The sequence below is a fragment of the Echinococcus granulosus genome, assembly GCF_000524195.1.
Source record: "Echinococcus granulosus chromosome Unknown EG_S00134, whole genome shotgun sequence".
NCBI lineage: Eukaryota > Metazoa > Platyhelminthes > Cestoda > Cyclophyllidea > Taeniidae > Echinococcus > Echinococcus granulosus.
In genome coordinates, this window is record NW_020170514.1 from 114,963 (window position 1) to 186,539 (window position 71,577).

The 71,577-nt window shown below is 41.9% G+C and overlaps 9 protein-coding genes across 9 annotated transcripts in view; 4 read left to right on the forward strand and 5 right to left on the reverse strand. All coding sequences in view use genetic code 11, as the record gives it.

The window, feature by feature from the left end:
* Positions 1-398, reverse strand: part of EGR_09151 (hypothetical protein) — a gene marked incomplete at both ends in the record, with an annotated part of 1,842 nt that extends 1,444 nt beyond the window's left edge. The window contains one exon of the mRNA XM_024498400.1: positions 258-398. Within this exon, the coding sequence (XP_024347183.1) occupies positions 258-398 (141 nt within the window). The remainder of the gene's footprint in view (positions 1-257) is intronic.
* Positions 399-3,031: 2,633 nt separating this feature from the next.
* Positions 3,032-7,565, reverse strand: EGR_09152 (Homeobox protein aristaless-like 4; the record flags this gene model as incomplete). The annotated part of the gene is made up of 4 exons (XM_024498401.1): positions 3,032-3,835; positions 3,876-4,040; positions 6,819-6,935; positions 7,521-7,565. The coding sequence occupies 4 exons, from the start codon at positions 7,563-7,565 to the stop codon at positions 3,032-3,034; spliced, it is 1,131 nt and encodes a 376-aa protein (XP_024347184.1).
* Positions 7,566-10,567: 3,002 nt separating this feature from the next.
* On the forward strand, positions 10,568-11,638 carry EGR_09153 (Myosin-2 essential light chain; the record flags this gene model as incomplete). The annotated part of the gene is made up of 4 exons (XM_024498402.1): positions 10,568-10,598; positions 10,633-10,773; positions 11,101-11,343; positions 11,613-11,638. 4 exons carry the CDS (start codon positions 10,568-10,570, stop codon positions 11,636-11,638), a joined length of 441 nt encoding a protein of 146 aa, XP_024347185.1.
* A 224-nt stretch (positions 11,639-11,862) lies between these two features.
* Positions 11,863-19,922, reverse strand: EGR_09154 (GPI ethanolamine phosphate transferase; the record flags this gene model as incomplete). Its single annotated transcript, XM_024498403.1, has 22 exons — positions 11,863-12,192; positions 12,237-12,312; positions 12,357-12,412; positions 12,662-12,763; positions 12,849-12,930; positions 13,047-13,152; positions 13,613-13,721; positions 13,824-13,929; positions 14,028-14,125; positions 14,205-14,300; positions 15,049-15,254; positions 15,741-15,902; positions 16,839-16,969; positions 17,564-17,643; positions 17,679-17,757; positions 17,793-17,848; positions 17,892-17,984; positions 18,050-18,252; positions 18,293-18,566; positions 18,698-18,909; positions 19,128-19,249; positions 19,702-19,922. 22 exons carry the CDS (start codon positions 19,920-19,922, stop codon positions 11,863-11,865), a joined length of 3,000 nt encoding a protein of 999 aa, XP_024347186.1.
* A 642-nt stretch (positions 19,923-20,564) lies between these two features.
* Positions 20,565-23,665, forward strand: EGR_09155 (Geranylgeranyl transferase type-2 subunit beta; the record flags this gene model as incomplete). The annotated part of the gene is made up of 4 exons (XM_024498404.1): positions 20,565-20,933; positions 21,010-21,389; positions 22,248-22,572; positions 23,504-23,665. The coding sequence occupies 4 exons, from the start codon at positions 20,565-20,567 to the stop codon at positions 23,663-23,665; spliced, it is 1,236 nt and encodes a 411-aa protein (XP_024347187.1).
* A 5,345-nt stretch (positions 23,666-29,010) lies between these two features.
* EGR_09156 (Integrin alpha-5) lies at positions 29,011-40,443 on the reverse strand (the record flags this gene model as incomplete). Its single annotated transcript, XM_024498405.1, has 4 exons — positions 29,011-29,625; positions 33,076-33,237; positions 35,137-35,306; positions 37,419-40,443. The coding sequence occupies 4 exons, from the start codon at positions 40,441-40,443 to the stop codon at positions 29,011-29,013; spliced, it is 3,972 nt and encodes a 1,323-aa protein (XP_024347188.1).
* Positions 40,444-45,098: 4,655 nt separating this feature from the next.
* Positions 45,099-54,063, reverse strand: EGR_09157 (hypothetical protein; the record flags this gene model as incomplete). Its single annotated transcript, XM_024498406.1, has 10 exons — positions 45,099-45,180; positions 45,972-47,745; positions 48,448-48,594; positions 49,715-49,793; positions 50,037-50,421; positions 51,002-51,480; positions 51,755-52,009; positions 52,084-52,418; positions 53,550-53,882; positions 53,973-54,063. The coding sequence occupies 10 exons, from the start codon at positions 54,061-54,063 to the stop codon at positions 45,099-45,101; spliced, it is 3,960 nt and encodes a 1,319-aa protein (XP_024347189.1).
* A 1,973-nt stretch (positions 54,064-56,036) lies between these two features.
* EGR_09158 (Major facilitator superfamily domain-containing protein 6) lies at positions 56,037-62,133 on the forward strand (the record flags this gene model as incomplete). Its single annotated transcript, XM_024498407.1, has 6 exons — positions 56,037-57,443; positions 59,822-60,050; positions 60,202-60,309; positions 60,907-61,068; positions 61,486-61,764; positions 62,090-62,133. 6 exons carry the CDS (start codon positions 56,037-56,039, stop codon positions 62,131-62,133), a joined length of 2,229 nt encoding a protein of 742 aa, XP_024347190.1.
* Positions 62,134-63,756: 1,623 nt separating this feature from the next.
* On the forward strand, positions 63,757-69,313 carry EGR_09159 (Glycerol-3-phosphate acyltransferase 4; the record flags this gene model as incomplete). The annotated part of the gene is made up of 9 exons (XM_024498408.1): positions 63,757-63,891; positions 63,925-64,152; positions 64,184-64,278; positions 64,313-64,390; positions 64,424-64,588; positions 64,656-64,749; positions 66,592-66,849; positions 68,341-68,549; positions 69,211-69,313. The coding sequence occupies 9 exons, from the start codon at positions 63,757-63,759 to the stop codon at positions 69,311-69,313; spliced, it is 1,365 nt and encodes a 454-aa protein (XP_024347191.1).
* Positions 69,314-71,577: the final 2,264 nt, after the last annotated feature.

A 71,577-nucleotide genomic window follows, 5' to 3' on the forward strand; every position in this document is an offset into this window, starting at 1 on the left:
GATAAAGAAGATTTCCCTATTAAGCTGACCCAATATTAATTCTACTTTTATTCATAAATTTTTGTCGTCTAATGTAAATTCGTTAAATTAAATTATAATTATTAAAAATCCGTGTCAGGAATACCAATGCTGAAGAGTTGACCTGGACATTGACATCGACAAGCGAACTTGCCAATGGAGATCGGCTGGTGACGGCGATGTCCGCACACGGATGCATATAACAAGCCCTCTCAGGGGCAAAGAGACTTTTCTCCCACCTCCACCGCCTTCTCCACCTCCATTTTCTTTCTTCCTGGTCGTCTCTCTGGCCTTTTAACAGCTGTTATTTTCGTGTCAGGCCTCCGCAGTCGCTTGGTCTTTCTGCGGTTAGACCCTATGAAAGTAGGTGCCAACGCCATCATTTGTCCCCCCCATCTACCCCTCAGACCCCTATTCACGCGTTGCGGTTCCCCCCTTCCCTCTTCTTCCCCTTTCCCTCATTTCGCGGTTTGCGCACACACACGCGCGGGTGCCGACCAATCAGAAGCTTGCTGTTAAATCTGCATTGCGATTGGTCGAAAGGTGCGCTTGCTGCTGTACCGAGCTCTTTTTTTGCGGGTGCTGTTAAGGGAGAGCAAGCTCTTCTTCTTCTATGCCTGTGTGTATATTATAAACAGCGTTGGCGGTAGAAGCAGCTGACGCGATGAACAAAATGTTTACTTTTTATTTTTTTACTCTCTCTTGGGGCTTTTCGCTCCCTAGGCACCCCTTAATGATCGGTCGAGACGCTTTTTGGTAAAATTGACCATGTGGCTGCGTTGTTGTTATCCTTTTAGGCTTAGCCTTGCACAAACCCTCAAGTAGCTGAAACAGGTTAAATAAAGGTCACCTGAAGGTTTAAGGCCTACAGAAATTTGCTTTTTCATCCCCATGCCTGAAGAGATTATTACACTTTCATCGACTCATGGGCGAAGAATACTTGTAAAATGTCTAGCTATCTCCTACTTGATCAAAACAAAAATTCCTTAAGTACTGTAATCGGGTTGTGAAGAGAAACACCCTCAGGAGCGGAAATGGTCTAGATGTGATTCGCTTTTACCAAACACGTCTATAGCTAGCTTGTGCTTAATATAGGTATTTGCATTGGACTTACCATGGTTGAGATTTGACATATATTTCAAAAGGCTTTATTTTTGAATAATAAATAGTTGTAAATTATCGAATCAACATTAATTGGCTTCACATTCCCAATTTTCTCATAGAACGATGAATAGTGGCAGTCGACGTCCTATACAATCGTATAGTAATAGTAGGAATTGCTAGTTACTAAAAGAAAAACGAATTTTTAGGTTACTTTTGAGGTTTAGCTGAGGTTTTGAAAGTAAACAGGCTCAATATAACTTTTAACGTTATGAGCAAAATAAATAGATTCGTAATGCTCAAACTTACCTTATTGTAGCGTTTCACAGTTTTCTGCCGTTCATTTAATTTATCTCTTAAAAATTAGTAATTATGACTTGCAGAAAATCTGGAAATTTGATTTGAGATGTGCTTTAATGTAAACAAGCCTCAATAAGGTAATTTGTGATGGTTCCGATGTCCACCAGTCTCAAAGAGGAGCGACCAAATTCACCGATTTTATTAGCCGCAGGCAAGGGAACCCTCGTTACCCAAAGGAAAACACGACAGCATATTCATTAAAAGTCTTATATTGATAAAGTGGAAAAAGGAAACACTCTATGAATTATGTCGAAATTATTTGGTTTCGTTTAATCCAAGAGCAAAAAAAACTTTATTAGACTTTAAATGACTTCGAAAACAGGTAGCGTAAAAGTCTACGTTCATGGGGCTACTGCAAATGGCTATTTCCCATTTCGTAAAGCTACCTGAGGGACGCCCTGTGGTAATTGATAAGAGCGAACAGTTACAGTCTTACCTGACATTCATAAGCACGAGGCAAGCACCAGCAATTGGAAGGACGACTTGACTCCTTAGCATCTGTCGTACAGCAACGTCTTTTGCAAGTCAATTTAGTGCTTCTACCCCCCTCTCTTCCCCCACAGTGTTACCTTTCTGTTAATTTGGCCATCATAATCTCCCACGTCAGTCAGACCTCTCATCTCTCCACCCTCCCTCCCGCTTTCTTTCTTACCTCTTGCGGTTTTACGCGCCAAACCACAGTAGTCAAAAATCGTACACACACACACACAACATGTTTTCGTATGCTTCTTCTGGCAAGGCAAGATGGAGAGGTACGCCAGTCCCCCACTGTCATCCCAAATCAGGCAAATAGCAAGAGCGCTTCGAGGTGCTGGTTTGTGCACACGTGCGCTCTCCATGTAGTTTTGCGCGTTGCTGTTTGCTGCTGGGTTTGCGTATGTCAATCACCTCACAAATCCCGGTCTCTTTCTGGCCCACTCTCTGCATGCTACTAGTTTCAGGCAATCGCTGTGTTGAGACTCGCCATGAATAGTTCCCGTCAGGTGGTGCTTTTTTCCACCCGCATTGATGTGTTATGGGGAAAATTGCCCAATTAGTGGCTACTGGTTGAAATGTTAACTCTGTTTCAAGCATCCCTCCGAGTTTGGATTGCAGAGTAACTCAAATCACACGTAGTACTCGCAAAAATCATATTCTGTCCCTTGCTTACAACCTGCATTCACCCTCAAGGCTTTTAATTTGCGTCCTAGCATCCGCTGATTAGGTATAGTGATACTGGGAAACTTCAAGCTCCACATTCACACTCAATATCCATTCAAGTTTATTTAGTCAATTCTTGCAACCGTTGAGAAGTCAGGACATTACATAGGCTGGAAAAGCCCCCACGATTCGTGTAGTGGAATGGAACATTCAATCTCTTTGAAACAGCGCTCCTCGTTCCCTTTGTTTCGCGGCTATGCAATATTCAAAACACATGATCCTTCTTATCCACCAAATAAGGAATATTTTCTTTAAATTTTAACACTATGATTTATATCATACATGCTAATATTATGTACAAAGTGGAGGAGGATCAATTGAGGAGCTATGGTTACAGAGCATAAGGGAGTATTCACTTATTCAAAGTCGGTATTGTCGTTTCACCATTCTGGTGAACTGCGTACTGCTTTGCGTAGCCTTCAAAGGCCGGGGAGTACATGAACAACTGTGTCCTGGTAGTCATTCCTGATTGGTGTTGTTTAGTCCACTGACCGTTATGCAATGCCCACCGAACATCCTCTGCTTCGGGCCACTCCTTCATGAGCCGTGAAATACCTCCCGGTGTCTTCAGATTCTCGTGCAGATTAAAGCACAGCTGTGAATCCTGTTGAACATGTGTCTGTGGCTGATGCTGATTGTTTTGATGAGGAGGAGGATAGGGGGGAAGAATAGGTGGCGGAGGTGGTGGTGAAGTCTCTACCACAGGGTTACACAATTTCGGCATCAGCGAGCTGAAGATGCGTGAAGCCTCATCAAAAGGGGCTTGATCGGGTGATGGTCTAACGTACCTCGACAGGTATGCTTTCTGTTGGACATTCGGTCGCATAGGATTACACAGAAAGGGGGGATATTCTGCGCCGTAGGGTAATTTATTTCTAGCAATTATGTCGGAGGGGAAGGGAACTTCTGAATGCTCAAGGCTTTTGCGTAGACCATCGGTAAATACACCCGTGCTGTCGGAAAACTCGCTGTAGGAGAAGACGGAGGGCATTGGGGAGATGGTGTCAGCACTGCCGACGCTGGTACCATTGCAGAGGCGTTCTCTCTTCCGCCACTTTGCTCGTCGGTTCTGAAACCACACTTGAACTCGTGCCTCTGTGAGACCCGTCCGCAGTGCCAGCTGCTCTCTGGCGTAGACGTCTGGATAGTGGGTTTTCTAAGAAAAAGAATTATACACTATCCCACTATTTATTTACCTGAAATATACGCTCCATTTCATTGAGCTGGAAACTTGTAAAGGTAGTTCGATTTCGACGTTTCTTTTGCTTCTCCTCATTGCTGTTTGTGCACACATTCAGGTGGATTGTGTTTGCAGTGCGGTTAAAAACAACGAGGTTTGGATAACTCTGCTTTTGTTGGTGCTGAGGGAAAAAGCATGAGGAGAAAAGTCTGTAAACTTACCCCTAAAACTGGAGAATGGGGCAGGTGAGAATTGGAAGAATGGAATGTGTTGGCAATGTGGTTTCCGGATTTGTGGAAATTGAAGGCGTCTGTAATTATGGAAAGATCCAAGTGACATCGCACTCCAGTCCAGTTCAGGTAGGGGAATTATAGGCAGTTTTAGAACCTACCTATTGCAAAATTAGCCACTGCACCACCCTTGCTAATTTTAGTGCCTTACGTAATCGTGAACTGGTCATTTTATTCGGTAACTTTACGATGCATCCATTATAGGAACGATTAAAACTTATCCATTGTAAAGAATGATATGCAGACCCAGGGTTCTCTAAATGTAAAAATACAGTCTGATGGACTATATTAACCTGATTTACCTAACCCAGATCCAACTCGACGTTAGAAGTTTTATTTTGATGCTTTTTTAGGTTCGTTCTGGTAATCAAATCAGCACAATCAACATACTACAGCGGGAACTTTCCAACTCTTGAATGGAGTTTCAACTCAACCTATCTGTGGCATATTCCCAAACAGTCTCCCATTTTAGAGCTTGAAATTGAGAGATAATTGCGGAGAAGGTCGTCTTCAGATAGATCAAACTAGCAGTGAGGTACGTAGACGTATGCAGGAGTTGAAAGCAATAAAAAATCTTGAATGCTTTCCCTTTGAGCCTAAATGCTTTGCAAGATAAAGAGAAGTTGTCCACGGGTATAATTCTTCTGTGGCTGCGAAAAAAATTGTTAATTAAAGTATCTACAATAGCTTTGAGGTGGCGATGGCACACTGGCTGCTGGGAGGTACAAGTATAGAGGTCAAGACAACCAAATATTCTACTATCGGCTTAGATAATAATGATTCATGGACACGCCTCTGTCATAGAAGCAAAGCCAAGATCTTGCACTTCCAACGACACAAAGAGTGAAAGAGAAGTAAGAACTCAGCACCTTGTCTGTTCCATTGCTCCTTATTCGATAGTTACTAAAGCGGAGGCTAACTGAACACATATTTACGGCCAAAGAAGGCCGACTAATAGACAAAGCAGTTAAAACGAACCTCACACCAAACAGCCTATATTCTTTAGCTGCTCAGGGCTGGTAGCTGATAAATAATAACGGAATATGTAATGCCGACGTTCAGAGGAAATGCTCAAAGTGAGGTTAATCAAACGGTCACAACTACAGTCATACTCCTTTCTCAAAAGCGTTCAGTGGGCTTAGCTTGTGTCATTTATGCACGTTGCTACCTCCCTCTGAATGTCAACAAGTGTCGCTACGGAAATAAAGTCAAAAGGAGCTCCACATTTATGCGCTTGGCTAGATCGTGTAACTAATGAATCACTGGAAATTGGACCTTTGAATGAATTGGTTCATCAGTAATAATAGTAAATTAATGATGGTAGTGATTAAAAAGGCTCCACAGAAAAATCTTGTTTGAGAAACGAACTTTCAATGCTTTTCAGAATTACTGCTTCGAAGTTTGAGCTACATACACCTAGGGGAACAACAAATCATGATCCATTTCAATGTCTACAAGATCTAGCAATTTTTCACTAACATCTTTACAGACAACAAAGTAGTTTACAACTTCTTCCGTTTAAAGCCCTTGATATCAATCACCGAAATAATTGCAATTGAGTAACGTAATTAGCCTCATTCTTTACGAAACAAAAAATTATCCCCTACGAATTCATAAATCAATCATTTATTTATTTCTGAATTCAAGCGGTCCCTTTCGGGGAATAAGAAGCCTCATCAAAGATGTTCTAATTTTGTTCGAATTTTCTACGGTTTGTTTGTGAGGTTAAGGGTAAATGCCACAATGACATTTAAAACGGTCAAGGCTCAAGTGAGGCACACAATTAAATATCTCTCTTTGTTTATTAAAATTAGTCAAGACAATCCAAGTTATTTTGATGTCATGGTACTTTTAAAAGATGGATTGATAGTCGCTCTGTTACGTGCTATCTCCTAGATTCTGTTAGGCTTAGTAACTCCTTCTTTTGGAGTGCATAATTATTCATGATTGATTATGTATACCGCAACAGCCAGGCACCTGGTGACTTCACACCTCTTATCAAAACAAATCGCCATTCGATCTACAGCTTAGAAACAGGTGAAATAGTCAGAACTTCCAGTCTGGCTTTCCAAATGATGGACATTTACTTTTCACGTACATCCAACTTAATCAGTTACAAGAAACACCCCTTTACAAGTCGATCTTTTGCGCTACAAACTATCATGGTATGTGGGCAGTTATTGACATCCTCCAATAATTCTCCACTATTGTCGATTGGAGCCTTTAAGACGTTTTATCACTCCGAATGATTAAGACCAACTGCAATTTGATGGAATTGGTAATAAATTGTTGTAAATTTCCCTAAACAAATTCCAAATCATTTAATTAAAAATTAGCGAGTTTGCATTTGCATGTTTGATAACAAAAAACCACCGATAATACAACCGTTCTTACCACGACTACGTGTGCATTCGCCTCTAAATCTCAAAACAATGCAGGCAATTCTACACCTATGGATGAAAAAAGCAACTCCTAATGTACTAAAAAAGTGACAAATAGATACAAGCACGCATGCGTACACACTAATGGACATGAATAAAACGATCATGGTTACCGCAACTACTGCGGATAAAAGGGAGTCTGAACAACGCCTTGTTTTGGGCGCTTACACGTCGGCTTTAATTAGATGTGCAAGGCAAAAGCATTAGCCATAATCATAATCGCATTACCTGGGTTTTCGGCTGTAGTAGTGGCGGCTGCGGTGGCGGTCGTAGCAACGACCACATGTGCTGCATTACTGGAGCTCTCTGCCATGAAATCAAAATTGGATTCTCAGAGCGCAGAGACTGTAATAATGAGCGGAAGAAGAATAAGAACAACAAGAAGAAGACGAGAGGTGAAAGCGCGTTAAATGTGTGGTATATGTATGCGCGCGCACGCAAATGCATGACGGGGTGGGGAGTGAAGAGGGTGGACGGGGTATGTACAGATGTGTGCGTGTGCGGATATGCGGCCAAAGATATGGCTAACCCCTAGTGCGAAAACGTCGACATCCCATTGGCCATCACATGGCCGGGAGACATCGACCTTCAAGCGCCTGTACGCCCAACAGCTGGCAAAGAGATGAAGAAAGGGCGGAAGAGAGGAGTACATAAGAAGAAAGGCTGTCATTTACCAATTTTGAACCCCTTTTAAACTTGGGTAAAGGAAAAATATACCGTGGTGTGCTTTGCCATTTTGGCTGGTGGTAGCTTCATCAACTACTACAAACCATACCAATCGTGACAGCACCTACCATTCCTCTTTATGCCCCTTCAGGCTCGAGGCTTAACATGGCAGACTGCCCATCTAAACAGCGATGAAGCTATCAGTCAGCGGTCCATTCCTTGATAAAATATGTACAAATCGACTTTATGCTCAGGTTGTCTCACCCACATGTCACCGTGCAGGATTAAACGCACCTTTTGTAACAGCATAATTTAGAATATTTTACTGCATCGTCTTACACAAAGTGTACTTTTGAACTTTATAACGTAATAACGATTTCAAACATCCTTAAAATTCCTCATAGGAAGTCATAAAGTGATAGCAAACTCGATGACTCTTCAACTAAGTTATTCATGTAAGTTTACTATTTTACTGAATGCGAGATAGGACAACTATTCTAAAAAGGAGACGATTTTTAATTAACCTCCACTAAAACGGAACTGTGGGTATTCTTTTATGCGTTTTCACGCCTTTCACCTCCAGAAGATAAGGCATTTTTCGAGAAGTTTTGACGCTTCCTTGTAAAAGCTGGGCACTCGCCTGAATACCAGGTTGCAAGCCATTGGAATTCTTTTGATTTTTAGTAGTAAAGCACAACGTAGCATGAAGAGAAAAAACCAGGAAATCCGCATAACTTGGAAAAAATATTGATGATTTCTTGCCATGGCTATATAAAAAATGTTCCAGTTTAAGCGTGGGATGTCAGGACTTCAATGTGGATAAGGCTGCATAAACAGGAAAATATTTCCTTGGTGATGAAAACTAATAAGTTGGTATGGGAGACGGCAAACGCGAAGCTGCAGCTGGAAGCCTTCAAGCAGACAAAATAGACCAGAAGAGAGTGAGCACGATATTTTTATGAGGATAAACAATGGACTGCATTTAAAATCAAGCAACAAGAACAGGCACCTTGACGTCATCTTCTCCTCCCAACAATGTCTCTCCTGGGTGTGTGTAAATAAAAATTTAATCATTATACGAAAATTGTAATCTCGGTTGGATCGCACGGATCCGAATTGTCATGTCGTGTTTGAGGCTGAAACCGCGTTTAATGCATCGCTACAACATTTATGTGGTACAGCTTATTCTCTATCGTAATAGTCTCGTGTTTTCTTGTAGGCTTCAGGGCTCTTACGAACACCGATTCTCCTGGCTCTTAAATCAGCCTTGATGTAGTACCCCAGTGGGTTTAAGTCGCTAATATATTTGTAACTAACTTTATAGCCTAGATGTTTATAAGAAAGATCCTTAGAGACGGTTATTGTAATAATGTTTAAAAAGGAACCGGAAGATTGAAAATGCGCAGGCTTTGAGGCGAACGTTGCCTTTCGCATACACCAATTAGTTTAAGCAAACTATCACCTTTTCCACTTTACATTAATACGCTGAATGCCTGTTTAACCCTCGGATTTGGTAACAGGCCACTTAGGGGTTCCGCCACTGTACCTCCACCGGACTACCTGCCCTCCGAGACATGACTGTAGCCCACCAATTTCTTCTGTACGTCTATAATACATATTTTTAGCCAGCATTATGTCTTCTTTCGTCTTCAGGCAGGTCTCGGCGAACCAAAATAAAATGGTGGTCGATTATAATAGGCAAAGCCGTAAAATATGGCACGTTACATTTCATTTGTTGGTGCTAACCAGAGGCACCTTTGAAATTAGCATTTTCACATTAGATCATGCAAACACCTCGTCGTTTTAACAAGGAAGTGTTTTAAAAATTTTGAATGTCATTTTGCACACAAATACTGTTACGATAGATTTCGGGAGATCTCGACGTCAATTGAGGCGAGCTTTCGAAAGTGAATTAAGGGTATGAGTATCCAAAGCGCATGTGTAGTCAAAGAGTGGACAATAAAACTACAAATTTATTTAAGTGGATGGGGTGGATCACCTTTCACATTCAAATTGGGGTCACTTTTATTATTTTTTTGACTTTGGCCTTCAAAAATCCCGTCAATCTAAAGTATGCGGCCCCAATCGTTTGTAATAAGCGCAGACTACGTTCCTAATCGCAGCTCTTATGATATTTTGAAACATAAAAAGAAAGGACTCTTGCCTTTTAAATAACGGTAAACAGGCCACAACTTTAATTTTCATTTGTTCAATGCACAGCCGCAAAATGAGTTGAGTGCTATAGTGACATTGCCACTGAAGATGTACACACTTCTGCTGAAACAAAACTCATTAGAAATACTTGATTTTCTTAATCTAGCTCTGTTGCTAGATTTTGGACCGAAGATCTGACTAACACTTCATGCTTTACCAAAAAAACACCCAACAGTTTCTAGGCACCTGTAAATCAGAATACATCTTTAGATTTTACACTAAGTAACCAATACGCAGTGCATACTAAGTGGTATCTGAAACGGAATGCACAGAAACTTTATAGAAAACATCTCTTGACTACCTCCCCATGTAAAATGCTCTTAAACAAACTTTAGCATATCAGCACTCCAATACTTCTTCGAGGATAGTGAAAATCGGCATTAATAAGCGTGTGCTTAAAATTAGTGATGGTATCAATGCGAGAGCAACAGATACCTCGACAAACAAACCTCTTCAGATTAAAATAATAATTTTAATAAGCTATTCGCGCATACACTGTAGTGCTTTAATTATTTATTTAACTTTCCGTTATGGTAACAGGCTACTTGAGGAGCCAGCCACTGCACCCCACACAGGCGGCCCGACATCCAGGCAAAGCCAGTAGCCTCAAACCCTATTATGCATCCACAATACACATTCTACCCATGTGTTATATTTTCACCCTTCTTGGAGGGAGTTTCAGGGTGCTACATATACATTTGGTCTTTTGTCTAGTTTGAAAGTAATGCGTAGCTATAACTTCTACAGTGATAGTCGCTAAGGCTGAAAAAATAATTGGACCTGAATATAAACAAATGGCTAACAAAAATGGGTATATAAAGTTGGTCTACAACATCGAATTCTGTAAGAGCATTTCTGTGCCTAGTGGCAGTAGATATCATTTTATTGGACTTATAACACCTTATGCTAAATTGATGATTTTGCAAACTGATGCAGAATAACTTCAAGTTACACAAATTCAATCCCGTTGATTCGTCTTCTCTTTTTTGCTAAGTCTTAATATTCAATACCAAACAGACAATCTTTTAATTATCTCTCTAACGGTGCGCGTAACTTAGACCACTTGGAAGCGTTTCTGCCACTGTTTGTTCTTGAGCATGGCTGATTTGCCTGAGAAGGACCTCCAAGGTAACCTGTTTAATTTATGCTTATCATTTCACAGATGCCAGAGAGTTGTTTGCACTTTTTTCCACTGGCGAAGACGAGAAAATTGAGGCTCGGTTCATCGGCGATCTAGTTCGGGCCCTTGGATTGGTCCCAACCGAGGCCCAAATTGCGAAATTTGGCTATAAGGACAAGCCAAGTGAGCTTAATTTTCCTTTGCATACTGGAGTTCAACTTTCTGAGATTGGTTTTTCTGGTTAACAAAGTAGACACCATTTACTCGAGATATTGCATTTTTTACTAATTTCTACTATACATTTAGGGTGGATTTTGTTCACCTTGACAGCTTAAGTACACTTTTTTACGAACTATTGCGGATCTTGATGTTTTTTAGAGGAAAGCTGGAAAGGAGCCCTATTAAATGTTACCAACATTGCACAACTCTACAATTTCGCGCAAAGAACAATCTTTCTTTCCTATGGGGTTTCGTGCGGGTCTAATACCCATTCCTTCCTTGATTTTTTAGCTGAACGAGTCAGTTTTGAAACATTTTTGCCGATGTTCCAAGATCTGATGAAAGACAAGAAGCCCAACAATCAAGAGGAGTTCATCGAAGGCTTTAAAGTGTTCGACAAGGAGTCAAATGGCTTGATCAGCTCTGCTGAACTACGGCACTTGCTTACGCAGTTAGGCGAACGCCTCTCGGAGAAGGAAGTGGATGTACTATTAGCTGGCATGGAGGACGGACAAGGCCAAGTCCCATACGAAGGTCAGTCGTCGGCTTTCGCAGGCCTCTGTACATCTCTGCTCTGTTCTATCACTATTTTGAACTCATCAAACCTGACTACAATATTCACGTGATTATGCGTCGACATCCCTCCTAGACTTTTGAATTGGCTTAAGTCATTTGTTCCGAGAAAGCTTTTCTAGGAGGGCGTAGTTACACTAATCCCTGAAATGCTCATGATGGCTTTTACCCTAATCGTTCAATTACATCTTATTTTTGCTTGGCAACTTGGTATTTATTGTTGGTTTTAGCCTTCGTTCGACGGATTATGAGTTGATCCAACCTCCGACACCGAATTTGTACTTGAAGGATGGGCGGAAAATTCCGACTAATCATTTAATTTACTGTTTATTAAAACGATTTTACGCAATAAATCTTTTTGTTCTCTTTCACTGTTGCGAATCATCATTAGGCAGCCCTCCAAAATCACCAGAGCACTGACCTCAATAATTTTTTTTAACACTAGACAAGGAGTAGGAACAAGTGTCGTATTGCAGTCAGCTACAAAAATTTCATCCTGTCAGAGTGAGTTTTCACCCACGTGGGTACCAGCATCCAACTGCCGAGGTGGGAGAGGACGACACTGGCCAATCCAATAGACATGGCAATCACGTAGTGGCTGATGCTCTCCCCGATGTCTAGCCACGAGCCCTCATCCTTCAACATAGCAAAAAAGTGCACCGCAAGGAAGTTGGCAATTATCATAAGGAATGTAGTTTCCGGGTGGAGCGCACCATGAACTGGAGAGGAGGCAGTAGCACTTCCCAGACTCTCTTTGACTCGACCTATCAGGCTGTACGCAATTCCGACCAACACGATAGGACAGAGGATCTAAGGGTACGCACCGTCAGGGGATAAACGTGGTATAATATTACCTTGAAAATGAGGAGGGCACCCATTGCTGCGGGATTGAGGACTGTCATGAAACAGTACACCGATACTGGGTCGAATCTATTGTTAAAAAGTGCCGTTAAGAGGATGGAATATGCACTTACGTATTGATGCTGGCGATATTCCCAGTACCAAAGAACGAGTAAATAACAAAAAATACCTAAAGAGAAGTGAGTTAAGGAGCGTGATGCACGTTGGCAATATGTGCAGTTGGTGGGGTACGATGTCAACACGCATGTGTTGCCTAGATACTCTACTTCAGTAAAAAGTCGTGTAAATGAATGCGGTATAGTCCCATAGAAACATTGAGTGCGTTTTACCCATCAACGAGAGAAATGTCAACAATCACAGTAAACACTAGATTATAGTCGAAACATCCAAGTAGCGATCAGAGGTTACAAAAGGATACGTAAAAGAGCGGTCGGCGAAGACTCGCTAAATCCACGTGGAAGAGGCCACCAGTGCTAGGAGGTTTTCCCTGCGATTCAGTTGTCAATTTGAGCGAGTAGAACTGAAGAAAGGGAAAGACAGAGGTTTGACAAGCTAGACAATGTAACGCGGAATGGAGGAAATATGTAGTGGGTGTGTGGACGGACCTCATGAAATTCCAAATCCGATTCGAGCCAGATCCACGTGAACAATACTGTGGCAAATGTGAGAAAAAACAATCCCTCGTAGCTAACGTCGGTGTTAAGGAGACTCCAGCAGAGAAAATAATGTTCTAAGGCAAAAACTACAAGTTTAGAGATGAATGAGTTAAAATGGCACGGATATACTGCGTATAACAAGGATACAATACGTTCATAAGGCTGAAGGGAATGAAGAAGGCCAAAGTCAGACCAACAAGCCTTTCGCAGACGACGAAATTCTTGTTGAATAAGGCAAGCAGTGGTGAAGCAACTAAAATAAAGGGAGGGGTACATTACTAAAAAGTGGGCCATCAAAAATAAAAATTAGACCAATACTGCTGATGTGAAATACTAGTAAGCAGTCATGAAATCAAGAACCTGTTTGACAAAAGCTGCATTTGCACTCTGTGTAAAGAACAATTTTAAATTTAAATTGAATTTGAATTTTAAATTGTTGTAACTTTGAAATGACGCCAAACACCATTGAATACCTTAGAAGCACAAAAGGTTTGAGTCAAATACTTGGAAAGCGAGTAATAACAGAGGGTACAAAGGTCCCTTCAGACGACTGCTAAACAACAAAAACAAATCCACCAAGCATTACACTACTCATGTTCATCGTGAAATCTATCCAAAAAATATCAATGACACCAAGGTGCAGAGGATGAAGTAGGATTAGTGAAGCGGCAATAATTTTGTCGACAGAACGGTTCAACAAAGACTAAACTTACTTAAGAGGATCCAACAAATGACATGGACGAGAATTGGGATCGAGACTGACCACGACACCAGAGTGCGAACAAGGAAGACTAACAAGCCACTAACAAGCGACTCGAATATCTGCAGTAAGCAGGTGCAAATGGATTAAAGACAGTACACCATTTCCATTAAGGTGAATGAATTTTTATAAGTAGAGAGAGAGAGGGTCCAAGAAGTGCTTACCAAAAGGTAATTTGGTTCTCTGTACCATGGAAGCACATGTTCAGACCTTCGACAGATCCGAAGAAGGACGAAAGCCAACATTGATGTACAAATATTTGAGAAAAGTCTACAAATTAAAATAGATAATTAACGGAACGGTTGGAGATAAAAACAAAACGATCTTCATAAAGACTATTAAGTGAGGAGACGATGTGCCGAACTTACACGAGAGTGGGAGAAGTGAAAGACCCAACCAGGGGTAGTAAGGGAAAGATCGCCAGCACGCAGCAAGCGCAGCACCATATTCGCTGCAATTTTGGTCTCTACGATTAGATGAAACACAGACTTATAAATCATCAAGGATTAAAGTGATGCAAAACAGAAGTGTATTCTCGGAATTACATTTCGTAGTTTAATGAAAGTGGAATCCAGATACGGCCAAGTACCGAGGAATATGGCTCCAAAGGAGAGCAAAGAACGATGCACGAAGCCCCAGAGCTGAAATAAGGGGGATAAAGACAGTGAGTGTTATTTGCCAAGACAATGTGCCCTTTATTCCCTAAAAACTAAAACAATTTCGCCACTTTTTAATTAAAAAACTTCCAGAAGAAGTGCACTCTGTATTCACGACCGCATTGCCTATGACGGTGAACAAGTAGATAAGCAACATTTTTTAGTCTAGTCAAGTCGCACAAAGTCTGTGACGTGAATTCCTGCCTAAGTTCTACCCACCTTCAAGAGAGCCAAACTGTTCCCAAAACACTTTAATACTTTCAAACTGAGCAGTACATCTGCAATAAGGCTTGCAATACTTATCATAAGCGCATGCAAGACTTTCAAAAGTCGCCGCCATTTTGTGTTGAAAGGGGTGAAGGTGAGCAGTAATGACTAGGCATGTCATGGGATCCCTTTATGGTAAGTTGGCTGTCCCTGCAGTCTAATGTGAGACAAAAGCGTAAAATAACATTTTATCATTTATTCCTTTAATGATAGATGTGTTGGAAGCACAGATTCATTCTTGCATGGAGGCTCAATGCAAGGCCACAAATTCCCTCGTATATTCGTCATCCAGGAGTAAATTAAGAGCTAGACAATGGCCTCAGTGATATGGCCAAGTCAGATCGTGATGCCACGACAACAAAAAGAACGCAAAACCCTTTTGCATGCTCCCTATAGCATTAGCGATGCCATGCTGCGAAGATCCAACTGAGCAACCGTAAGTTGGGGGGTAAATAGAAAAGCTCACCCCAAATTCCATGAGCATGACCAGGAGAGCTAACATCAAGCCATATTTGGAGCCACTTTGTTTCTTCTCACCGACAGCCTTGAAAGAATGAGTACGACAAAAGAGATGGAACAAGCCCTGACGATACCTTGGCGTCCATAGTAGAATTAGACCCAGAATAAGCGGAAGGATTTGATAAAAGGTCCGCAAAAGAGATTGATGATGAGCTAAAAAAGGTAGGCACAACACGCGCTACTAAATGCGCAAGCTTCATTCTCCAGGCAAATAATGTAACGACTTACATATACCTAATAAGCATGATAGACAACGGTAAATGTTGAGAACAATGACCACAACAAAGGGTATGCTTAAACGGGGGGAAATTTCAGCCCCGATTAATGATTGTATTCGACTAGAAGTTTTAAACAGATTTCTCACTACCCAATATTTCCTGATGGCTCTTTAGGCGAATATTATATCAATGAATTTAGGAAAGTACATTGATAAAGTACTAATGTACGTCGCTGGATTATGCTCCCGAGCAAGAAGCAGTGATTTCGACGACGATGTATAAAACTAGGAGTAGCCTTGTTCGAGAGATCTCACTATGAAGCATTTGACAGATATAATACCGTTTCCTTAAAACCAGCCCATACAGTCAATAAACTGATTAAAACACTTAAAGGAGGAAGACCTTTAGGCACTCAGCTCACCGTTGCTTAGAAAACCAAGAATAACGATAGCAATAAATAACGAAAGCGCCAAGACCCAGGAATCAGGCTTCGTCCTCTTATGCTCATTCCCTCTAGGCTTAGGGTCCGAATGGCAGAATGTGTCCACGTAGAGAAGCAGCGACCAGACTGCGTATGATAGCCCTATACAAACACTAAAATGAAAATAATACGTAGATAGGTTGTGCCAGCTGATACCTGAGTCACATTCTTATTGTCCAAAATCCATTACTATAGTGATAAAAAGCCTGAACAGATTTACAAATTTCGTTAACAGTATCAGGGGAGAATTGGCTATTACATCACAACTTTACACTACTCAAGAGAAAAAAATGCAACTTTCCTAAAACTGAGGACGTCTCGAATCCGCTTTTTTGTTTTAAACTAAACCACTCTTTTGTGACAAGATTTTGTGCAATCGAGTGTCTCATGTGTGCCATCAGAGGGGAACGTGTTAACCTAATCATCCCAATGTCAAACGTGGCTGGCTCTCGTAATAACTCAATGTTTTTTATTCAACACTTTCTCTTGTTATTCCGCATTTCCCCAAATAACCGACAAATATAAAGATAAAACCAAAAGCATTTGGAAGACTAATGGCATGATGTGGTTGTATTTTTTAAAGGACTGTCAAAACAATGAAGAATACACGTCATCTATGCGTAATGCTGATAGCGAACGTGGAATGATTAAATTGGAACGTAGCTGTAACTCAATGAAGTATGCAAAGGAGGAGTCACTAATTCTTTATGAAGAGCTTTGAACAAATGGGTCTAGGCCAGGCTAAAGGGAAGCCTAAGTGGAGCGTCTCGAATCACAGGTAACAAGTTGCCTAATCAATGAAATTTTGCACAAATACACACACAAACGGGTGATGTGTAAACCGGAAAAAAATGCATGCAAATGATGCCACCAACGCTAACACCGCCTGGCCTACTGTGCATATGCAAATTGCAGGAGAAGGTGATTCAGCAGTCACTTGAAAGATGGGGCAACGGTGGACACACTGGCTTTCAACGACCTTTTATGGCATATGTTTGCGTGTGTGCATGGGGGCAGCGGGTCATGCTGTTTACTCACGCGCAGCACGCCAAGCCGCGCCAGTTAGTAGCTCCAACAAGCAAGTGCGAGGACCTATGAGTGAAACCTTTGTGTCGCCAATAGAAAAACCAAGCTCTCCTCTCTTGATGTACGAATGTTTGATAGCAAGGCTAAGAAGAGCAATAAGAAGACTGTCCAATTTATGGATTGAAGAACTGAGGTGTTGAGATTTGCGAGATTGCAGAGCTTGCCATTTCAACAATAATATCGCCGTCTAAACACACAATTCAAAAGGCTTATTACAAGTTGCCTTTACGATAAGAGATTGTTACTAATTTTTATTTATAATGTAAGGCAAGATTTCGTTCCGGAAAATTCATATTTAATCAATTTGTGTCACTACTTCCAGCCGACCTCTCAAGAGGTTACAGTTTGAAAAAGAAGGATACTGAGCCCCACAAACACGTTAGTGCTTATCACCTCTGTAACGAAATTAAAAGAATCAGCTGCTAAATGGTGATAATTTCACATAAAATTTTAACGTTACATGCGTTTTTGGCGAAAACAAATCTGAGGGGTATGTCTCGTAGTTACGAAAATGTTGAAACTAAGACGTGATTTACGACCCTGAACATGCATGTGCGCAGGTGTGGAGATGGATCGGCCTCAATGTGAGCAAATCATTAGCAAAGATAAGAAAAACTTTCAATAAACGTTACTGGTTAAACAAGTTCAAAAAACAACTAATAAGCCCTGTATCGTACCCCATAAAAAATCGACCATATTTATGGTAGTAGTCCAGTCCCTCCAGGCTCAATCTAATAATCCTTCGATATGTTTCAATCTGTACAAACCAGTTAGCCGAAAAAGAAACGTTACAGCCGCAACGTAGTCATGGTTCGTCGCCTGTAAGGCTGCACTCTCCAGCATACTGTCTATCTGCTTTTGTGTAAATTTACTAAACAGATTACACTGATAGGTCAAGCAACTCACCTGAATTCGCGAAATAAGAAATGGTAATGACCAGCTTTCTGCTCTTCGTATTTGATCTGAACATAAGTTACTAGAAGACACGCAGTCTCTTAAAATTACATGTAGTTGCTTGAGAATATGCAGAGCATTCTCTCTGATAAGGCCAACTTTTACCGATGAGTCCACATCCAAAAGATCGAGAGGTAGTTCACCCTAAAAGCATAAATGGCAGAGCCTACTTAGGCAGTATTAGTAGATCTCACGGCGATAAAACATACAACAGAGTTGGCTGGAATCGCGATACCAAGGAGACACGCAATCAATGGGCAGAGATCAGCTTGGTGAATATCGTGTCGACCCAGGTTACGCGTGAATGGCAACAGATGAGAGTGCCAATTTGCTGACATCGGCCGGGGAATATGCTTGCCCCAAACAATTAGCGGTGCTATCGTCTCATGCGCCGACCCTGCTCCATGACTGCCTATAAGCAGAGAGAACACTTAACAATGCCTAAAACCTACCCCAATCAGTCATTCCGTGATCCGAGGTGAATATGAATGCGGTTTCTTGAGCAATGTTGGGATGTTCCTTAAAGATCGCGAGAATGCGAGCGATATTAGTATCGAGATTATGAATCATCGCAGTGTAGGCTTCAGAATCTGGCTTTTTTGTGTGCCCCATTTGGTCAGCCGCACTGAGATGAAGAAAGATGAAATTGCCTTTACGAAAGCCATCTTCGGGTGATTCTGATGAATTTGTTTTCAGTAGGAGATGAGAATGTGTTTTCATGAAATCCTACAGCAGCAGCCAACGTACAAATAAGCTCAATCAATAGTAAAGGATCTTTGCCACGCAAATTTAACACAAATGTCACTGTGATAGGAACTCAAACTACTGTCGATGAACCCAGTAACCTAATAACCCACCGAAAATCGGTCAACAACCCAGTCGTCAACTTGAGTTATATTTTCGGCGGTGAAATCGAGCATGACGTGTGGATAGCTTTCTATCTTAACTCGTGCATCTCCAACACGATGAAGGGGTTGAAACATAGGGACCACATCAGGACCGCCCCATGCAAAAGCCTGGTAAGAGCGATTGAAGATGGAGTCAAACTCGACAGCATTCGCTTGCCATCCTAAAAGGAATAATGAGGAATAAAAGTACTCGAGATGCTTATGAGTAACACGAGAGTTTTTAAATAGTTGGATCGAAGAGTACGAAACAAAAAACATTAAACAACGAGATGATGCTTGGGTTTCACTGAGAAATGGGGCTCAATTATCAAAGGCTAATGGCCAAGACAGTTCTTGATAGGGTCATACAGTACCCGCTTTAGGAATAATTCAGTGATACCTTTGGTGATTGAAGCCACGTCTTCATAAAATCCAGCGAAAAGAGCAACATGACCAGGACGAGACTCGGTAGGGACCCTCGTGTGCGAATACCCCCAACTGCCCTCATTCAAAATGATGCCCCTTTTATTAAAAAATAGATATGTAAGAATGGTAATGAGACGAAAAGAGTATTAGATGAATGACTAAAATACATTCCACAGGATTTTGCAGTTATTTCCTAGACAGTGAAAGAATGGCTAGTAACAATTTGGAATAACTATATTCATGAAACCTATCCTGGCAACGGTCTCTCGTGAGTGTCAATGACTAATTTACTGCTTTAGCAGATCAAACGGTGTTAAATCCAGTGTATTTTTGGGTAGAACAATAAATAATTTAGTTTAAAAATTAGCAGCACTATTTCCATCCACCTGCAGTTTAATGTAATCAAACTATTGGGCAAGAAAAACCCAGAGTGGTTTGCAAATAATATGACCTATGTGAAACCCGTGCCATTACATAAGGATAACGGGAAAAGACTCATGAGTTTAAAAGCAACCAATGCCAACATCAGACAGAAAAATCCAATGTACCTTAGTGTTGGGGTGTTCTCCATTTCAAGCGTAAAAAGCTTGTCGTAACGAAGACCATCTGCAACGATGAACACGACTGTCCCAACTAAGCTAGGGCGAGACGGACGCTTGTAGTCCATCCCATGTACGAGTGGTGACGTATAATAAACATCGAAAATGGAATAAAATAATAAAATGTACAGAACAACTGATAAAAGTGTGCGAAATGTCGACGAGACCATCCCGGCAAAAACTCCGACGATATTGCACACGGATTCTCTAGGTCATAAAACAATCAATCCTAAGTACCGACGTTTAACGATATCATTCGATGTTGACATTTCTACCCTTATTGAACGTCATTTGTCAAGGAAATCTGCAAGTATTACTTATACAGTCAGCTCCAAGCCAATTTGATTGCCATGAATTTGAGCTGCAAAGAAAGAATTAAAACAATCTTATGTGAAGGACGCCCACTAGTTTTTGCCTAATACGTATTCATTTAGACACACCCTTTAGACAAGAAGTGTAAGTAAATACGAATTTTGTAGCAGAGCACACGTCATTAGCCTCCGAGGAAACAGCACTCTAAAGAAACACAACAATGCTCACTGGAACCCCTTCACAATATTACCAATTAAAAATGGTCTCACCCAATCAGATCATTCGTTTTATGGAAATGAAAATTGGGGTGGTAGATTAAGCACCGAACCTTTTATTACGGAGTGACTCCTGATAAATGAGTAAAACCAGTGGTTTAAACTGAATTGTTTCGATATTTTTTATTTTAAAATATAAATGCGTGTGCTTGCACTTTGATTGGCTGTCCGACTGCATTTATGCCATTAATCTGCGCGGTCCCTCGGTTTTTTGTCCTGTTTTAAATGGCCCACCCAATCATTGACGTGAATTTAACAGCCAATGTTTCACAAGATTTGATGTTCGAGAAACATGTAGCCTTTTTAAAAGCCTTGGAAAAAAAGGAAGACCCGATGTTAGACCACATGAAGCTATCGGGAATTTATTGGTCACTCACTGCGCTTGATTTGATGAAGAGGCTTGATGTTATTGACAAGGCAAATGTACTCGACTTTGTTAAATCCTGTCAAAATATTGATGGGGGATTTGCTCCAGCGCCTGGTCATGATTCGCATATCCTATCTACCCTCAGTGGTATTCAAATTCTTGCCATGTATGATGAGTTCCAGAGTTTTAACTGTAATGAGGCTGTTAAATACATTTCAACCTTACAGGTTTGTAGAGTTGTTTTGATTTCCATATCCCATCCCTTGAGACGGGTATAATTCATTGTTACCTTCCGTACCTCAGAACCCAGACGGGAGTTTCAACGGTGACAAATGGGGGGAAGTTGATTCTAGGTTCAGTTTCTGTGCTCTGGCTGCACTCAGTCTCTTGGGTATCATTCCAATCGGCGTGCGTGACTTCTCTCAACCCATTGAAGGTGTCAATATTCGCATGGCTATAGAATACCTCGTTCGGTGCCAAAATCCTGATGGCGGGTTTGGAACTCGTCCAGGCAGTGAGTCTCACGCCGGACAAGCCTATTGCGTTATCGGTGCTCTCTCCCTGCTTAACCAATTAAGACGGTTGGACATTGGCAAGGCGGCTTGGTGGTTGGCTGAACGGCAGCTACCCAGCGGTGGACTCAATGGCAGACCTGGCAAAGAGCCGGACGTCTGTTATTCATGGTGGGTCTAGATTACCTATGTAGGTATAACTTCTCGGCTAAAGCCAGTCACATAACGCACATTATCCACGTACAAAGCATTGATTTTTTGAAAATCTTTCCAGGTTATCATACTTCTCTTAAGGGTTGTCAGTCTTTATGAGGAGCATTTATGTTACTTTTGCACTGACCATTTTAGTCAAGCTTTCCTTTGTAATTCCCTTTCTTTCGGACTGCTTCTTAAGGTTGTGATATATGAACAAAACTCGTTTGGTTAACTTCATTACTCAATTATTTTGCCAAACTTTTGGTCGTTATCCAAATGGCAATTTCAAACCTCGTATAGTTCCTTGTGATCTCGCTACAGTGAATTGACCTGGAAATTATAACTGCTTACTTAGACAAAACGGTGCTGAGCTTCATTGTCGATTGCCTGTTAGAAATATTCGTTTGAAGACTTTTTAAGGGGCTAATCCACGCATTTATATTGTCACTTGTAATGTGCCTCATTTTTATAACCTAATTTGACGTTTCATATTTCAGATAGACAGTAATCCTTCTGTAATTTGTTGGTTTCCAAAACCGTGAATTAGTTTCTTCACTATGCGTGTGCTAGGTGTACCCGAACAGTTCGAAATGACACAGTTCATTTACCTTTATAAGCTGGATATGTGCGATTTGCAGACCGTCTCATGATTTATTTATCTACGCGAACAAATTAGTAGTCATTTTAGACACGGCAAGTGTTACTGATGGGTCTTGTCCTTGTTAAGGTGCTCCCGACGTCTTAGCTCGTAATTATATTTTTAAGGTATCCTACTTTACCACTGCGCCCATATGAACACATTCATCATGGCCAAATCTGCTTTTATTGTGGCAGGTGGGTCCTTGCCTCGCTTACAATTCTGGGTCGTCTCATGTGGATTGATGCTGCCGATCTGGCCAAGTTCATCTGTGCCAGTCAGGACTCGGAGACTGGCGGTATAGGGGACCGTCCTGGCAACATTCCTGATCCCTTCCACACCCTTTTCGGCCTTGCTGGTCTGTCTCTGCTCTCCAGACTGAACGCCAAAAAGGCACCTGAGGCAAATGAGAGTGGGAATGAAAAAGTTTGCGATCCCCTCTCCGTGGCATCATACGCCCTACGGGAGATTAATCCCGTCTTCTGCATGCCTCAGTACATTATTGACAGACTTTCCATTCGTGTACAGATTTTTTGATTAACTTTGCTTTTTTAATCCTCCGTTTCATTTGTACCTCCTATCTGAACTTACACATTCCAATGTTGTTTGATAATCTGGGGACTTGACGCAAATTCAGACATTCTCGACCGATGTTCTGCTTGATTTTTGCGCCGTAGGTTCATCGTTAGGTGGTTGTAAATGGATTGGGTTATTTTTGGGTTCTGTATTATAGGGAAGTTGGAAACAACGAATGCTGTTCCGCTGCGTATTTGCCTACCCCAAGTTCGCTGGCGGCTGAGCCATCAATGCAGTCGCATGGTTTGATGCGGTTAGCCTGTAGGGCTAACATCACATGCCATTTACCGCGGTATAGAGAACGACTTTACCGGGGCTGGGATGTGTTGGATGCAAAGTGTACCATCCAGTCACCACGGGATTACGCTGAAGGCTTTACGTATTCTCGTATGAAGCTTCATGATACCTATTTTTCGATAACTTGCTTGCAGTACTGGAAGACTGTCCATTTTATTTGCAAAGGGGCGGTCCCTATTGCTTAATAGTGGTTCCAAAGCGTTGTAATCCGAGCACACTACCAAGAAGTTGGAGACAATGTAGTCTAATCTACTATCGAGGCATGGGTAGTGTCTCCATACTTCTCCCCGATTCAAATAAAATCATCCGACTCGGGTGGCTTGCAATGCGCTTCAACAGCCGACCGCTTAGGATATTCTACCACACGAAATCTTGAACAGGTAGACCCGCTTGAATGTATGCTCCACTTCCATGCAATTCGTTTTCTTAAAGAAACTTCAATACGTTGGTTTCATGTTTACTTTTCGGCTTTTGTAATGGCGCCACTTAGCCGCTCTGTCGTTGTACCCTCGCTGGATGGACTAGCCTCTAGGTCATGTTAGTAATCCTGCCTGAGTATTATCTTTTTTTCTGTTTTCAGGGCTATCTTGGAGTTGGAATGGGCAAACCTCTAACAAACTATGTAATTGGGATGGTGAATTTTTTTGCGTGCACCACCTTTCTCAGACAACATCAGGCGACTGCTGTTGGGTGCATGAGATGGGAAAATTCAGACAATTCATATGAAAATAAGGATGCTTAAGCGATGTAAAATTGTTGCTCTCTAGCAATAACAAGAATTTGGCATAGGGCAGTGGTGTATAAATCGGCTTGACCCTTGAAAACCAATCGCTTTCCTTGACAGCGGACCAATCAAATGTAAGCCCGTCTGATAACTTTTTATTCCCTGATATGAAAGATGTATTCCATTAAAACCCATTTAAGATAAATTACTTCTTCATTTGTTGACCATTCTGTGATGGATTTAGCCCCAAATCTTTCGCCATTTTCTGTGGATCACATTAAATTACGATGCCAATAAGGCAAACTATTTTTGTGACCTAGGCTTAAGGGGATTGCATAAAATGCGCAAGCCAAGCCAAAGGCTCAGATCTGCAAACACACCCGAGTCATAACTTCATTGGTGACGAAAATGTTATGCCTTATTTCTTCAGATCCATTTTCACTTTATATTATGCGTTAGCTACAACTTTCAGGGTGGTAGGAGGGCAAGCTTGCCTCATCTATGGCAAGAAGATATTCAGGAAGTGGAATTTTTACTTTAGCCACGTGACAAATCGGCGTATTCTCCCCCTGGCTGTAAGGGACATTCCAGCTCGTTCTGCTATGCGATGAAAGGACCAAAATGCCCTTTGTTAGCTTGAATGGCTGGCAAATACTTCTACTTGATCCCACAATTCATCGAAAAACCCTTCTTCTGTGCCGAGATTCCTCCTAGTTGTACTATAAATGTCAAAAATGTAGTGATCCAAAAGTGTCAAGCTAAAAAATGGGTGGAATGCGTTAAGGTAAAGAGCGTGCAGTTCTTCCTATAAAGTTGAAGATTTGATGGGTTAGCGCTCCGTTTAGCAAAGGTTCCATTCACGTCATGTGGGTCGTTTTCTGGTAGGTTTTATGGGCAGTTAAAGTACTGAATTCGTGCATCCATGGTCCTTTTAATTATTCCCACCAATCGGTGTACCTTCGTCTGTTCCCTATTTGAAGAGGTGAAATTCACCTTAAAATTGTGCCCCACCAAAATCAGCAATTCGTGGGAACTAAATCTGTCATTTGAAACCTAAAACCTCCTTTCACTCACAACTTTCCCATTATCTATCAAAACGATTCCTGAAGGTGATGTGAGCACGAGCGAACAGAACTAAATCATTCTTTCCTTGCATTTTCCCCCATTATATTCCTAAAATCGGGGAAAATCGTAACCACAAGTGAATGTATTAAAAGAATATTTTGGGAAATTTACGCAGTGTTCCGTGACTTCTCTGTAGACAAAGGGCGACAATAGTACTAAGGCAGAATGGGGGTCGCTGACGTGCAGAAGGGACTGAGAGGCTATTGGCATGGACTGAAGGCCATGCCGCCCCGTGGAAGTACAATGGCTAAGCCTTAAGTGCCCGCGTAACCAAGATGAAGAGGTAAATAAGCAGTTAAGGTAATGCATGGTCCCCTCTCATTTTGAGAGTCTTCATCGGCGCTCCTCTCAGTCAAAGTCCCGCGTCGGCCATCACAACGCCCACGAACCAACCGCACCAGTAATCGAATTGGCGTGCAACTAAAAGGACATTTCCTCCCAACGTCATTGATCCCTACTGACAATCCTACTGGATTTGGAGTTTTGAACTTTTATGGAATTGGCTTGTAGGAAGAGGGGATGTGCGGGCCTAAAGGCAGCTTCATTTAATAAAGGACGGAGTTTAAAATGGTTTCGAAAGGGGAGGATTTCGCGTCTATTCCTTCTTGCCACTTCGTTCTCACTTCAGTACTGTCCAGCCAAGTATTTATTAAGATTCTGTCAAGTTTGTACATTACTGAAGCAGGTATCACATGTTCTCCTAGTTGACATTTCCATACAGACACGATGGACAGCTCAGCAATGAACATTTTCAGATGGTTCATAGCCACAACTAGTGTCGCTTTAATTGTTAATATCATTCCTGCAGAACATGTGGCTGGGGCGGTTGACTGTTAGGGAGTCGTCATAGATTCTCCTATCCGCAGCATATGCCATTCTTCCGTCACGTCTAGGTTTAGCATTCAGTAATGAAAATCCTGGTAGTTGTCCTTTGAGATCGCAATCTCTTTCCGTTTGCACCAATGTGTCGCCCCGAGAAGCTCCTGAATACAAAGGCCAGAAAATGTATTGTCGACATTCCCAGGGGTCAGGCCACTCAGCGGAAGTACAATCAGGGGAGCCTTCAGTCCTCAAGAAACCAAAACAGTTAACCAAATAATCAAATCATTAAAAAAACTAAAGTTCTTGTTTTTTAAGTTCTGTGGCTTGAAATTTGACCTGAGTTGGATAACTCACATACTTTCATGTTGACTCATGACCGCAGGCATTTACGGGTAGAAGTACCCAAACCGCTGGTAAAACCTGACCAAACTAGCTTTATATCACCTTACCTAGCCCCGACAGCGTGCTTGTGCCTAATTTTGTAGTTAATTGGCAGTGATTAGTCTGGTGAATAAGAAAATGTCCTACGGGTGAGATACGAAGTTAATAAAAACCCTGACGATTTGCATGATAAGTAAAGCATAGAAATTCCCTTTGTATACAAAGATGGCGGTTTTAACCGGCAGCAAATCAGCGGAACTCTTCCCTCAGTTCCCGAAACCAGTCAACTGTTGCCACTAAAATATAACCCCGAAGTGAAGCAGCTTCACAGAAAATGAATAAATATATAATGCTTTTGCTGTTTTTGTTTTAACTCTCGGCTTTGGTAACGGGCATTCAAGGTTGTGCGATTGCATTTCAAGGGGGTCTTTGGGGGCTACTTTAGAGGCAGCAGAAAGCCAACCTAATCTCAATTGCCTCCTATAATGATTTCTGTTACTGAATACTAAACCTCAACGTGATGGAAGAAATGCCTATGCGGCGGATGAGAGAGTCTATGACGGTCCCCCAACAGAAGGGTTGAGAATGGCGTCTACCTTCAGCAACTGCCTTAGTTCCGTGTTGCACTACAGGAATGCTATTAACAAATGAAGTAACATCAGCCATGGACCATCTGAATTAGTTCCTTAAGAAGCCGTCTAAGGTATCTCTATGAGGGTGCCAATCAGTTGAACGAGCGATATCGCCTCCACCTCTCTAATGGCTGGATCCATCCCAGGTAGATAGATATGGCTGGGCAGCACTGAAGTGAGAAGATAATGCGACATGAAAGAACAGGCGCAAAGCATCATCCCGCAGAACTACTTTACACATCGTCTCTATTAAATGATTCTGCTTTTAGGTCAGTGTTCTTGCGACTAGCGTTGGGGATACGAAATGACCGGCAAACTTTCTTTTTCCCCAATGCAGTTCCCATACAGAACAAAACTCCAGATTCAATAGGACCTTGCGGTTAAACATCTTCTTAGTTGGGCGCAAATTCGATTTCTTGACCAATTGGTTTGTGGATGTTTTTCCAACATCATGGACTACCCTGTGATGTCCAAAGCTGAAAAGTGACCGAGGGGTACGACAGGGACGACGCCCAAAAGGGGAGAGGGATTATGTACCACTTGAACTCTTTGTTCAACTCTCGACTGTACTTTCACGGGGTGGCATGGCCTCCAAGCCATACCAGCAGCCTCTCAGCCTTTCCATATATCAACAATCCTTATCCTGACCTATTATTTTGGCTTCTTTCGTCTTCAGAGAACTCTTGGGGCCTAAATAAAAACTTATTAATTTACAATTTATTCATAATTATTAAATTTGATGTTTCGAATCAGTTGACTAATCAAGTTAGACATTTGAACCGGCATTTTTTTTTGCTAGAAATCAAAAGTGTTTTCTAGCTAGACATCCAAGTCTAGAGAAAGCGTAGCCTTCTTTGGCTACTTCTGGGATATTTTGGGGTCGTTAAAAATAACTAGTTACTATTCTGACTACGCAATTTGTCAACTCTTGAAATTTGAAGTCATTTAGAAGGCGGTTTGAAGCTCTAACGTCGTTAGGGGTTTGTCTCACTCAAAAGTAAGTGGCGGTGAAGTTGTGTCCAACTCTCATAAAACAGTCCGTACAGCTTATCAGATCGCTTCATTCTGGCGATAGAACTAGGTAGCTGCTTGATGCAGCTACTCATGAATCAATTGCAAATGTAAAAAGAATACCAAAGCTGTTAGTAAAGGTTGCATGCATACACCATACAGCTCTCGTAATGTTCGCTTTAACATTAAATGAGCTTAACAGACGAATAATTTTTATCCAGCGGATTCAGCATCTAACTGACGAACTCAGGTTTTATTGTGGCAGCTTTAACATCCTTATAAGCTTGTAGACACTCGTTGACTACGGAAACTGCTATTTACTGGTGCTGAAGATGCATGATTAATTATTAACGGTAATGGTGTGCACAGCTCCAATTTTCCCAAATACCTAAGTTTCGGTAAATAAATTTATTTTGTGAATAAATTGGACCACACTAAGAGGCGCATTCACACCAGCCCCACTTACCCATTAACCCTATGAACGGAAGGGTTTTGCCATATAGGGTTGTCAAGGGCGGTCCGCTTCACTACCTCGTCGGTTGTCGAATGTACCAGCGTCATGAGATTGAACATGGAAGACTTTAACCATGTTGCATGAAATTTCATGTAAAGTTATGCGTCTACCACACTACCAGGATCAGGCGGGTGTTCCGCGTGCTGACTGACTTTTGTCAACTGGGAGCCCTTACGAATCGAGGGATGCATGGTCATCCTCAAAATATTCGAACCATTTCAATGCCTTAGTACGGACCAGTTGGGCCTCCCATCGCTATGCTGCACTGTACTTGAAGCCCATTTTATGGAGAGATTTCAGTTGGTGCGGTTTCTATAATTCATTTTATGCAGAAAAACTTCAACATCACACGCTGCCCCATGAACGCCCTGGGACTATTACTTGACACCTTGATTAATCTTGTTTGGAATACCCCTCGACTTACATTCTAACCACTAGAGGGCAACTGACCACGCTAGGCCTTTGCCTCTACCACTGGGCCTCTCTTCTTCCATCTAGGCAAAGGCTCTAATCCGGTGCCTCCATTTGAAGGGCGATTTATTCAGGACGAATTACCATTCAATCTTAGATTCCAATTTCATAAACAAATTTAGCCTGAGGTTGCCACGGGAAGAGCTGATCGTTCTTTCTTAATGTCAAGCACTCCAGGTCACCGAAAGTGGTAAATAAGTCAATTCAATATCAAAAATGGGAATTTGAATTGTCTTAAATGGTTTGATCACAGATGCCAAGCGAACTCAAAAAGAAGGTACAAACAAAATTCCTATATCGTTATAGCGTACATGCCTAGGCGTAAAATTAATGCAAAAGCATAGAATGAAGAAATAAATAAGCACTTTCTCTGCCTTAAATGTAACTTTTCGTGGAGGGGGGCCCTCTCAGTCTCCCACCGTAGTGATACTGCTACTTCCGGTGATGGTGGGTTTGACGGCAGTAGTGGTAGGAGCTTCCGTGGTGGTACTGGTGGCGGTGACTGTATCGGGATCATTTGTCGTCGAGGCGTGTTCGAACAAGGCGGTTGGGTTATCCTGCCCTTCCCCCTCATTATCCTTCGGAATTTCGTCAGGATGGAGAATACTCACTTCCTCAGGGTGTTTCCGTAGCTTCAATCGACGTTTCCGTGCCTCTTCAGCGTAGCGAATGCTGCTAAAAGTGTCCAAATCACTTCCACCACGATCCACCTCATCAGTACCCCGTTTACTAATCTCTTCCGCCAAAGTTTCGTGCCATCGTCTTCGTCCAGACACCGCAAGTTTGTGCTTCCGACGTCGAAAGAACCCGAACCGGTAGAGAATGAGGATTAGGAGGGTTAGCAGCAAAATTCCCAGGACTAGACCAACCACAATTGGCCAAATGGGAATTTTGTAAAAAATTGTGGGTTTAATTTTTGTGAAGTAGAATATTTGTGGCATATTGAAGCTACCAACAGGTTCCGGAGATCTCAAAACTCCCTTGGGCACGGCTCCCTGATCCACAGTCAGACTTGTAACAATCTGGAAGAAACAAAAACAGCATGTATTCGTAGGTAGTGAGGCCAAATGATTGTTTTGTACAGCTTTGGGGATTGGGTACTCATACAGCAGTGTAGGATAATTCCTCTAGCCTCTCGAGGGCTTGGCAATCAGTACTCCCCGAACTTGTTAAGTGATCGTTTAATGGTCTTTAGAAGGAGCTAATTCACACGTCATTTGAGTTTATTATCCCCCACAACTTGTATATCTACATGAGAACAAGAACTAAGCACTGCACACATTACCCACAGCATAATTAACCCAAGGTCTTGTCTTTCAACCATAACAACGTACGCCATTCTTGGTGGCTCACCTCTTGGTACGCCGCAGAAATGCAGTACTAGCAAATGCATTACGCCATTTCGTTGATATGACACAATTTTTTGCCTGTACTTTGCTTTCTTGGAGTGACAAAGCTGGTATGGAGCTCTAACCAATGGGCGGTCTGCCTATTCTCCAAATAAAACTAAAGAGGTTTGTCCTTTCTTCGGAGATGCGTGAGGCTCACAAGCCACTCTTATCAGCAATAACCTACTTTGCTTTCCCGGAGTCTGATTTTACAGGTACAGTTATTTGGGAAGAATACGTTGGGCCATTAAGCATGCTTCCCTGAAATGACAAAATTTATGGATTACGCAGATATTTCCTTGGTGGTGTAATAAAACGGTATTAGATTTGATGCAGAGACTCCGGCCGCTGGTGCATCTTGGTGACGGGGACTCCCGTTTATGGCTGCAGTCTCCCAACCCTTCGGGAGAGAGTGTTTATCAAAGCAAAATGAGGAGTTTGTTACGGCCTTCTTTGAGTGGGAGATTCTAGTATGCCAAATGACTATATTAATGCTGGGCAAATTTATTTAGCATTTCGTCTTGCAGATCGCATTCATTCCACTTCTTCACTTCGGTTTTATGATTAAAATCTACCACTGGAGTCATTTAAAAGGTCATAATCCCTAATACCAACCGACCAAATGTATTCTCTCGCTTGAAAACGTTACTTTTTCATTAAAGCGCGATTCAACCAAGCCTTTTTAATTCGTATTTTAATCCAAAAGACGGTTCTATTGACGAATCTAATAAAACTGGTACTTCTCTCTCCAAAACGTTAACATTTTGCCAACATTTCGTTTGCGTTTGCAATTTTGACGCGCAAAGTAATCGGGATCGCGGTCTCCAGCGTTTAAGATGGTATGCACCGAGGACACCTGATCAAACTGTCAACCGGGCATCATTTGTGGTCCAAAAAACCGGCATTGACATTTTTAATACCAGTTATTCGTTTTCTTGGCCTATCATCATCGTTTTTACTACTTGCATGTGTCGTCCAAAGTCCATCTACGTCAAAAAAGCTCTCATTTGATCTCTCGCTATGATAACCTCCTTTAAGGCGGTCCAGGATGCGCCATTGGCGATTGGTAGAACGAAAAAATGGTCTTATCTAGATAAAACCTTCAAAGGTCCCACTTATGGTTATTTATCATCCCAGTAGCATTCATGTTGGGGGATGTTAATTTATTTTCAAATGTGGGTAGGCATTCTAATGCAAGATTGTCGGAGTTAGACACGACACCGATGAATGTAGCTTGGTGGAGAAAAAAGTACACTTTGCTTTTTGATTGTAAATTAAAGGGAAGAAGAGAAAGTATGTGACCACGCAGAAAAAGGAATGCTGGTTCGGTGGTCGGTGGATCGCCTTATCCACCAACAGGGTTGATGATTATGTACTTTGGAATTGGAGAAAGCCATAAAAAGGTGCTGCAATCCTCAATTAACTTAGGACGAATTGGCCTTGTTTAAAGTGAAAATGAATGGAGTATTTCCCGAAGAGCAGTTCAGCTTTCTAGATCTTAACGACTGAAAGCTAACTACCAGCTAAACAATCTCTACTGGGTTACATTCAAGATCAAGGGATCAAACAAAATCAATGTCACATGAGAAGGTGAAGCACACCTACAATTATGTACATTTAAAAAAATCTGGAGCATGTGATACTTCTAGCCGTTTATTTGGCTTTTGAAAAGTTTCTCTCATTGCCACCAGATGACTGTGTCGCTGGGCGTTGATAAAAAGTTGATAGAATAAACAGTGTGATTGATATGACAGCTGTGATCCGGATTGGGAAACTTCATGAATGAGTGTTTATAGGTAAACACAAGCAAACGCACGCATTGATACGTGCAGAATTTGTGCCGACATTGTCAGTACTAATTAGGCCAATTGGCATTTAAGGTCGGTGCATAAGTGATCAAGTGACCGCTAATGGCACAATTGAGAAAGGCTCTGATAAATCATTTGCGGTCATTTGTTTTTTGAAAAAGAAAATCAGTTTTAACTGCGGGACTAACTAGTTTCATTAAAACTTCTATTACTTCTAGTTTGCGTTTCTTTTGTTCATATTGACAAATAAATTTAGCCGAAGAGAGGAAAGATAGGAAAATAAATAGCTAGATAAATGGGTGCTAGGTGCTAAGGAATTTTCCTTAGGATATATGGAAAATTACGATAGTAATTTAGTCAAGTTAGAAAAGTGACCATACACGGAGATACAACTTCATGCACTACCTCAATGACGCGTGCAGTGCGGTCCGTAATTAACAGCGTTTCGGTACAATGCGGGTAATAACAAAAACCACTTTACTCTATTGCCCGCCTATTTGCAAACCATGTAGTGTCTTCCCCCAGATAGAAGAGGTTATACTCGTTTCTTCACATTTCCTCATAACAATGCTTTCCCATGAAAGCCTACCTTTCTGTTCTTAAGGTGTAACACGCAGGACAGGACAGGTGAATCAAATCAAAATTTCCAAACATCCCAATAACTAGGATGCGTTCAATGGAACCCAAAACTACTTTCCTTTTAAAGTGTTGTTAAAATTGGATTTTACTAAGGAAGAGTTTTATCAATTCTACCCAACTCAAGAGTTAAAAGTGAATACTTCAATCAGAAAAGCGGGTGTTTTGAAGTGCCAAATTAATAGGAGAACAAACAAATATGTTTGTCATTAAAACGTTCTCATGAACCGTTCCTAGTATATTTCAACATCGTGCTTTGCACTAATCAAAACCACCTTGAGCGTAAATAATGCGGAAGAGTGTTTAGATTAACTCGCCAAGGAGTCGTGTGAAAGCATTTAAGTTGTTAAGCCCTTGATACAGCTCCCTAAATGTGAGAATATTGTTCCCTGAACTTGGCACAGACCGAACGTGGCACGATTTTCGCTTTTAATTGGGGGCAAGATAGAAAAGTCATGTGGCACAGAATTGAACTGTTAAGTTAAATATCACCCAAGTGGCAAGAGTGTGAAGCACGTAAGTGCATTTGTTTCTTGTCAAGGAGGGGTTTGGATTTTTTGCCGAAGTGAAATTCTTAGCCTAGTACGGGATCAAGAATTTCATTATTTTTTTTAATGGAAACAAAAAATGAGCAACAGACCTCAATGTCGGAAGTGGAATACTGAAAGAAGGTTGGAGCATATAGCCAGCCCGTTACACTGATCTGAACTGGATGCTTCTTCTTCAGTTGCCTCAAGTGACAGATTATCTCGAGACACAGTGGTTTCCCAAACTTTTGCCCCACGCGCCCACATTGAATAACCTGGAAGAAATTGTGGCAACACGTAAGGTACACACATTTGTATTCAGTTGTTGGACAGTTTAACTGCAGTCATCCATTAATACACAAAAATTCCCGTAAAAGGGTAATTTATTTGACGGAATTACAGAAATTTCAGCAATTTTGTAACGATGTTTTTATCTTTTTGGAAGTGAGGGACAAATAAATTTTGTTGCCTCTGGTGTATTTCGACACCCATTGTGGATATTTTCCCACTTCTCTTTTTTAGCTGTTTTATGGGTAAAACAGCATTTAATGTGACTTTATTTTTGGATTTCAGGTAGGTGAACACAATAAAAAGAGATGAGTAACTTGGTTTACATTAGTCAGAGACGCAATTCTTTTACGTTAGCTTTGAATTTTCAGTTCATTAATCCCGTTAAATGAAAAGAGCACCGCCTAAACATCATCACCTCCTGGGAACCAGTTACCACAATCAGTTGTAAATCAACCAGGCCTTCAAGATAACCGTGAAAATTACAAGGTAACATCAAAGGAAGGACTGGGACCATCAAGTAGCGACGAAAAACCAACTTCAGAAGTAACAGTGGCTCTTATTATCGTTTGTTAAATACCGAACCAAGTAAACTGCTAGAGTTAACCGTTCCCGGCAGTACTTGATTAGCCTGAGGGAAGAATTTCACTGACAGTGGAACGTAGAATTTTAACAATCCAGGTAACTAAAACATCTCATCAAGGCTCCTTAATCCTAGCCTCAACTGGCTCTGACACTGTCCATGAAGCTATTAGCAGGTCCTTTTCTTTGATGCCCCACAAACGGTGTTCGTAAGGGTGGAAAATGCCTTGCATATTTTGTTAAATGAAGATAGTTAGCATAGAATTAAAAATGCGGCCAGATTTGGTAAAAAGGCAAAGCTATTTTCCCGTATAAAAAGGCTAACATTAAACTAGCAATGCCAGTTGTTAATGTTTCGTAGGCAAATAACCGCTTTTTGGGTGGCATCGCTCATGCATTAGCTAACTCAACATCATTTTCTCACGTAATTCAGCAAAAATTTTCGACACTGATACGGTAAGTGTGTTTCCCGAACGAAAAACCGGTTAACGACCATGAACTTTTCGCCGAGTAGATAGAATGAAACAGTACACCATCTTCATAACTTTTCGGTCGAGAGTGCCTAAAAATCACCCAAAAAAGTGAGGAATCGTTTCGTTTTGCTAAATTAAGCATAATTCAGCCAGTTTTGGTAATTACTTTTTTGGTCAAAACACTATGTTTTCCGCACGGAAATTTCAAAGTAGTTGTTAAATAACAGATTTGGGTGCCAATTTTAGTTATAGAATATGTGGAAGATTTTCCCTAATTCAGCTTTATTTAAGAGTTCTCTGCGTCTTAAACTGTCTTCCTTTCATTGTCTACATGGTAAATAACCTGAAATTTCATCTACTGAACCATTTCAGAATGTCCATTTTGTTACATGAAAACGACTTCCGTTAAGTATAAGCTGAAAAAACCTGCTGCAACAGTCGGAGCGCTGCTAGACTTACGGTTTAGTTTAGGATTGTGCGGTAAGCAGAATAAGTCATTAAAAGTTGAATGTACTTATGTGGGTCAATGCGTGAATCGGCAAGAACTGGGGAGCAGCGTCAGGACAGAGGAGAGCTCTTCATACGTGTGCTATCACGGCCTCGACCTCCTCAGCTGAAATGCTCTTCTGCATTGTTCCAATATGGCATTAACTGGTCCTGTTTTTTTTCCACTTCCAACCCAGTTCACTTTTTTTTACTTAGATGGGGTCACACCTGGGTGATGGACGGGGAGACCGTCGTACATCGGGGCGTCACGTGCATGCGACGCCACCAGCTAACGTGTTAATACAAGCTAGTTTTTACCCTAATTTCTTCATTTTTTTCACCTACCTCTTTGGGCACTCGCCGGAATGAAACTTTCTGCGGACGTTCTTCATTGCCAAATCGTCCAGCTGCTTGTCCAAGAGTATCACTACTATTGTAATGCCACTGCATCAGCTCTGTGCTATTCGAGTCGAACGGAGTGGGCGCATCTCGTCGGACCCGTTTCGTCTCAATACCTGCAACCAGGAAAGTGAAGCATATACTACTTTGCGCATAAAAATCTCTTCAAGTAATAAGTTCTGCCTCTTAATGCTTAATCCATTCAAGATACATTGCGCATATGTCAGGTCTCCAAAGATCGGAAAGTGTTGGCCTCCTTTATTCCACTTAGAATACTCATCTTCTATTGAAGTGGCAACTAAAGCAAATTCTTGCAAAATAAATGTCAAGATTGCAAGCCGTTTTATCCTATAAATTGAATTCCATTGCAGGAATAAAAGCACCGCTGTCAAAAGGCTATGTAAACATTGACCTTCAAGGATTGGACAACCTCCTGCAATTGCTGACAAACTGTGAATTTACCACCCGCCCTCCAGGCATCTTGTTAACTGGCTGGAATAAGAAAAGCTGCATTAATGCCTGAAGCGCCTATTGCGATTGACTGTGCTGTTTCCGGATGAATTTACTAACTCAAACTTCGCTCTGAACCCCGTAGGTGTCAACCGCTACCTATGCTTCTGTCTTGTCTGTATTCGAAGTAGATTTTGCGTAGTAGAAACCTTTTCCTTCCACTTGAATCGTGACCACATATCGCACCAATGACACTCTTGCCAACCAACTGTCATATGCTCATGATTCGATTGGCTTATGATAAATAGCAGCATATGCTTTGACTTACATGCCAGATGTACGCAGTTAATGACTGGTCATTCGGTTCACACAAACGACTGTGGGGTTGGTATAGCCAATCTGCCATGCAACTTGACAGTGCACAAGATGATCCAGGTGTTGGAAAAAGAAATATCGGAGTTGACACGGTTCATAACCGTCTATCCAGTCGCATTTTGAGATTAAATTCTCCTCCACTTTCAATAGTGCAACACAGATATGCAAAGCACCAAACTTCTGCTTTTTCTGAGCATTAGGCAAATCAGAAGGGGCTTGACAGGCAAAAGTAGTAGAAATCAGGCGAAAGCTATTCATCTCTAACGCGTTGATCAGCGCCCTTGACATTGGCCTGTTTTATCCTTAACTCATCACTTGACGCTTGAATTGTTTGGTATGCATTGATGAAGAAAATTTGGCAGATTGGAAGTAAGGGTAGAAATTATCTCAATTACATTTCAAAGTGCTTAATGACTGGCGGGGCGCAATGAGGTGAAAGTTGAAGCGGATCCATTAATCTTGATTTGCTATCCGCCCTTCTATAGTGTGATTCGTCGCCAATAAACTCATGTTTGGATATAGCATTAAGAGGAATGACTGATTGATTAATTTCTGGGGTTTTCATTGCATAAAGCGGTAATAAAACACCAGTTATTATACACAACTCTTCAATAAAAATTTCAAAATCCCAATGTATCATAAATGGCCTTTTGGAGTCAGTACGATGAACTGTGAATCTTGTCGTCTTAGGGTCATCCAATCAATGAAATCTACTTCACAACATTAAAAAACATTAACTTTCATTAAGATTTCACGAAAATTTGTGTTCCTCGGAATTCGGAAGGGCTAGAGTCTTGACCCTCCCATCCCAGCGCTCATTCAACCGTGACAGTGTCGCCTTAGTCATAAGAGACGTATAGGAGTTCGTGACTTGACTTTTCCCCTTACCCCACAGAGGAAAAAAATGCCCAATCCCCCCACTCCTTCGGGACCACTCCCCCACCGTTTACACGCATGAACTACTTACCTGCTGTTAGTCTGAGAAAGAAATATGCCACTTATGAGTCTTACCCTGACAATCGTGAGCTTGGGAATGCTATTTGACGGTTTTAAGCCACACGAACCAACGCCTGAATTGCAATTTTTAATCCACTAACTGCGTCTGCCGCAGCTCAGGAATATATAATTAGACGTCTTACTTGAAAAAAAACTCCGCATTTCTACATGTAGAACAGGCGGTAAAACCCCAGGCACTTTAAAGAAGAACAATTGCTCTCTTTTGTTGTCATGGCAGCGGCAAAACCAATCAATCATGCGTCTTAATGCGCCAAGGTCTTGGCAAATGGTTTAAACACACACCTGGCTACACTCTAGGAACGTTCCTTACGTATCCGTTTCTAATCTGACTTGCATACAGAAAATGTAAAGGTAACTCAATGGTGAGGTATTCTGGGTATACTTACTTGACATATCAATTCCAATCCACCCATTTGGATTGATTAGCGACTCGTCATTGTACCAGCAGCTAGTCACTCCATCGACATCGTTTACGGAGGCGCCAATCTGCTTAACAACAGGTCGAAGTGATACCCATTCCATGTCAATACCGTTAGGTGAAGGAGCTCGCACTTCATTAAATAAATAAACCAATGGTTTGGCTCTGTTAGCCATTCTCACAGGCACCCGCAGTCGAATCGTCACATTTTCCACACTTTTTGCGGGTCCCATGTGTTCCACCTGGAAAATGTGTCGTATCTGAGGACCCATTTCTTCCACTCGAATTCGTTGATGGAAGCCCGGACCCCAGGAGGTGGGTCTCGTCCGATTGTCCAACACACTTGATGGTGCATGACCCGCAGGTGTAATAAGGTACTTCGGCGCATGAAGTAACTTATATTGCCAAATTACGTGGTTATTCTGGGGTTGGGGATCATATGTTTGCGATGAAATGGAAATATTCACAAAAGAGGGAAGGGAGAAATCCTTATTTACCGTTCCACTATTGGCCGCATAAAAGGAGGTTAATCGAATTCTCTGAACAGGTGAGGATACATTTCCCTGACTGAAATCAAGACGACCCAAATTACAGGCAACCCATGTGTCGTTATAAAGAGGATGTGAACAAATAGCGGGTTTGAATTCAAGGCTTCCATTGTCGTCGCTTCTTCGAGCCACTTCAAATGCAGAGAATCGCAGGTTACCGAAAAATGCCATGTTTATCCAGACACCGCCCGCAAAAGTTGGTCCGTGGTTGTAAATGTTAATTATTAATGCATTCATTGCTCTTTCCTTGTCACCGTAAATTAAAAGAGTTTCTCCGCTTGGGTTGGAATGTATGAAATTTGCAAACTTGGCAGATTCTTCGTCGGTCACGAGGAGTGATACATCGCTCTCACATCTTCCTTGCGGTAAGCAAACGTATTTCGTTAACCGCAGTTGAAAGTTGCATGCTGACCAATCTATTATAGGCCTATGCACCCATGCACCACCAAGACAGGTTTTCGTGTCTCCTGCTGCCTTCGCTCCGTCTGGACAGGGGATGTTGAACCTGTATTGCACACGAATCCCTCCATCTGGCTGTTCCAGACTTGGCATATCCTCCACATCCATCTGTGGCAACAGATCGAATTTCAGCGAAAGCATATCGTAATAGGCGTTCATCTTCACACTGTGGAACGTGCTTAGTCTAACTCTTTGCTCACCAGCCTCTTTGGCCCACAGGTCGGGAATTACTTGATGGACAAGATCCTGAACTTTTACATTTGCTGCCTGTAGTATCTGTTCAAAACTGTTTCTGTTATTCTTGCCTGAGGGTATCAGTCTTACTTTCAGCCTTATCGGTATGCGTGCATTGCGTCGAATACGGACACTACCTAGCCAATTTGGCTGATAAAATCGACAGGCAGCTTGATAATGTGATCGAGAGGTATACACCATTGGCATGCATGATGAACAGTAGGGAACAGGCAGGGCAAAATCCGACCAGCCATTAAAGTCGAGGTCTATGCCTTTTCTTGGCAAAATGGAACCAAAATACGCCGCCTTCTCGGGACCTGAGATAACTTGAATAGGTCTCCTATCGAATGTGCAGTTGTTGAGAATACTGAGGATAAAAACAAGTCCACTTTTTGACTCATTTCGTAGTTGTGGAGCACCAACAGCAATATCTTCCTGACCATCACCGTTAATATCTCCGAGAGCCGCTAGAGAATAACCAAAGGCACCAGATCCAGCGGGTGCAGAAACAAAGTCTCGATAAGTGTCGGTTGGCACTGCCTGTCTCTTGCTATTATCAACTGCAAGATTGGTTGGAATGCAGTAGGCGTACACCCTACCGCCTTTTGGAGCGTAAGGAGAGCCCACAACTATGATGTCCTGTCCATCAACATTTTTTAAGCGTATCATTGATGTCCCAAAGCCCGAGAATGACCCTGTTTTGTCAACACGGCCTTGCCAGTCAAATTCCACACCTCCAGCTGTGCGTATACTCTGAAGGTCGCCTACCTTAAACACCTGTATCAGCTCTGATGCATTCGATGTTTCTTGCATTTGTCTAAAACCATCACCGACAACCGACACATATTCTCCTGCCACTGAATATCCGAAATAGCTTTCAGGCAATGTAATTTCGAGGCCGCTGGGGCGGTAGACAGTAAAAGTTCGTGGATAGTAGAAGGGATCGGCTAAAATTTGCACCCGACCGTATCCAATGGCCAATGGCTGACCGACAATGACATGAATGCCTTTGAGAAATTCGAGGAAGCCAGAATTCACTCGACTTTTCGACATCAAATCCACACTGAAGCCTGTCATGCAGGGTTCTGTCACTTTTCCACCCGTACGACAAAATGATGCCAGCTCGTGCCGTGGTCGGATATTCTCGTTGTGCAGAAGCTGCAGGTAACATCGACCCGCGGGAAAGTGGCTTTCATCCCTCCACAAGGGATCGCAGTAAGCCACTAGACCCATATTTTGACTGATCTGAAGTGAAACCGATGTTGCACCAAGGTATGAGGTATTATTGAGTCCTTCTGATAAGTCCTGACAAGGGGGTGTGAATGTCAACTGACCCGAAGGAGAGAGCATGAATTTGCAGAGTTGGACAATTCCGTCTTCACGAGGATAAGGTGGGTCATTGTGTCTAGACCAAGAACCACCTAGGAGGAGGAAAGATACATTGTATTGTGGAAGGGAGAGAAGGCTGATACTACTCCACAAAAAGTTCTCATCAAAAGCCCGTTTTGCGGTGACTAGTGCATCATAGTTGAATTGTGGAAGGAGATAATGTCGGAAAATCCAGTGATCGGGCCGATCTGAAGGACCTGTCTGAGGATTCCAAAGTTGTGCATTCAGTTCTTCCAACTCGTCTGCTAGATCCACAGTTGATTTTGCCTCTAGACGGTGCTTCAACTCATCCCAAATGGCAGTAGCGGAACGTTGGATGAGAAGTCCAGTGATAATGTAAATGATGACACCTTTTGAATGCATTAATCATGGAAAATTGAAAAATTATGCAGATCTCTATCTACCCTTTAGTTCATACGAGTCCCATCACCGTTAAGTCACTACAAAATTTGCTCTACACACGCAAAACATGCCTCGGCGCGTAGGATGGCTTAACCATGTCTGAAAGGTGGTTGGCTCTTCGACCTGATTGGTTCAAAGGAGAGGAATTGGATTGGATTGTGCCTCGGTGGATAATCAAACCACTTTTAGCCCGTAATTAACGAGAAAGTTTTGAGTGAATACTTGGGTGAATTATGATCAGTAAACATATTAGATTGTCACAATAAAAGAGGATTCTGACAATCCCTATGTAAAACCTCTCAGTGTTTTAGTGAGGATTTTGCAACAAGGTAGAGTCAGAATGAGGCTAAAGTGTGCTCGCTAGGTGCATAGTTCTTTACATTTTCACCACCACACTATTGCTAAGTGTAACTCCTTTTGGCAGCGGAACGCATTGGTTCAGTGCTTTCCTCACCTACGCCAAATGGCTTGTGAGCTTCCGAGTAAATTGATATCCAAATTTAATTCCTTTTTGTAGCCAATTACATAACTAGTGTGCTTAAAATCTGTGCTGTTATCCCGTTTTAACAGGATTTGGCCGGGATGTAAAATAAACACCATTGTCTGAAGTGGTAGAGATAGGTACCAGTCAGTGAAATCAGCCACTAAAAAATTTAAAACTCATAAACATTTTTTTAAAAAGGCCGAAAATATGGTGAAGAAGTCAATTTCATTCCTAAATAGGCTGGAAAATTTAGGGAGGCCCACTTCTTTTCCCACGATCCTTCATAAGGAAAATAAGTCCGTGAGTTTGAAAGCATATACTACTTTAAATTCTGTAAGTATAATTGGGGCATTTTGATTTAAGTCTAGAGATCTACATCTTAAAATACTAGTTTGTTTCAGGGCGGATGTCTTGTTTGGGGCGAATAATATTTACTTGCAGCAGTGGAAGGCATTTACTAAAAAGGGGAAATGTTACGTTAGGTAGGAAACGTATCCTCCACCAACTAGGATTAAGTTAGTTGCCATCTTGATTGAACGCCATTATCGTCAAAGCCTTGAGATGTCCATCAATGTCTTCATTTAGCGACTACCATATAATACAATAGGAAGTATTCAGAAAAACATGGTATTAGCCTCTTTATTTAGCCTAAAATAATGAACCGCGTCTGACTGACCGCACAATTAGAACGTCCAGAGAAAGCGTCGATTTAAACTTTTGTTTTGTCCAAAGCACATTTAAAAGTTGTGATTGTCAACCCACCTATTGGCAGTCCTGAAAATTACTTCCGGGCCTTTTACATGAAACAATAACGGCGGAGGTCAAATGCTAATCACAATGTCAGAAGCCAATTTTGTGGCTTTCCTATTGGTCCATGGATAGGAATGTCGTATTTCAGTAAAAGTGATTATTCGATGTAAGAAAACCAACAAAATTTTTGTTTTTAAATACTCTTAACGCAACGCTAACCAAAATTTGCACAGATGGTTTAACCCTTCTTGTGCACCGAATTGAAGAGACGCAGAACAGCTGCGGCACCTACGCTCTTAGCACATGGGAAAAAACAAATTCTAAAAATTAATGAGAGTTTGAAACAGAATGCCATTTGCCTACATTGCACCCATTTCCTTGCGGGAACTTTGGTGTCCGTTGGTCCAGTCTGCCTTAATGTCATCCCGCTACTGTTAACACGTAGCCACTCCCTTTCCCACTTAAAACCAATTTATTAATAGAGTATGAAACTGACACACTTTTGTGTCAAAATAGTATCAGTTCGGCTTACTCAGGAGGCAAAATTTAGTGATTTTTTTCAAAAATTTCAAAGGCTTCCACTTTGCAGCAAAGAGAAATCCCACAGGCCAATATGGTGCTATATATAAGTGACCGGGATCGAGTAAGAGCTCACAAAGGTGCCTGTACCCCTTGAAATAAATTTATTTTGACTACAATACCTTGACAGAAGGATACCTGTTTTATTTGAACATGTTACCATTCCGCCAGTGCCAGATATCTCATGGCGCCTCCAGAAGGAACTTATTTGCACATCTGTGAAGGCATGGTGAAGAAGCTTTTGAACTTTTTGTCCATGAAAGTTTGCATTGATACCCCAAAAAGGAGTTTGCATACAAGGAACAGGATCCTTCCAATTTTTACGAAAAAACTTCTGGTTAGAAATTTACGCCATTTTTATTTTTAGGCTATCATAAAGCCACTAGTTGGCCAAAAAGAGTTGGTGGGATTTTCGACATACCTCGGCCCCAATGATTTGCAGAAGGCACCCTTTTATGGGCATTACAAAACAAAACCGTACGTTCGTGAATTGGTGCCCTTTATTCTAATTTGGACTAATTTTATTCTATTTTCAGCCCTCATACCTAAAATACCATTTGAACCGCTTGTAAATCAACCTCGTCGGTCTTACAAACTGAGGTTTACCTGATTCTAAAGCTGGGAAATCTGGTTCTTTAAGGAATTCTCTAGATGGCGTTTGTATATTGTGTATTACCAACTACCACCGTCCAGAAGTTGTTTAAACAACTTAGCTGTGGTACTGAAAGTTGCATGGCTTATAGGTGCCATGTGTTCAGATGTCGTCACTCTCTTTGAAGACTTGTGTATCGTTATTATTAAGCGAAATTTAAAATTAGCATAATGAAAGGATTTGTCTATCTCTCTATCAACTAAAAATAAATTTATAGAAGGTGCTGTAATACTTGGATTGTCAATCGTTGTATTTATGTTACGCGAGGCACACTTAAGGCTCCGGCATTGTACTTTCACTCATTGGCATGACCTTTTGGCCTCCTGTATGTCAGCAATATACTTTCTGCTCCAGTACTGTGACTATTTTGACTTTGAGAAAGGCTCAAGGAGCTATGGGTGCTAAGAACATGAGTACCGTATGGGGTGCATTACTAGATGGCAGTAGGCTTCAAAAGCTGTCAAGTGGTCCTCTGCCTACCCGCCTTGCATTACAAAAACGTACCGATGTGAGAGTGTTAGCAAACTGACTCATAATGAGAAGTGGGTTCTATGTTCCAGTATTTGGTAAAAAGCCACTCACACGTCCAAGACACACAACTTCATCCCTCCACGACTATGCTTGAACTATGGACTCAATCGTTCAGTAGGAAGTGTTTTCTTGCTAAAAGTGGAACAGTGGCTGCAGCCGAAATCCATCTACTCAGCACGATATAAATTGAATCCGTAAACGAAAAACTCCTAACGAAACAGCGACGGCAGATCATTCAATTGAAAGAAAGTGCTATTCAAATGAGACAACGCAAGACCTTATACCGCAGAATGCACTCGGGTGAAGATTGACACTTTAGGGTGAAATAAGGATACCGCACCACCTCATCCCTTGTATTTCTTTACTACCCCTCCTAAGTGATGGTAACCACCTTCTCTTAACATTAGACGCTCAAATGTTCACATACAAAATTAAATGGACAGGAACGGACGTGGCTAGGCCGATTTGATAACTTCCATGAGCAAAGTGGGAAGTTTTTCCCCCTAGAAAAGAATCATAAATTAAATATGCAAGATAATTTGCACTACTATCAAAAAGGACCGCCGTTTTTTCAAAAATTTTGTAAAGTTAATCTGACTCATTCCATTAACATGGGCGACGGCCCCGCCCAAGTTAACTGTTATTGGCTCTGATAGGCAAAGCACTCGAGCCAAAAAAGGCGTTTCACCCCAGTAGCCATGGTGACCCCTCTTCTGCCGGACTTTACTTGTTATTAAACGCTACTTTGATTAAATTAGGGGCGGTTAGGTTACCCTTTTATAATTACTACCGGTGTGAAGGAAGAATATTCCTCCTGGATACCACCAATCACGCTTGCATAATCGCACTGATTCAAGCATACCATCAACAAAGGTTGGTGTAATATGCCAAAATATTCATCAAAACCAGAAAGGAATGAAAAATAAAAATGTGTACCCTCTTTTGCCTACGGTTATTTCTGTCCAAAGAGCATCGTACAGAAAGCATTCCGGTTGCTTACTATGATACGGCATAACGCAGCAAAAAACCGGTCATTTTTCCTTGACATTACTTACCGAAAAGCACAACCTTTATCTTCAAAGATGAATCCAGTGAACAGGGAGCACCACACTCCACTGCAACGAAGGCCATTCCAAGGTGGTGAGGCTAGTGCCTCTCAGTAGTAGCAGGAAGATTTCAACTAATGAAGTAGATAATATAGCACCCCGATTAGGGAAAAAAATTGTGGAATTCCTACAAGCCAAAATAATGAGAGTCATGCACTTCCACCTCACTTGTGTTGCTGGTCTATTTTCGCCAGCACATTGTACTGTTTTGTGTAGGATTAACGTATTACAGTGTCATCGTCCCAACTTATGCCAATCGGGACGTGACAAAATGGCAAGATACAGTTGACATGTAGCGCAACTCATCCTCCTTCACACATTCTTTGTGCCCTCTCTCCCCCCAATAGTTGATAGGCCCTGCGACGCTGTCCAATTTAGGAAACCATTCAGGCTCTAGTTTAACTACGAATTGGTCAAGTTTTCGACATTCTGAAGGCACTTCAGCTATTTGGTAACTTTATAGCACAATGCCTATCTAAAACTGCCGTGTGTATGCAAAGGCATAAACACCGGCCTAGGCTAAACTCTTCCAATCATTTGACTCGCCTTCAGCCAATCGGCGGCCTAAATTTTCAAGGTCATCATTTCCCGCAGGCCTATTGATCAAGAGTAAATAAAGAGGAAAAACGCCAAATGCCTCAGTGACGGCCAAATATGTGTCGTCCCAATTTGTTACAAGACGCCACTCAACTGTCAGACTTCTGCTAAGCCAGCAGAAAAGCAACAGGCGTTTGCATCTCTGGCCCTCTCCAAAAAATAACTCGGATTTTGGGTAGTGTAGTGTAGGAGTACAGTACGGTACGAGACGTCTGCACGTGACATGAACTGAGCCAAGCCCACCAGCGCGAAAGCACAATGTGCAAATTAAAACTCCAACGCAAAAGTTGTTTGAAGAGTGCGCTCGCATACAAATGCCAGCTGGCGGTAAACACCGCGATGCGTTCATGCTCTTCCCTACCACGTGCCAACACGACACGGAGTGTCAATTAGCACAGTTGTGAATAGACGGCATTCCACAACCGGCACAACAGTGAGTCACGCTGGACTCAGCAGCTCACATCCAGCGTGTCATCATCATCTCTGATAGCACAAATTTTTCAAACACCACGCCTACAAATGGTACGTAAGTGGGAAGACCGACGTTTAACAGAGGAGCTGTTTCCCAGTTTAAAAATTGCCTCATTCTAATTTCAAGAGTAAGCACAAATCCCCTGTAACAAATATTGGGAAGAAGAGGGAGTAGAAAAAGGTAACGAGTGAATATATAATGATGCGAACTAAAATAGTCCGACACCTTCAGTTCCTCGGACAGTTCTGATTGTGCTTTTTGTACAGGAACGCAGAGAGAGAGAGGGAGAGAGAGAGAATGCGACAGAGGACTATTTACACACCGCTGCTGCTCCCACTATTTGAGTCAACGAGAGCTGCCACCACCGAGCCGCTCCTACTGGACGCCGGAGGCAGTCGAGGTCGAGTCGTCTGGAGACGAAATCCCGGTGGAGTGCAAGGAGCGGGGACTCCAGCCCCTAACAGGGAAGTAGCCTTGTAAGCTGTGCTTGCCGGTGCATTGGCAATCAGGCTATTTGGTTTCGCTAAAAGGGCACTTCCATTCGCTGTGGGATGATAGACACCCGGTGACATAGAGAGTTGAGTGTGAGCTGGTGGCAGGTGAGTCGCTGTGCTTGACCTCTGAGACGTTGTCTGCGATTTTTCACTAACGAACCTTGTACGACTCTTACTACGACTTCGAGGGATGGAGGATGCGGAGGGTTGAGTGAACCGCACACTCACATCACGACGAGGGGGAAATCTGTTGTAAGTGTGTAACGCCACATTCTCCACAACGTAGGCATGATTAATCACCTTCACGGGAACTGACACCGTCTCCGCCGACTTGGGTATGTACACTTGGTAGCGGTAGTCGGTGTCTTTGAATCGGTTCGTGTGCGGTATTGCAGTTGAAAAATTAACTGAGCACACTGGATCTTTTCGAGCGTTTACAAAATGCGAACCTTCTGGTCTTGTTACACGATAGTCCACATCCTCTATGCACTTCCTTCTTTTTTTCGACTTCTTCGGCGTCTGACGATGAGAGGAGTCATGCTTCGATCGCCTTCTGCGTGGTGAGCAGGGAATACGAATGGGTTTGTGACCACTCCCTCGTGGTTTTTTGCACCTTGGTGATTGGTCCGAGGAGCGGCTACAGTCACTCGACGCATCCGTTTCACCTACGATTTCTTCATCCTCGTCGTCCACAATCTCACCCTCCTCTTCTTCGTGAGAAGGATCCTGAGACGAAGAGCGTAGAGGAGCTATTTGATTTTCATCTGGACTAGCAGGACTGAAGAGTCTCACGTGGTCAACTTCTTCCTCTTCAGCAATGGAATTGGGCAAAAGAGTCTGGTGTAGATCTGCAGCGTCGGCAGAAGAACCATCATCCATGTCAAGTGAGCCACAGTGAGAGTCTCGTAGGATTTCCGTGCAAAAAGTTGTTTTAGAATGAGAGATAGATTGATTTTGTTGTGCTCTACGTTCCTGATCCCTTTTTCTTCTCCACTCGTTATAGTCGGAAAAAGTCGCTTGGGACTCACACACTTCCTCCTTGATTGTTAGCAAACTCGTGGAGGTTCGTACGCTGTGCGCCAGAGTCAGGGTTTTACTCACCCTTTCAGACACTTGTGAAGATGTAACAGGAAAGTCAAATGAGAGGGAGTGGGGCGAATATTTGTCAGGTACGGGTGGAACCTTAGGAGTAATTATGTCACAACTGTGAGAACTGTGCCCATCGATTCTTTTCGAAGGCTCATTTCTTCCTTCTTCCGGAGACGAGGCAATAATAGACTCAAAGGAAGTCTCTAATTCCATATCACAGGAGGGTACTGGTGAATTTATCACTTTGATCGGACTCTCGGGTATTTGTACATCTGGAGTTGGGATTACCAAAGGCGGATCTTCATACGAAGTGGGCTCTTGGGGACTCATGGGTGTGAATGTATGGGAAAAGATGTGTACGTTGTCCGGTGCCAACAAAGGAGAGGTTTGCGAGTCCTCTTTTGGACTTGAGGCAAGGTCCGAGGCAGCTTGAAGGAGAAGTTTGCCGCCGTCTGGTAGTGCATCCACAAATGAGGAAAGGCTAAAACTCCACCTGTTTTCTGCAGAAGCTAAAGAGCAGAAAAAATCGAGGCTACTGAAGCAAAACAAGCGAAAATGGGTAAAGGAAGCACGCGAGCTCCTTGAAAACTGGCATTTTTTGCTAGATTGAGGGAAGTGTTGGCATTTCTCCTCATTAAAATTTTTCACAAACTGTTTGCATACACATCCTATGTGATTACCCAACATCGCATTGTGGGAACGTCGCTTGATCCAACACATAACGGTAATAACATTGCAAGTGGATCTTCCAAATCATAATTAAAATATCAGCATGAGCACCCGATATGCAATTATTTGAGGAATTATACACTGAACTACATTCGCAATGGAGGTATGCAAATGTTCTGTGTCTGATGCTTCTGTCCGAAATTTGTGATGCTTGCACAAAAAAATTGGCTAAAAATGAAGCACGGTCGCATCTAATTCAAAATCACCATTTCTTATGGGGGAAGAAAGGAAAGGACATCATTTTCTCAAACAAGACACCACTAACACCTGTTTTTATAGGATATCAGTTATGTTGCAAAGCAATCATCCATCAAACTGCGCTAATTTGTGTTGCCTCTTCGTCCCGGGCAATAGCACAAAAGACGAATGGTGTTTACAAGATAGAAAAAAACGCCATGATTCCTGCTGCTACTGTCCCCACCTTGACGATGATTTATGCATGCACTAATCTATACGCAGGCAATGATATATAGCAGACTAACCGGGAGACTGCCGATAGGGGACGCCGGTTCTTGGGTGGGAACTGAGTTGGCAAAGGCACCTTTCCAGCAGGCTTGAATGAATTGAATGGGGGAGGAGCAGGATTCCGTGAAATGAAGTCGAGTCTGAACTGTCCAGTGGGGGAATGCCTAATGCAACAACAGAAGATGACGTTGCTGACGTGTGAAAATTTTTCTGAGAATATCATATCGAATTACCCATTCGTAAATTGTTGTAATTATGCAAATGTATCACAGTTAAACTGTAAACACAAGTAACCAAACATTTAGTAGGTTATGCTTTTTTCATAGCTGCAAATTAAAAATTTAGTGGGGATCAATTATGCGAACTTTGGTGACCTCTAACAAGGGCACATTGAAGAGGTGAAAGCAAAACACTGGCAAAAAACATTTAAAGTGAGTTTGGAGTCGGATCATTCAATGCTTCGCATAGTAAGATGACATCTCACAAGTGAATGCGAAAGCGCTAGTCTATATACCTCCAAATTAAAATATCCGATTTGCAAAACCATTTCTTCTAACTTATTCGAGAATCCCTTCAGGCGGCCGCAACACCGTACTAATCAGATGAAGCGAAGGAGCAGCGTACTAGCTACTTAGAAATTTCGCACGAATGTCATTCTTCTATACGGCATGCAAAGACGAATGTATTGCAGCGTATATTCATTGGTGGCACAATCACACAAAAGAATGACTTGCACAGGGCGAAGAATGGATAATCGCATTTATACAGCGCAGGGACTCTAAAGCGTTCTTCAACGAAATACGTGGAGTAAACCACCAAAGCTCACACCAGTCGTATGGGATGATAAACCAGGAAAAGAAAGTGGTAAATTATCACTTTTGCTCATGGCCGTAGCAAACAATGGCAATTCTTTTGTGTGAAAACGATTTTTGTGCGCGTTCAATAAAAATAAATGTGAAGTCCATTTCACTTATTTCAACTATTGCTTAGCGCAAAAAAAGTGCCACTATAAAATCGGTTATTTTATGGCACAAAACATAATTGAAGTACTCAAAGTCGAAAATATGCATCTGCTTGAGAGGAATATAGCATTAACATATCCCAACATAAATCACGAAACAGAATAGAACCCACAAAAACTTAGATTAAGCATAGAAAAATCGCTCCGATTGCCACTTCGATTGTGATTGTGCAAGCAATGCTATTAGGTTCAAATAAGTAGCAAACACATGCAGTATTTACGACGAATGCTTAATCGAAGAGGGAAAGCTATTAAAGACTTACTGAGGGATCTAGAAAAATCCGAGTCGGGAAATATACAGAAGGCTGCGTTCTCACTACAAGGCATTTTGATGAAGCAGGCCTAAAAAAACAAATATACTGACAATCCGGTGTGGATATGAAATACACAAATGCAATGCCACAGGTGATAATCCACTTCGTGTCACCACCATGCCTTAATGATATGCAAAGGTTCTGCATGAAATGCCGTTGCTTTTTTTGGTGCCGTTACACAAATCAGATTTAACATTGAGTCTCTGTTACACACTAGAATAAAACTAACATGGGACAAGATGGACACTAATTAACTGATACCACCTACTACTTGTCTGCTTTTCAGTGTCTCATAGAGTTTGGCCACATCGGCCTGCTGTGTGGAGGACTCCAGGAGACTGAGAAGGAAGTAGTTGCCCCTGTAACCTGCAAATCGACTCAGTTTAGCTAAAGCATCGTTTTCGACGTTTTCTTTGCTGGGAACGATCCACTCGCGAAGTCGATCAATAGAGACAAAAGGAAGGCACGGGGAGAGGCTTGACCGACCTCTCAAGCGTCGTGGATCGAGAACATTGGTCTCGGAGGTTGAGCCTTGTTCAGGGATGTCCGATAACGAGGGCTCAGGTGAGGGTCCAGACGGCTCTTGAACACCTGCTAATTCATGATGAAGTCGGGAAAAGGAGACCAGATCCGAAATAATGAGTCGAGGTTGCAACCTGCAGGTGGAGAACAAATGTATAAGAAAAAACGATCACTGCTTTTCTTTGTGGTTTTTCAGCATTTTGGAAACCCCAAAAAAGCCCGACCACTACTAAATGTTCATGAAAATACTAAACGAAACCAAGGTAAACCTGCTATCGTTTGTCACGACTAGCCGTCCGGTTGTGGGAATTGTGAACATTAAAATAAATCTTAAAAAACAAAACAATTGGGTTTCTAAAACGTATTATAATAAATCCCAAATAATATCCAATGACAAGGCGCTTAAATAACCAGGAATCTTAACTGGTGACGAAGTAACCCACACACCTTAATTTACAAGTTTTTGCTGAGCGAAAACCAGGTGAAAAATATTTAATCCGTAAAATATACGGCGTGAATTAATGATTCTCTGCAGACCAATTTTGGCAAAAATAATCGGACTAGTTAAATAAGTAGATTATCGCAATGAGGTAACAGTACCCGCCTAACGAACCTCGAAAATTCACACAAGTTACCATTTAAAGACCTAAGACAGAAGCACTCAAGAAGATATTCGCAGCTCACTGGAGAAAGGATTGCCGTAATCGTACTTACAGACCCTCGTAGATTTGTGAAATGGGATTGCGATAGGATATAATTTTCACAGGAAACTGCCAGCTCTCAACTTTTACACATTCCTCATTCACACTTTCCGGACGCTCAGATACTGGCCAGACTAGATAGCAGGTATTGACAACATAACGTGGCAAGCCATCGTCACTGGCTGCGCCGGACTGCATATACGTCTGATCCAGAGCTGCTTGCAGTGTGCGGCCGGAAGCAGCTACTGAATCAAAATGGTGATGCATAGCCTTTGCATCCCGGAGGGGAGTGCTTGAGAGGGTGGAAGAGGGGGAAGGGACAACAGAAGACGGATTTGGGGCGTTCGACATCAATTGCAGTCGATCGGACGTATTGGCATTCGCAACGGAGACAGCTAACTTAGCCGAAGGTACATCGTTTTTCTTCTCTGTTGTAATTGGAGGAATCGGCGAGGTGAATAAAGCAGCTATGTGTTTCCCCTTTGTCCACGTCTGTGTGAAAAAAGGCAGTTGGACTTAATCATCGTCTAATGTAGTGGAAAAACCAAAAGATCCTAATTTTCCTGCACATTACTAACACCACCAAAGAAGTCAAACTTAATAAAATTATTTCTCAAAGTCCTGCAGCCAAATCGTGTGCAATCCACCTGATTTTAATGACATTATTCTAATAATAATGTGAGAATATCCCAGTGTCTCATTCACTTTCAATTGCACCAAAGCCATATGAAGCATCAAGTGGTGTGAATTGGCGGGAAAGGCTTACCTTTGGATCCGATTTCGGAACTCTTTTCTCGACAAGGATTTTCATGGCAGATGGTGGTGTGCTCAGAAGAGCCTTCCGAGGGGCTACGCTTTCCTTTTGCTTTCGTGGCAAAAGAATAGCTCCGTCGTTGACGGAGCGAAACAGGAGAAACTTTTCTGGCAACAAATTCCACTGACATTTGACCACCGCGAAAGGAAGAATATGCTCGAGGGTAGTTTTTAGATCCATTTCCTCGTCGTATTCATAAAGATAGACCTTAAGAGAGTTAATATACTCTTGGGGCATTGGTCATTTAAAGACCGCATTACATAATTCTCAACAACACTTACTTGACTGTTGTGAAAGACTTCGGTAAGTGTGACCTTCGAGGGATCGAGAGGATCCATCCGGCTCCATTTTGTCATGTGGCATGTGTAGCCAGGTTGGGGATCCAACCTAAAATCTAAGGCAGCGGTCGAACACGATCCTGGAGGTGTAACTTGAGTCACATACACTTTGCTTTTCAACCAGCGTACAAGGACAACAAAGTACGAGCAACCTGTTACAGAATCAATCTTCAAATCGGTTCCACTTGTCAAATCCGCATGATAGGATTCAGCTTCCTTAGAACCAATGTCTGCCAGGTAAGCAAGGCCAATATCAGCGCATTGGCTGATCACGACCCCTAAAATGAAAAATCCAAACCGAAATATTGGGCTGATCCTTTTCCCATTACTTTATTTCTATTATCAATGAAATCACAAGTTATCTGCAAAAGGGTACTAAGAGATTTTGAGTTCCGATTAAACACAGAAACAGAGTTGGAGGAGTAATACAGAACAATCATGTTTGGCATAAGCAAATTTTCAAGACAGAGCTTATATCAGTAGTGAAATAATAGGCAACATTTACGACATGAATAATAGAGGATTCATAGGGATTGGAATACTTCAAAAGAATCAAAAATGAACACGGCCTGCGGGGACTACGCAGCTGCTAGGTATACGCCCTCATATCACAAATTGGAGCGGGTACACCTCATGTCAAAAAGCAGCAGTTGCACACAATAAAAACGGTGAGGTCTACCCGTAAATAGTGTTGCCAATCGGAGATTACGTATTACTTCATTAGAGCAAGATACTTTCAAACATTTGGTACGTGTGAAATGAGGTTACGCATTTACAGTTGCACACCGCCTGACAAATATTAAGTTTTTTGATGGTAATGCAAATAAGGACGCTCGCAGAGGGATCACGATTACCCAATGTTAGACAAAGCCCAGCAGTGTGAGTAAATAATTCAAAGGCAAGTATTTTCCCAAAGCAAGGGTTATTTTGACACCAACCTGAGCAAGAAAATGAGTACGATCGTACTTAAGTGTGGGGTTACTTCTTGCATACTATTTTTGGAACTGTCGAAGTGAATGTAAATAAGCAAAAACGCAGTTTGAAAAATGTTAAATGACTCGCTTAAATTTTATGCATGGTACAGAGATGCAGATCCATACAGATTATCTCCAAAGTTAATGAAGTGAGTGGGAATATGTACGGGGATGTTGCCCACATTTAGTCCACTTTTTTTATTTTATAAACAGCAGAACCTACTTCCGCCTGCAATCGGAACCCTAGTAGAGCCAAGGCATACCTTTCAGAAAACGAAAACCTCAACTTGAGAAGAAAGTGGTTGCCACTCTTTCTTCCATCTCGATAATTATTAACAAATGACTTGTTCAGAGAGCAACTGAACCTAATTATTAAACATTGATTACCGAAATGAGAACATGCAACAATTATGCAATTCCTCACTGCTTGCTCACCGTGATTTGGCTTTCCTAGCCATGTGTCTTGAAGATTTCCGGTTCTCAGTCCATTACACGCAATAGATTCGACGACGCTCCAATTTTTGGTGAACAGAAAACCGCACTGTGTAGTAACACTAATAATCTTGCTCTGACCAAGACCTTCACCATGCTGAAGCCGTTTTCTCGCTTTTCCGAACGCCTCTTCAAGACTACGGTTGTGTATAAGCCACGCGCCGTCAGTTTTGACAGCTTCATTCGCAAATTTACGAAACCGGTAATTGTTTTGCAAATGCGCGTCAATTTCTTCTATGAAATCATCGGAGTTGACATTTATCAATTCCAAAGCGGCTATTAAAATTTTAAAAGACAATGACAGGATAATCACAGCTCTTATTTTACGCAAATATTATGAACAACAAGAGGCATTTCTGTACTTACATTCATTAATTGCTCTCTTAGGAACCTTCAATGAATTTAGGCTCTTTTTAAGAACGGTTCCAGTAGCCTTAGACGCTATCGCAGTTGACATTTCAACGAGCATGAGCCACTAGCACATAACAACACTTCAATGCGTTAAATCTTAAAAAACCCGCCATAGATGGCGGTTGTTAACCTCCTATTAGCCAATAGCAACTACCTGATACAAATATGACATTTACAATATTTTTTTCCGATTACAAGCATAAGCTAGCATAATTGTCTCGAGCATGTTTGTGGGTTTATTTTTAAATCCACATCTTTAATTTTCACACAAGATCCGCTAAATTTTAGCGGCTTTATAGAACCACTAGAAACAAGTATTAGATCAACACGGTGGAGAATGCTGATGTTACTGCATCACCCATGTGTATACGCGTATTTCTACTGGGAAATTACTAAATTTCAGTTTGAATTAGTGTTTCAGGGGTTGTTATAGTCACAGGGGGTTCGTGTGAGAAACTCCATTTTACAAATTTGGATCTATTGTATGAATTAAAACCATGTTTAGGAAAAATCAGCCTGTAATAACATCTCTCTCTGGTTCAAAAAGTTTTCTATTTCACTAGGAGAAAACTGTACTTCACTTTTTTATTCGTAGTGTTGCATGTACCGCTAGAAATTGTATTCCGCGTGTGGCTACCCGAACCTATTGTTTCATCAGATAAAAGGCAAACAAACTAAATCTTAAGAATTAAAATTAAAGCGGTCAATGACTGTATTGCTAATTACTGCGTCTCTTCTCGAGGTTTGATTTTAACCAAGCAAATTTAACCAATTATTGCATTTATCCGCAGTATGCGAGTCTTAGTACATTTGATCTCCACCTGTGCTTCCTCATTCACCAACCCGTCCTTCTTGGAAATTCTCTAGCGAAATTAGAATTTGTGGTTAATACATTAACTCGTAATTGTCGTCATTGTCATTACGGATTGAATAATGCTGGTTTTTTGTACCCAGCCTATTCCCAAAAGCGTTAGAAGCCTTATTATCAACTTTCAAATGAACCGGAAGAACATGAGTATATGAAACGGCTCTGTGTCATCTCCACACCCAAGTCTGTGTAGAATGGCGACTTATATCATCTTAATTAAACAGATATGGGGACATCTAATTTGTTTCTTCAAAGAGTTTCTACAAATTACTATAGTTAAATCTATTTGAGTCGGAATTACGAAGCGACCCTTTATTACGCAACTAGTGACTTGAGAGAAAATTAGCTAAACATACACCATAATTTTTAAAAAAGGCATTATTTTCGGAATGCATCCTTATTTGGTGAGTTACCCATTGGGATTGATGCTTCCACTGAACCGAAACTGCTGCCATTAAAGGTATTTAAAATGCCACACGTCTGACGTGTGAGTTAACTCACGCGCCCAAAATTAGTGCCACAGCGCACTCAGAGCTTTACAACTTAAAACTAGTCCTCGCAACCCATTTCAATATACTCACGCGGACGTGCAACCGCATGAGGCTGCCAGTTCCTCACCACGAGCCAATCACAAAGCAGCTTTCATTTCTTACCGCTCGCATTCCCCCTACTCAGGCAAAAATCGATGCCCCGTCCACTGTCCGTCTGCGCTCTCGCCCCGTGCCTTCCCAGTCCTCTCCCACACGACCTTTTCTCCGGTTTTGTCTACCTCCTCCTTGCATCAGAAAAACTGTAAGTTATCTTGCTGCCGCTGTGACATCTCACCCAATTCGGCACCTTAACCAAATGCAGAATCTCGATAATATTCCATTATCTAGGCAGTTAATTCTCCGTTCTGTCTATCACACTTTATTTTTATAGAGGTAGTAAATTTCAAAGTGTGAGCTGCGCTGACTGATTTACCCCGGAGACTGCTTTTGTGTCAATCAGTCTAACTTGTTCTAATTTCTTTACTAGCTAGGAAATCGTTTTGTAACCGTATTCATATTTTAACACAGCTCTTGTTGCCCTAACAATCTCACCTATAAAACAAGAAAGTGGTTTGACCCTCCAATGCTGCTAAAATGGTAATTTTTCTTATCTAGTCTAAAATGGACGAGGCTAATATTCCACCCATAACCGAGGAGGTACCAACAGAGACCCCCTCAGGTGGTATTCGAGCTGTGAAACGCGAGTTACTGGAGTGGTTCCACTCCCCCATAAACCGTTCCCTTCTCATCTTCAAACTTTTTTACTTCCTCTTCTACGCCGCTTTTGGCTCGCTCTTCCCCCTCCTCTCTATTTATTTCAAACAACTCGGTTTGAATGCTACCCAGTGCGGCTCTTTGGGAGGTGCTCGATCTCTTGTTGAGTGGGTGGGTGCACCCTTCTGGAGTGGCATTGCTGATCGATGGAAAAAGGGCATACTTTTCCTCATGATCAGTCTCCTCAGTTGGGTTGTTTTCACTCTTGGCTTGGGTTTTGTTCGGCCGCAGCCGGAGGGCTGTCTTGTATCCGTTAGTGGCATACAACCAAAGAACAGCTCCGATCATCCCTTCGATATCCGAATTATGGAGCCCTATAGGGAAGTCACTAGCGAACGTATTGAAGCCATTGAAATGAAACCCTACTTAGCTGTCTACGGAAACACTCGAATTGGGCAGTCGCCGTTGGAACTCAATCTAAAGAAACTCCTCCATAAAGAACGTTCCGAGGGATCATTGGAGTCAATGAGCATCGACCGAAGTGGAACTCACGCTAGAGTCACAGATGAGGAAGCTTTTGCTGATATAAATCACTACTCCGAGGGCAGTCTCGTAATGCCTCTCTTCTCCACAGTGGTTTACCGAAGGAGTAAAATCAATCAGATCTTCATTGTCGCAATGATTCTCATCTGTGTTGGGGCCTTCTTCTCTAGTCCAGCCATTTGTCTTGCCGACTCGGCAGTAATGAGCTATTTAGAAGAGAACGGACCCCACCTCTATGGTCGACAACGCATGTTCGGCTCGGTAGGCTGGGGCTTGGCTATGTTTTTCGTCGGTATCGCGCTGGACCAATCACAGAGCTTCCCGGATCATCCTTGTCTTCGACCGGGACGTCGAGAGAAGAACTATATGGTCGGCTTCGCAGTATTCACCGTCTTTATGTCCTGCGCCGCCATTGCTGGAAGCCAATTACGCTTCGCTTATGATGGAGCAGTGGAAAGCATGTATTTCAAGGTGATGAAAGACAAGGTGACAAAGACCCTCCGCCGTGGAAGAATAGGAAAGAATAGAGGGAAATTGGTAAACGAGGACGATGGAGATGAGGAAGAATGGAGGGGTGACGGAGGATATTCTCAGGTGCCATCGGGAAGTGAAGGCGTAGCTGGAGAGGCCTCTGCTTCAAACGAGGACATCCTTGAACAGCAGTTGGGAATTAAGCTCAACCGCAGCAGGGTGGAGCGATCAAACACGCTTGCCGACTTGCCCGCTTCCGACCCCTTCGTGGAGGACTTGGCTGCCACTGCTCAAACGAAGGTGAGATGCTGACTTCTCTTCAACGCATTTGATTAAGCTTACGTCCCAGCAGCATGTGATTAGTTTATTCCGTTTAGTAAAATGTGTTATCTGATTTGGAATGAGGCTACTGAAATGTTTTGAAAGCAATTTGAAGTGCGGAGAGATCAATAACTACTTATAATCTAATAGTCTGGAAACAAAAGTTCAAAATTGTGGGTGGTAATTAACTGGATCTATCTCACGATTGGCCAACTAATTAAGTTACGGGCAACTGAAACGAGATTCGCGAGCCGGTTTTCGTCTTTGGGCCCACGCTTTTATAACAACCAATTTATCTGTTTAAACAATCTTAGCACTTGAATAAGTTTGTTGACTTCACGAAAAACAAATTATAAATACTTTTGTAAAACATTGCACTTTATTCTCATTAGTGCATTCAAACAATTGCTTCATTTGTTCTGGTAAAATCACATTCTCACAAAACCAAAATACTTAAGCTCATGGAAATATGGTACTAACATACAAGTAATCTTCTTCACTGGCTTCTTATCTGTCTAAATGCTTACAAAAGTTATTACAAATGAGGTTTTTTGGGTACTATACCGTGGATAAGTTGGAGGTGACCCTGTACCACCTGACTTGAGGCACGAAAATCTGAGCGAATTTTTATTACCACCCTATAGATTTCCCGGGAGGCTTAAACCATGGATAACAGGACCCAAGTTGCATGGTACCGAATCATAGGCCGCTAAAAGTCCCGGGTTGGGAAGTATGGAGTTAAAACGAATGCCTTCTCGTATAAATCGTACCAACTGCCTAAATAACTTTGCCTGGATTAACCCCATATAAATGATATCAAGATGTAAAGAAATTCATCTAGGAGGCGTATTCATCTTTACACTAGATATTAAATTATAGAAAGATCCGGTAGCATTCAAAATTACATAAAGAGATTCAGTTACCCACCCACATTGAAAATATCAGTAGATTGAAGCTTTCATTTTTATCTGAGAACGAGATCAGACACTGTGATGCACTCCTGTGAAATAAAATTCCTTCACATATCCAATTGACTGAACTGTTTTCCCGGAGCAAAATGGCCACTTTCACCGGACGGATTCTTTTATGAAGATGTTTTGCCATGCTTTGCGCATTCACATTTAGCACTTGCCAACTGAGCTCGCAGTAGACGAATCTCAGCTTCCAAGGCTAAGTTCTTCCTTTCTAATCGGGCAGCATACTCCACTAGATCCGCCTCCCTGGCTCGGCGACTTTGGCGTGAACGTCTTGCGGCGGCATTGTTCTTACACCTTCGCTCCCAGTAGTTGGCGTCTTTTGCCTCACTTGGTGTCATCTCGGGATGCCGACGCATTCGTGGATTGGTGTAGCTGTTGTCCGGCGCGACATTTAATCTTACTTGATGTTTATTCTCTTGTGACGATTGGTGTCTCTTTGAGAGATCAAGTGGACCATCCTGGAGTTTAAATGACGTAAAAAAGTGCTCAAGTTAGCTATTTCCTCTCCTCTGATAAAGTAGGCTTGATTAAAGCCGGACAAAGCCCAAAACGATCAACTGAATAGAACCGAGTGATTTCACGAATTAATTAATTGCTGAAATGTACGAACAATTTAATTTACGGTCTTGTCTCATGTATCTGATAAAACACTGACTTACCGGATCAGTTGATCTATCCCGACAGAGGGTATCATTCTTTACCGGGCCTGGGTGGCACATTCTTATCTGGTCGCACAGATCGCGTGCAACCTCCCGAGGTTGTCACGTCATAGTGATCATGGCAGCCTCGGAATTATGCCTTCTCCAGGTTCACTGAATCACCGTATTGGCTGGCTCCCTGGGGCTCCAACAAACGATGTAGAGGGGGGGGGAAGGCAGCATAGTTTCCACCAAGGACACAAAATCCACCTGCAGGGAAAGAGAGAGCGCCCAGAAGTGGCGACCCACTCGCGCCATGGGGCGCCTTGAAGCCTTGTAAAGTAAACATAAAACAGTGTCATTAAGCCACGGTGATACCTCGACAACGATGCTACTACTGTAATCAATAGAGGCCAATTTCTCGTCATCACCCTTCATATCAGCTCACATATAGGACAACTGAATCATTGATAATACTGCAATGTAAACTCCCAACGAATTGAACCTTAGGTCAAATTAAACCAAACTAAATTAGTCGTCTACTTTATCTTAGTGGTGTTTGATAGGTATAGGAAGGAGTGGTTTATAGCGACAACCACAGCATTTGAAGTTCTATGATTATTGCCTCCCTCATACACGGATCCGATTAAAACTAAAAGAACGCACTGGATGTTATTTCAGGTCTATTTGGTTTGGTTTTGACTGTGTTAAGTAATCAGCATTTGTCACTCTTCTGTCTCAGATCACCGAATACTTGACCGTTCTGAAGCAGTTCACCCGGCCCAGGCTGACGTTTTTCCTTATCGTTACCTGGTTTATGGGCATCGGTTCAGGGATTGTGTTCAACTTTCTCTTCTGGCATCTGCAAGAACTCGGTGGTTCTCCGACACTCTATGGCATCGCATCTATCATAAATTACCTCTCTGAGATTGTCACCTACTACTTTAGCAAACCAGCAATTGAAAGATTTGGTAAGCTCGTGGTCATTAAGTTGTCCTAAAACCCAAAGACCAGCGTCACCTCGTAAATGGATTGACGCCAAGGGTAGCAAATTGATACCGAAATATTATTATGTACTGATCGAAAATTATGGTCTGACATTGCTTTTTTCTCCTATTTAAGGACACATTAAAATCCTCTACCTCGGACTTCTCGTAAACGTTCTGCGTTTCCTCTACGTCTCTTGGATCGGCAATCCCTGGTGGGTATTGCCCTTTGAATTCGTTCACGGTGCGTTCTCTCCAGCTTAACGAAAAAGCCTGCTCCCTACTGGCATGTAAAATAAATAATTCAGAAGAAATTTTCCACATCCTATGGGGATCCTTAAGCACTGAATTGCTGAGTTCAGGTACGATGAGAAAGGAAAATCACTTCTGCCGATGTTTTAAACATAAAAATACGCATTTCTTTAAAGTATTTTGCCTTTACTATGATTGTTTGATTACATTTTTGACTTCAGGATTAAAACCACCCAGGAGTCTGTTGCAATTTAAAAGTACTTCAATTGCAGAAAGACAGTAAAAGTGGCAAATAAATAAACTTCTACAGGAATGCTAAAACTGCCTCCGGTGGTACATTTCGGTGCATAAATACTATATTTACACATTCGAGTGAGACAGATAGAGATAGCAAGCCATCCGACTATTTAAGATGTAGGAGTCAAATTGTCTACTGACATGTCGTTAGTAGTACTCGGGCAGATTATTTGAATAAGGAGTAATACTCAAATTTCAAAATGTTACCCACCATGGCAGCTAGACTTGGTGTTTTGTCTAAGTTTTAGCGGAATCAAAGTGTATCTTGCGTAGTAAACTACTTTTTTGGCAGGTTTAACGAACGCAGGTGTGTGGGCGGCCAGTTGCTCCTACATAGCGCAGAGCTTTGAGTCTCAATACCGAATCTCAACACAGGGCGTTCTTCAGGGCGTGAACCACGGATTTGGAAAGGGTCTTGGGGCCATCATTGGTGGCGTCATCACTACATACTTCGGTACGATACATTTCAATATCTTTTAAAGAAGGAAATAATGAACCAAGGAAACAGAATACGTTCATGATTCGTTTATAGGCGCTTCCCAGCGTGATAATAAACACCATCTTAAAATAGACAAGCATCAAAAGTAACTTCAAGTAGATTTTTGAAATGAATACTGCTGTGTACAATGTGGTTCCATTCGCAGTGGTTGAATAAATACAAGTAATGATGACATTTCAGACTCGAAATCTGGGTAGCGGGGCATATGAGCTACATATAAATTAGGTACCGAAGAATCAACAATGTTGTGAGATTCGCCCGTACCAAAAACTTCTAGCTAATCCCAAATGAAAGCATGAAATAGAACTTGCTTTCTGTTAGAGTCGGTGTTACGCCAATAAAAGATCAAACACACGATGTGATTTTATTTAGGCACCGGCAATTTGTTCCGCGCCTATGGAGCCACATCTGCCCTCATTCTAATTGGTTTCCTATTGATAAACTACCTGGTCAAAGAGAAGACGGCAGCGACTTCAGAGGGTGAAAAGACGATAGATGATAAAAAACCGACTCTGGCCACAGGCGGAACTTTCGATGAATCGGCGTTCATGTCGCCAGCAGGGACACCCTTCATTCCCGCCTCACGAACTCCAGCTGGGGTGGCTGCGACTAGAAGTGGCCCCAACAATTCATATAATGGGAAGGGTCTAGGTAAGTTACATATAATACCACACTCCTCTGTAAATGGATATACTGAGGCCATTCCCATCAATTTCATAGTCCAGAGGCTTACATGTAGACCCCTCCTGGAGAAGCTATAGGAGCTCTTGTTACCCGTTTCGAATTAACCTAGGTTACTTAATTGACCCTCTTTTCATTGGCAAAAATATTGACTGGAGCCTGTAGTAGTTACAAATTAGAACCATTGAGCTACAAAATCTTGAGTAACTGAGACACTTCTTGTCATCGTACACTGATGGTGAGTTTATCACGATTTTGTTCCAGTTTTTGTACTATATTTGCTTTTAAGTTACAGATGATGGGATGGAGAACCTTTATCCACCGAAACGAAGAGAATAGGAGAGAGCCTCTCGCGCCAGCACCAAATTGTAACCTTTTGAAACCGAAACACCAACCACTGTCTACCCCTATTTATCTAGGTCATATAACCGGAGCCATGTACTAAGTGTTGTCTCCCATCAACTACTGAGGCCAGTGAGGTTGGATCCAATGTCTTCAACGCGCCCCACTTATCACAGAATTTATATGAACTATGCTTCTTCAGTTCTTTATGTTTATTTCATTAATCTAAATTACTTAGTGAAAAATGGCCTAACACCCCACCAGCATACAAATAAATGCATACAACAGTAAGTTATTGGCTCTTTTTCAAAAAAGATATGATAACGGATTATCTAACTACGCTTTTGTTTGCAAGATCTATTTGGGAATAGTGAACTATTAAGTGCCCTGTTTTTGAATCTGCTTCAAATTATGAAAATTGGTCTATCGGTGTACCAAACCCCAGAGAGGAGGCTGTGAATGGGTCCGACTAATGCAATGTCAAGTCAAAATTCAAGCTGAAAGCTAGTGAATCGACTAAACAACACGTACAGAAAAAAGCATGATGTGTAAGCCTGGACAAGGGGGTATAATCTCGATATCCCAGTGGATCACCACTAACGATTCGTTAAGTTCACGTGAAGGTTCCATCTGGGCTTACACAAACAAATAAGCACGCACAAATATTATATTCACATGGACAAAATATGAACAGAGTCAAATCAACATTTTAAGAGATTCAGGGACGCTCTAAGCGGCTATAGGGAGATATCAATCGTAAGAGGAACCATTAGTATAAACCAGAATAAAGCGTAATGGCCATACCTGTTATTATTTATTGCTTAACTAAAGCATTTTCGCAGATTAATATACGAATTTTGATATGCTGGTCATTCGTTTAACGGCCGGTATTGGTGAAGGATTACTTTGTTTTGGTCACTGTACCTCACCGGGTGGGGTGGCCCCCGGGGCATGCCAGTAGCGCTAGTACGCTCTTCATATCGAATATATGTATTCCGTCCTAGTGTTGTGCTTTCTTTCGTCTTTAGGGAAGTCGCAAGACGCTACGTAAAAAGCTCTAATTCGAATGAATTAATGACGCTGCGTAGGTCAGATAGGGCAAATGAATAGTGGATTGTAAAAGAGAATGGTTGGATTTAAGTCTTAGCGCTTACGAAATGTTTAAAAATTTCCGTGCAATTGGCATAATGCGACTAGTAGGAGGAACAAACTATTACAATGACGTGTAAGTTTATGCAGCAGAGATAAGCAAGAATTGAAAATGTTACCCATTCCAAATAATCTGGATAGAAGTTCTTAGCGTAATACGTTTCCCCAGAACTTAGTAGACGTAATCAAATCTAACCTTGAGCAACATTATTTTAATTTTAATAAAAGACAGAATATGATCAATGTTGTTACCTCCAGATCAATAAGATGTAGGATTTGGCTGGGGCAATTATCAGCAATCAAGGTCTGCACCCATTAGAAAAAATCAAATTTTAATCTTTCAATGATACAATGCATCTGTAGATAGGCCACTCTTTCCAAAAGTTTGAACAACTGTTGTGCTGGTTGTTTTAATCTGCTCAGAGCGGCCTCACTCATTCAAAGTTATCCTGTCCTGTTGGTCGCGCGAGGATGGTGTTGGCGGCGCTCCTATTGGCCTACCTGGCTATTGTTCCCACATTTGTTATAATGTGTGTTGTTTTAATCTTTCTTGACATCCACATTCTTCCACAAATATATATTAGTATTTTGGATCCCGTTATGTCGGTACGATTTGTTTCTATTAATCCTACCTGGTAGTACACTGCTCGGCAAATGGGTAAAAGGTCTATGTCGGCTGCAAGTTTGAATAGGGAATCTGAGGAACAAGCTAAGGATGCATCCACCGGTGATTATGTCGATGGGAATTTGATTGAAAGAGATGTCACTTTATGCGAAGGTCGTATACAAATGAGCAACGATTTTATGATTGAGGAAAAGGGTTTCAAACTTCAGCATCCAATGTATCTTCTAAAATCAGGGGTTGAAGTAAGTCCATTTAAACTTATTTATTGTCTAGGCGATAATTGAAGATGATGTGACGAAGCGGTTTTCGTCTGCTGAACTTCGCGTCTGGAATCTACTTGGCCGCAACCAAAATTATTACTTTCATAAGTAAAACTTTTGTGTTTCTTGAAAAAGATTTTAGTACGTCATGCAAGAAGACATTGACTGCTCTCTGGTTTTTGGGATTTATTATTCGCTATGTGTTCCTGTTGCCAAGCCGGTTTGTTCTTTTGCGCAATTTATTATTTTTAAGGCTTGCTGTCTGTTTTTTTGGTGTTGGACTGACGTGGACCTGTGGTGTGGTCAAAAATCTTTTCCCCAGAAGTGTCCTGGGCAAATGGCTCACTGGGCCGGGCTACCAGCGATGCATGCGACTTAATCTTTGCCCCTACGCCGCCATCATTCGTTTTCACAACCCGTAAGCATAACTTGCTTTATCACATATGCATTTTTAAATGCTAACTTAATTTTTCTTCCAAACTTAGTGAAAACCGTCCCAAACCGAATACGATTTGCGTCGCAAATCACACAACGCCTGTCGATTTTGCAGTTTTGGCCAGTGATAACACGTACGCCGTGGTAGGTGATTTATCTTACTGCGTTGAGTAGTAGCTACTTAAGCTTTGGACGTTGAAGTTTTATTTTTCGCTTTACAAGCACTATGTAGGCGTCGTTAAAACTTTAATTTGCATCTAAACTGTGCTAATTGAGTGGAATTTTTCTTGCGACACTTGAATATGCCTTGGTACATTTTTTCCGTGCCTGAAAGTTAAGAGCCAATTCCTTTCCCTTGTGTTTGAAACAACATTGCATCTAACACTACGCAAGGGTTTGACGTATCCTTGCATTTGCCCACTCATGCAACAAGGTAATTTGGCAATGTAATATCCGAGCTAGCGACGGTATGTAGAAGATGGTTATGTCATTATTATAGGGATATAAGGGGGCACGGTAAGAGCAATTAGCACTATGTTATTGTCGTTTTACGGAGTAGAAAATCTTTCACTCTTGCTCGGTATGACTTTGGTGAAAGTTCTCGTTCATGAAACTCGTCTGTTTCTTTGGCTTTAGGTTTATTTGATGTCTACTGTGTGAATCTCAGTTTGTTTACCAGGTGTGCATGCCTATAAGCATTTATGAATCTAAAAACTGCGTCGGATCCACACATGTATGAAATAATTAGGCTATAGTGGCACAATCAACCTTGCTGTCTCAAAATTACGAAGTCGGTATTTTCTGCGAGGACTCATTGGTGTAGTACTGTTGATCATTTTCTCCACTCCCGGAGCTGTGGCAGAACGTTTTTATAAAGGTTCTACTTCGTTTCCCTCCTTTATTGCTTTCATTATTTTAACAATAACAACTGTGCTTGCAAAGCAAGACGACTGACCACGCAATCCAGTTCGGTTTGTTCAAGCTGAGGAATCACTTTGTTTTCAATGAAGTCTGAGTTTTGAACTGCAAGTCCCCATACTGATGATTCATCACATGTGCCTGAATTTCCACGATTATTCTTCAACGAAGCGTAAGACTTAGGCATATTTTACTGCTTTTCCCTCCAATATTACCTAGGATTGGTCCTGTGAACCTTTTTCAATTCTATTTGTTCGGTTTCTTCATTAGGGGGCGTGGATGCAAGGTAGCATTACTCTCATCGCCAATCGTCAGGACTTGTCTGTACATTTCGGTTTTTCTTATGGTGCAAATCGGATCTGTTTACGAACCACCATTTACAGCCCACGACTCGGTCTTTCCACTAGTAACATGCAATGTCTATTGCATTGCCTGGTCGGGAGGGCCAACATCATTTAGCAGTCTTGAAATTTGAATAGACCTTTGTTCACTACCGTTCGTGCATAAGCTGTTTTCCAAATGCCATTCCATATGTTCCCTATTTCATCTCAAGTGTTATCACTTGATTTCCTCGAAAAACGGTTAGTTCGGTGGCGCACTTTCCTACTTGATCTCAAGCAATAAAAGCGGTAACAGGTCGAGACATGGAAGTCGACGACATGCTTACCAATCCAATTTTTGGGTTCCGTCAAGTCACCCACTGCTTTGTCAGCATGAGCATATCATAAAGATTTAGAGTTCTCGTAATGGCACTTCCATCTGTTTAACGCAGATTTTAACTATCCGCTTCAATTCTATGAAGCATTCTCAGTAAAATTGTAATTCTTATTTATTTTACGGGCCTTTGCGAGTGTTTCCGTCTTACTCCTTGTATCATTTATGTTGTTTTCTTATCCTTACATCCTCGAGGTACTTGAAACAAAGTCTGCAACTAGCCTTCATCACCACAAGATTGGCTTGTATCGCGTCAAAATTACCATATATCTCGTTAAACTACGTTCTCATTGGGGAGGAAAGAGGGTAAGAACTTTTCGAAGCTGGCATTATTAGTTCCCTTTGCATACCCAGATTGGTCAGCGGCAGGGCGGCTTCTTTGGACTGGTGGAGAACATCCTCTCCAGCGCGGTGCCCACCATCTGGTTTGACCGAGGTGAGGTCTTCGATCGTAGCGCCGTGACGGACCGCATGAAAGAGCACGTCGCGACACCCGGCGCTCTCCCCATCCTCATCTTCCCCGAGGGCACTTGCATCAACAACACTTCCGTGATGAAGTTCAAAAAGGGCTGCTTTGAGGTCGGCGCTGTCATACATCCTGTGGCTATCAAGGTTAGCCACTTGTCTTACCGCAAATCACTACATTGTAGGCTCCTTTCATGCACTGGAATTCCGAGACTTTTGTTTATGCCATAATTAATGTATATGACGTTTGGATGAAAGGCATTAGCTCTCGCAACTGATCACTCCAACTCACTAGGCTATGTTGCAACCTTAAGTGGGGTTCAATGTTGTAGTGGCTTTTTGTTAGCCATACTCTTATTATTGTCTCCGTATTGATCCGAGAACCCATTACTTAGGAGGGGTGCTGTCTGTCCAGTGATAAAAAACGTCATCAGGTTACGTTTTTTTATTCACAGGAGATGAAATCGTGCACCAAAATTTATGGGTGAATTGCGGCAAAACATGGCATTGGAAACATCACAAATTGGAAATTTCCAAGGAATTATTGGAATCCACTAGTTGGCACCAACTAAACACCTCAAATGGTGACTGTTTTGCATCATTGGATGTCAGCCCATGCCATGCTTCTCATATGAATTCATTTTAAGTGAATAAGGTCTCTTAATACGATTCTAGTTTGGAATCACATACTACTTTGGGAAAGATTGTCTATCGGGGCAGACACACTATCTATTCATCTTTAGCTGAATCTGTAATTCATGCATGGAGTAATTTGTCTGCACTGCGCACCAGCAGTCACGAGTCAGTTGTAAAAAAAGCAACAAAAAGTGCATTTAGATGATAACAAGCCTATCGTAGCTTACAAATCCGATGAAAAGCTTTCGCCTTCCATTCTCTTGGCTTCTAATGTTCGTCAGTTAAATTGTGAGGTCTCTTTTAGCACATCGGAAGGGCTTGTTTCAATTCACTTCCCCTATTTGATACGCATTGCTTTTAAATGAAGCAGTTCTCTCAATTTTTTCCACATTGTACCCATGGTAGATTACGCATCTCTAAATACACCCCTTGACCATCTGGGCTTGCCATTTGCCTCGCAATTAACTGTCCCGAAGTTGTAGGCCTCTTTGATGTGACATATTAGATATCACTCAATGTGTAAATGGGAAGAGGAATTTTTTCGTTGATGGGACACCCTCATTTAGTGCACTTGAAGGTCCTTTAGTGAGATTTGCCTCGGTTCATTAAAAAAGCATGAAACGTGATGGTAGTTGTTTATCTATCCTAATGTCAACAAACACCAAGCTCTCATTTTTTATTAGTTTCAGTGATACTTCGCGCGGACGATAATGTAACCAGTTTGTGCGGTAAATAGTCACGAATGAAGCGGAGACAAACTAATGCCAAAAGCACTACTTATACAATGTACAGGTTGTGTTTTGTGATGACTTTTCGTGGGAGCTGTCGACAAAATGACATGGTGGGTGACGACAATGGATCTATCATTAATTGCCAACTATTTTGGGAGGTCTAGAATCTCTTTCCCCTCAATTGTTAAGGTTCTCGCTGTCCTTCAAAGTTTTTTTTATGTGGGCCCTCCGCTGTTAAAACGCTATTATTCTGCCTATTTGACGCCTTCAGTACGACCCTAAGTACGCCGACTGTTTCTGGAACAGCAGTCAGGACGGCCTCTTCAAATACCTCGTCAAACTCATGACCTCCTGGGCCATAGTAGTCGATGTGTGGTACCTTCCGCCAGAAACCGCCCGGCCGGGCGAGGACGGAATCAGCTTCTCCAGTCGCGTCAAAAGGAAGATTGCTGAATGCGGCGGTTTGGTAGATATGGAATGGTTTGTGCCAAATTTTCTTAGCAAACTAGTAATATTGTGCAAACCTTATTGTGTGCAAAGATTGTTTACCTTTTGAGGTAGGGCATGACTCTGACATTAGTGCAAGCCTCTCCATTGTATCAGGAAACAAAGCACAGGTTTGTCACCATGTTGTTCATATCTCAACAAACCAATCGCCATCTGATAATAGTGGTGAATGCTTGCATAATTTACCGTGTGATTTTTAAATACTTCTTGTAATTTTGCCATCTAAATGCTGAACTGAAATATTGTCATATCCTACTGACACGACTGATGCTGAGGTCTCAATGTAAAGCCAATCCCCATAGCCCCCACGTTTCCTTGTTCCAAGGCGATGTCAACATTTTCACCAATGTAAATGATGCTGGAAAGCCAGAGAAGTGTGGTTTTCCCAATCTGTTTATAATACGAATTGATTTAACAACGTCACATATTTGTGACGCCGGGGCCGGACAAGAGCTAATAGTGAGCATGTTGAGTAGAATATATAACGCCTACAATACCTATGTAAAATCAGAAAATTCCTAGAACTGGAATAAAAGGAACTGATACTGGTTTTTATGGTGTCATTTCGCGAACTTCATATCTCTTCATCAAATAAACATGAGATATTGTTTTCTGTGTACACCTGGGTTTGAAGGGACGGTGAGCTGAAACGAAATAAGCCAAAGCCAACACTACGGCTTGCTCAACAGAAGATCTTCAGTGGCTTCATCGGAGCTGATGAGGGTGAAAAAGCATGACTTCTCAGTCGGTGGAACATTGAACACACCGCCGTCTACCGTCTAAATGGCTCATCTACCAATGAATCGTCATACTTTTTTTGTTCAGTGGCATTTCCCAACCCATACACACTCTGTGACAACTCAGGCTTTCACTCCTGTCGTCTCCTCTCCTCCTGCCCCTGTCTGGCGTAACTTCAGGTTCTCCCGTCTTCATTAGCCCCTCCCGCAAATGCTATAGAGAGGTCACGTCAAACCAACGCGCGTGTATTTTGCTATTTGATTAAAAGCAACTTGATTGTGTGATTTACACCGTAGGCCTATTTATTGTTACCAGTTTTACCAGTAGTAAAAGGGAAATGCCTCCGTTGTCTTTTCCCATGCATTCATTTATCTGCCTGAATGCATTGGCTGACACCAGTGGGCTATGCAATGCCAGTTTTTTTTTCCTAATTTCATAATTACCATGAACAGCAGTCTTGGTCACGTTGCGTAGACCTGCAGACACCCAGGTGTCTGGAGCAGTGTTGCTGCCTCCCTACATGCGATCCAATTATAGTCCTGTTAGTAACGTTCCTTGAAGCAGAACAGTTCGATCAGACGCTGGCGGAACGCAAGCCATGGCTCATAGCATTTGTCTCCATAAGGTGCTCTTGAATTGCCTGTTCTCCAACCCACTTTCTGATTGTAAATGAAATATGCAGGCGGCTTTACTTGTCTGTTTTTTTTCTTTTTTTGGCTAGATGCAATCGCAACCGAGAGCCTGACCACTTAACCAGACCGTTTCCTTAGAGTTAATGCAGGATAATGAAATAGGTTTTTTTGTAGCTGAGATAAACGATTTAATGCCGCTCTGGGAGTGATTACACAATGATCCCAACGGCGTTGATGAATTCGCAGCAGGGGCACAATGATGTCATCTAACATTTTTAGGCCTGCATTTACGGAGTCCGAGGATGACCGTTGCGGGGGTTGTCAGGTCCGATGCTTGACGTGAGGCTAACTTCGAAGGTGGTCCAGTAGGCCCATTAGGTTGGTATACGGACACGGCGCAGTCAGTTCCAGGCGTACACTGAATGCGTAAACACCGAGCCGCTTGTTGGACGCGGCATCAACAATGGTGTCCCCCAGATGTTGACATTGGAATAGGCCAGGCCGAGGGGTGGGGTGGTAAGGGGAATGCGGGATTTTTTTATCAATAGGCGTGTCGAATACAACGAGATTTGAGGTCCTGTTTCATCCATTGCCTGTCACGCCTAACAGCGGGCTAAGGTTACGCTGATCACATCAAAGCGCTCCCACTGCGTGCTCCGAAAGCCTTGTCTCCTAACACGAACGTATTTACTGACATTTGGCTTTGACATTGAAAAAAAGCCTCATCGAGGTGCGAATTGACACGATTTGGCAGTGAAATCACATCGAATATTACCGTGTTTAGAGCCATTCCGTCCGTTATACCGCCATACGAATGAACGAGCGTTCTCTAAAGCGGTTGTGACACCCGCATATCAAGTGTTTTCCAAGGTTTAGAGGCTTTACTGGTGAAATGAGTTTTTTGTCATCAGAGGGAGATATGAATTAGAATACGGGTAGGATTAGACATTAACTCCAAATTCTGACAAAAAGGAAGACACAATTAATTAGAAAACTTTACAGCTGAGATCATAATCACTTATTGTAATTGTGGCTGTAGCATTGATGAAGTACGAAATTGGCATTTTGACAAGCCAGTGGACATTTCTTGTGCTATGACTGCGGCTGTCATGAGTTGGAGATGGCGTAACGATTCAGCGACTGATGCTGTGTAACTGACCTCTTCATATAATGTGACTTTAGATCTATTGCCTAGCAACCCTTGTCAGAAGTCCCTTTGATTTTTTTTAACCTAATTGACTTTCCTCTATGCCAACTGCAAGAAAGCAGAAACGGGGTTGTTCAATCTACTCTAATAGCAAAGAAGGCATCTCTTCGGAAAAGCGAGTCTTACGTATGTATGTCTATGATCATTCATTGTTTTGCATTGGGATTTGTTATGTTAATCCCAAATCAACTAATTTTCTCCGTTCCCAATACCCTTATCACACTTATATACCTACTCATATCTCTTCAGTAGACTAGATTGTCCATTGTCTTCCATACGAGATGCCTGATAATTTTCGTTGACTTCTACTGAAGGATAATTCAATTTATTTATGCCTCTCATTTTCTATTTTAGCAGGAATTAGCAAGTGGTATTGAGTCATTCTTTTGGGTGAATCTAATCTGAGCTTAGGTGTGGATCTTAT